This window comes from Globicephala melas, chromosome 1 (assembly GCF_963455315.2).
Source record: "Globicephala melas chromosome 1, mGloMel1.2, whole genome shotgun sequence".
Classification (NCBI taxonomy): Eukaryota; Metazoa; Chordata; class Mammalia; order Artiodactyla; family Delphinidae; genus Globicephala; species Globicephala melas.
This window is the reverse complement of record NC_083314.1, coordinates 13,428,352-13,500,440: the sequence shown is the minus strand read 5'-3', so window position 1 is coordinate 13,500,440 and position 72,089 is coordinate 13,428,352.

Sequence of the window (72,089 nt, the reverse complement as noted above, 5' to 3'; positions counted from 1 at the left end):
CAGCGTTGTGGTCAGAAAATATGCTTCGTACGATTTCAATTTTCTTAAACGTACCAAGGCTTGATTTGTGACCCTGATCTATCCTAGAGAATTTTCTGTGTGCACTTGAGAAGAAAGTGTATTTTGACACTTTTGGTTGGAGCATTTAATCCATTTACATTTAAGTTGATTCTCAATATGTATGTTCCTATTACCATTTTCTTAATTGTTTTGGGTTTGTTATTGTAGGTCTTTTCCTTCTCTTGTGTTTCTTGCCTAGAGAGGTTTCTTTAGCATTTGTTGTAGAGCTGGTTTGGTGGTGCTGAATTCTCTTAGCTTTTTCTTGCCTGAAATGCTTTTGAATTCTCTGTCAAATCTGAATTAGATCTTTGCTGTGTAGAGTAATCTTGGTTGTAGGTTTTTCTCTTTCATCACTTTACGTATATACTGCCACTCCCTTCTGGCCTGCAGAGTTTCTGCTGAAAAATCAGCTGATAACCTTATTGGGGTTCCTTCGTATGTTATTTTTTTTCCCTTGCTGCTTTTAATATTTTTTCTTTGAATTTAATTTTTGTCAGTTTGATTACTATGTGTCTTTGTATGTTTTTCCTAGGGTGTATCCCATATGGGATCTCTGTGCTTCCTGGACTTGGGTGACTATTTCCTTTCCCATGTTAGGGAAGTTTTCCACTATAATCTCTTCAGATATCTTCTTAGATCCTTTGTTTTTCTGTTCTTCTGGGACCCTTATAATTTGAATGTTGGTGCATTTAGTGTTGTCCCAGAGATCTCTGAGATTGTTTTCAATTCTTTTCATTCTTTTTTCTTTATTCTGCTCCTCCGCCGTTATTTCCACCATTTTGTCTTCCAGCTCACTTATTCGTTCTTCTGCCTCAGTTATTCTGTTATTGATTCCTTCTAGTGTATTTTTCATTTCAGTTATTGGTTGTTCATCTCTGTTTGTTTGTTCTTTAGTTCTTCTAGATCTTTTTAAAGAATTTCTTGTGTTTTCTCAATCTGTGCCTCCATTCTATTTCCAAGACTCTGGATCATCTTTACTGTCATTACTCTGAATTCTTTTTCAGGTAGATTGCCTATTTCCTCTTCACTTATTTGGTCTTGTAGGTTTTTACCTTGCTCCTTCATCTATGACGTATTTTTTTGCTGTCTCTTTTTTTTTTTTTTTTTTAATGAACAGGACTGTGTTCCTGTCTTACTGGTTGTTTGGTCTGAGGCTTCCCACACTGGAGTTTGTAGGCTATTGGGTAGAGCTGGGTCTTGGTGCTGAGATGAGGAACTCCGTGAAACCTCACTCTGATGAATATTTCCTGGAGTCTGAGGTTCTCTGTTAGTCCAGTGGTGTGGCCTCGGAGCTCCCACTGCAGGAACTTTGGCCTGACCCTGGGCTTGTGAACCAAGATCCCACAAGCCACATGGGGTTGCAAAAAGAAAAAGAAAAAAAGGAAAAAAGAACAATAATAAAGTAAAAAATAAAATTAGACTAGGAAACTAACAGATATGTTAGAAAGAATATAAAAATAAAGATATAGATGAATCAACAACCGGAATGTACATCAGTACCACAATAGTAAAAAAGAGGAGGAGGGAAAAGAAAGAAAAAAAAAAAATCAAAAGGGGAGGGAAAGACTTTGGTTGTGGAGGGTGGGGCCTAAGCAAGGGTGAGGTTTGGGTGGTGGGTGGTGCCTATGCTCAGGACCCACAGGGCTGGAAAAGCCCTGGGGGCTGTGGGGGGGTGGGGCTTAGGCTCAAGGAATAGAAGGGACCCAGGAATGCCCCCCACCCCTGGTCTCAGAGGACAGAGGACCTCACCTGGGAGCCCAGCAGGCTTCCTGGGCTCAAGTGGGCAGAACAAAAACCCTCCCATCCTCTCCTGCTCCTCCCAGATGGCTCCTCCCACCTGCCTCTCCTGATATCCCCAGCCTCCCTTGCAGCCTGGGTGGAGCTTTGGAGGGTAGGGAATTGGCCTGCCAATTGGAGCTCAGCAGGCTCCCTGTGCCCAAGTGGGCAGGGCAGTCACCCTCCGCTCCTCTCCTGCTCCTCCCAGATGGTTCCTCCTGCTTTTGTCTCCTGATCTCCATGGCCTCCCTCCTATGCCCTCAAGGACCCACATGGCCTGGAGGGGGCCTTGGAGGGCAGGGGACTGGCTTGGGAGCTCAGCAGGCTCCCTGTGCCTGAGTGGTTCCTCTCCCGCTCCTTCCAGAGGGCCCCTCCCACCCACCTCTCCTGTTCTCCCCTTGGGCTTCTTCCTATGCCCCCAGGACCCACGTGGCCTGGAGGGGGCTTTGGAGAGGGTGTACCGGCTTGGGAGCTCAGCAGGCTTCCTGGCCTGAGTGGGCCACGCGATCACCCTCTGCTCCTCTCAGCTCTTCTGGGAGGGTCCCTCCTGCCTGCCTCTCCTGATCTCCCCAGCCTCAAGGGCGCTGATCCTGTCTGGCCTCCACTTCTTCTCCCCACTCAGTCCCTGTACATCCTATCGGTTCACTTTGGGGTTCCTCCCGTTTCCTTGGGTATCAGAGTCCCCCACCATAAGCCGGCAGGTGCCCTAGTTGTGGGGAGACACTAACTCCACATCTTTCCACACCGCCATCTTCATCTCACATATTTTTATATGAATACATATATTTGGTGAGAACATTAAGTTCTGTATTACATGTTTTTATCTTGTCTTTCCAGAAGATTCTACGGTCAGGAAGTATATCACCTAAGTCGCCTTTGGCTGGTATAACTACCTAGTCTAGAGCTAGATAGTTATAGGGATATTAGAATTTAAAAATAATCATTGGTTTTATAAATTAAAGTTGATTTTAGAACAAATGTTTCGTATGCTATTTACAAACGTTTAGTCTAGCAAGTTAAATGAAGTCCTTGCTTAAAGTAAAAAGAAAGTAGTAACTAGAACCATGAGTATCTAATAATGGTTTTGCTTACAATAATAGAGTATGGAGTTAGCTTGAACATATACTGAATACCTGACTGCTTATTGTAGATATAAAAGGAGTTGAAAATATTTGTAGCACATGCTTTGTTCAAACAAAACTCCCTAATAGAAGAACCACTATACAGTCTAAACAAATGTCAGTTTTCAAAATGTGGTGAAAACTTTGGATCATAGAAGATTAGAAAAACTGGCTGCAAGAGAAAATTTGCCAAAGGGCATGGTGTGTTTAAAATATCCCAGAGAGACTGGGTTTTGAAAAATATTTCATATAGAAATAAAGCCACAAGCAGCCCACAAATATCTGATTTAATTTTGGTTAATCTGATATTCAGTTAGATGAAAAGCAAGACTTGTTCTCTGAGAATACCTGAGTATATAGTGTATACATGCATAGGAAAAAGACCCATATATAAGCTATCTATTGCCACAATAATACTGCTTAACAACCAGAAAACCTTAGTGGTATGTAATTAAGCATTTGTCAAGGTTATAAAATCAGCTGATCTTGGCTGGACTCATCAGGTTCAGTTTGTCTCTTCAACAGAGGGTCTCATTCTGTTCTGAAAACAGTGGGCTAGTGGGCTAGTGCTTTCTCTTGGTGATGGCAACATTACAAGTCAAAATTCAAAAACATGAAGAAGCACATATAGTTTCTTGCAACCTAGGATCAGAACTGACAAACCATAACTTCTCCATTTGATGAAATCAGTTTACATGAGTTCAGATTGAAGGAGTGGAGAATAGACCCTCCGTCTTTCTTTAATAGGTTAGTTGCAACATCCAATGGCAAAGAATGCGGAAGGAAGGGTGACACATTGGGCCTAATAACACAATCTACCACAGCCAATATCTTTCTTAAACTTTGGCTCTCCAGGTTTACAACCACTGACTCAGAGTACCAGGCATCTGTATGCCAAATACTGTGATATATATGAGAGTTAATTATATGATCTTAGAATAATTGTTCTTTTAACTTGCATTTCCCTGATGATATATAATGTGGAGCATCTTTTCATATGCTTATTTGTCATTGGTATATCTTCTTTGAAGAGGTGTCTTTTAAGGACTTTGGCCTGTTTTAAAATTGAGTTATTTGTTTTCTTATTGTTGAATTCTAAGTGTTCTTTGTATAATATATTTTTGTATAATAATCCTTCAATAGGTATGTCCTTTGCAAATATTTCCTCCCAGTCTGTGGCTAGTCTTTTCATTCTCTTTACTGTGTTTTCTGTAGATCAGAAGTTTTTAATTTTAATGTCGTGTTTATTAATTGTTCTTTCGTGGATAGTGCCTCTGGTGTTACATCTAAAAAAACACATTGCCAAACCCAAGGTCATCGAGATTTTTCTACTATATTATGTTCTAGGAGTTTTATAGTTTTGTGTTTTACATTTGGACCTGTGAACCATCTTGAGTTAATTTTTCTGAAGAGTGTAAGGTCTGTGTCTAGATTCTTTTTTTTGCTTGTGGGTGTCCAGTTGTGCCAACACCATTTGTTGAATATGTTTCTCCATTGAATTGCCTTTTCTCCTTTGTCTGAAATCATTTCACAGTATTTATGTAGATCTATTTTTGGGTTCTCTAATCTGTTCTATTGATCTATTTGTCTATTCTTTAACCAATATGACAGTGTCTTGATTATTGTTATTTTATAGTTTTATACTAAACCTTGAAATCAGGTAGTGTCAGTCCTCCATCTTTCCATGTCTTTGAATATTGGGTTGGTTATTCTGGATCTTTTGCTTCTCCGTATAAGCTTTAGAATCAGTTTGTCAGTATCCATAAAATAAGTTGCTGGGGATTGACAGGGATTGCATTGAATCTATAGATCAAGTTAAGGAGAACAGACATCTTTATAATATTGAGTCTTCCTATCCATGAACATGACATATTTCTCCATTTGTTTAGTTCTTCTTTGAATTCTTTAATCAGAATTTTGTAATTTTTCTTGATAGCTTCTGTACATATTTTGTTAGATTTTTACATAAAAATTTTAATTTTTAGGGTGTTGATGTAAATGGTATTTTTAAAAATTTTAAATTCCGCCTGTTCATTGTTCGTATATAGGAAGGCAATTTCTTTTAGTATGTTAACCTTGTATATTCCACTTTTGCTATCATTACTTACCTGTTCCAGGAGCGTTTTTGTTGATATTTTCAAATTTACTACATATATGATCATGTCATCTGTTAACAAAGATACTTTTATGTTTTTATTCCCAATCTGTATACCTCTTGTTTCCTTTTCCTGTATTACTCCATTAGCTAGGACTTCCAGTATGATGTTAAAAGCAATGGTGAGTGGAGATATAATTGCTTTATCCCTGATCTTAGTGGGAAAGCTTTGATTTTTTACAATTAAATATAATCTTAGCTGTAGGTTTTTTAAAAAATAATCCTATTAAGTTGAGGAGGTTCCTTTCTCTTCCTAGTTTTCTGAGAGCTTTTATCACAGATGCATTTTAGATTTGGCAAATGCTTTGCCTGTAATATACTGATATGATCATTTTTCTCCTTTAGTTTGTTGATATGATGAATTACATTAATTGATTTTCAAATGTTGAACCCGACTTGCATACCTGAGATAAATCCCACCTGGTCATGGTGAAAATTATTTTTTTGTACATTGTTACATTCAATTTGCTAATGTTTTGTTGAGTATTTTTGCATCTATGTTCATGACAGATATTGCTCTTTTTTTTTTTTTCTTCCAGTGTCTTTGTCTGCTTTTGGTATTACGGTAATGCTGGCCTCATAGATGAGTTAAGAAGTATTCTCTCTACTTCTATCTTCTGAAATAGATTGTAGAGAATTAGCATAATTTCTTCCTTAAATGTTTGGTAGAGTTCACTAGTGAACCCGTCTGGGCCTGGTGATTTCTGTTTTAGAAGATTATTAATTATTAATTCAGTTTCTTTGTAGATGTAGGCCTATTCAGATTGTCTGTTTCTTCTTGTGTGAATTTTGGCAGCTGTGTCTTTCAAGGAATTTGTTCATTTCACCTAGGTTATCAAACTTGTGGCTATAGAGTTGTTCATAGTATGCCTTTATTATCCTTTTAATGTGTATGGGATCTGAATTGATGTCCCTTCTTTTGTTTCTAATGTTAATAATTTGTGTCCTTTCTTTTTTCTTCTTAGTCTGGTTAGAGGCTTATTGATATCATTGATTATTTCAAAGAATGAGCTTTTGGTTTTGTTGATTTTCTATGTCAGTTTTCTGTTTTCAGTTTTATTGATTTGTGCTCTATTTTTTATTATTTCTTTTCTTCTGCTCACGTTGGACTTAATTTGCTCTTCTCTGTCTAGTTTCCTAAGGAAGAAGCTTAGATAATTGATTTTAGATCCTTCTTCTTTTCTTATATATGCATTCAGTACTGTAAATTTCTTTGTAAACCCTGCTTTATCTGCATTTCCACAAATTTTAATTAGTTTTGTCTTCATTTTCATTTTACTCTAAATATTTTAAATTTCAGATCTCTTCTTTAACCCATGTGTAATTTAGAAATATACTATTTAATCTCTGAATAATTTGGGATATTCCAGCTACCTTTATGTTATTGATTTCTAATTAATTACCTCATGGTCTGAGAGCAGATATTGTGTGGTTTCCATTCTATTAAAATTGTTAATTGGACTTTGTGGTCCACAGTGTGGTCTATCCTGGTGAATATTCTATGTGAGCTTGAGAAGAATGTGTATTCTACTGTTGTTGGATGAAATAGTCCATAGATGCCCATTATATCCACTTGATTAATGACATTGTTGAATTCAACTACTACTGATTTTCTGTCTGCTGGATCTCTCCATTTCCGACAAATAGGCGTTGAATGCTCCAATGATTTTAGTAGATTCATCTATTTCTTCTTGCTGTTCTATTAGTTTCTACTTCATATATTTTGGCAACCTGTTATTTGGCACATTTATGATAAGAATTGGTATGTCTTCTTATAGAATTGACCCCTTTATTATTATGTAGTGCCCCTCTTTATTCCTGATAACTTTCCTTGCTCTGAAGTCTACTCTGTTTCAAATTAATATAGTGACTCCTACTTCCTTTTTTTAGTGTTAGCATAGTATATCTTTTCTGTATCCATTTACTTGTTTTTTTGTTTTGTTTTTACACGGGCCTCTCCCTGTTGTGGCCTCTCCCGTTGCGGAGCACAGGCTCCGGACACGCAGGTTCAGCGGCCATGGCTCACGGGCCCAGCCGCTCCGTGGCATGTGGGATCTTCCCGGACTGGGGCACGAACCCGTTTCCCCAGCATCAGCAGGCAGACTCTCAACCACTGCGCCACGAGGGAAGCCCTCCGTTTGCTTTTAATATTTATGTGCCTTTATATTTAAAATGCATTTTTCATAGATGATATATAGTCGGTCTGTTCTTTGGGGACCCGCTCTGCCAATCACTCTTTTAATTGGTGCATTTAGACCATTGATTTTCAGTGTGATTCTTGATATTGTTGGTTTAATATCTACCATACTTGTTACCATTTTCTATTTGATGCCCTGTTCTTTGTTCCCACTATTTTTGTCCTCCACACTTTTTCTGCCTTTTGTGGTTTTAGTTGAGCATTTTATATGATTTGATTTTCTCTCTTTTCTTAACACATCAGTTATACTTCTTTTTTCCTTTTCTTCATGGTACCGTAGAGTTTTTAATATACACTTACGACTAACCTAAGTCCACTTTCAAATACTGCTGTATCACTTCATGGGTAGTGCACATACCTTATAACAAAATAATTCATAAATCCTCCCTCCCTCCCATCCGTTGAATTAATATCATTGCTGTCATTAATTTCACTTATACATAAGCATTCATAAAGACATGCACCCTCTTTCTCTGTCTCTCACACACACACACACACACACACACACATACACACACACACACACACACACACACACACACAAGCATACAGTCAGCCCTCCATGTCTGCAGGTTTTGCATCCACAGATAGAGAGGACTGACTATACTATGGCATTTTATATAAGGTACTTGAGCACCCACATATTTTGATATGTGTATCATACTGGGAATACTGGAACCAATGCCATGAGAATACTGAGGGACAACTGTATAATTGAAGTACACAGTTGTTATTAATTTGAATAATCTGTTAAGTCAATTAAGAATAAGAAAAATCACAGTTTTTATTTTACCTTCAGTTATATCTTCTCTGGTTCTCTTCCTTTTGTTATGTAGGTCTGAGCTTCTGAGCTGTATCATTTTCCTTTTTCTCTAAAGAATTTTTTTTCACATTTCTTGTGAGGTAGGTCTACTGACAGATTCCCTCAATTTTTGTTTTTCTGAGGAAGTTTTTATTTCTTCTTCATTTTTGAAAGATTATTTCCCAGGGTAGAGAATTCTAGGTTGGAGATATTTTTGTTTCAACACTTTCAATATTTCGCTTCACTCTCTTCTTGCTCACATGGTTTCTGAGATGTCTGATTTATTCCTCTATAGATAAGGTTGGTTCCATCACCTCTACTCCCAGCTTCTTGCAGAATTTTTTCTTTATTTTCTCTAGCTTGAAAATGATATGCCTAGGTGTAGTGGGTTTTTTGTTTGTTATATTTTGTTTTTTGTTTTTTTGCATTTATCTTGTTAGTATTCTCTCTGAACTTACTGGATCTGTGGTTTGGTGTCTGACATTAATTTGGGGAAATTCTCAGTCATTATTTTTTCAACTATTTTATCTGTTCCTTTCTCTCTTTTTCTTCTGGTATTCACATTATGCCTATGTTATACCTTTTATCGTTGTCCCACAGTCCTTGGATATTCTGTTCTTTCTTTCTTTTTCCGATCTTTTTTCTCTTGCTTTTCAGTTTTGGCACTTTCTATCGAGATATTCTCAAGGTCAGAGATTCTTTTACAGTAGTATCCAGTATTAATAAGCCCATCAAATGAATGCTTAATTTCTGATATAGTATTTTTTTTATCTGTAGCATATCTTTTTATCTTTCTTACAATTTCCTTCTCTCTTCTTTCATTACATATCTATTTTTGCATGCCGTTTACTTTACCCATTAGAATCCTTAGCATATTAACCATAGTTGTTTTGAACTTCCAGTGTGATAATTCCAATATCCCTGCAAGTCTGACTCTGATGCTTGCTCTGAATCTTCAAACTGTTTTTTGTTTTTGTTTTTTTTTTTTTTTGCTTTTCAGTAGGTTTTGTAACTTGATAGGCAGACACGACGTGCTCAATAAAAGGAACTGCTGTGAATAGATCTTTAATAATATGGCAGTGAGATGTGGGGTGAGAGGAAGTGTTCTTTAGCCTTATGATTAGGCCTGTCTTTTAGTGAGCCTGTGCCCCTGGACTGTGAACTTCACATGTGATTCCCAGTATTTTTTCTCCCTCACCTGAGGTAGAACAGGGTAGCCAGAAGAGGCTGGATTGGGGTGTTTTCCTATACCCAATTCAGTCACTTAGGCTCTGATAAAACCCCAATAGATTAAGCTCTGATTAAAGAGTTTCTCCTGAAGGCAGACATTGTTAGAAGAACAGAAGGCTTTGGCTTATTTCAAAGTGTTTCTTTTCTCCCTCTTGCTGTGGGAAGCATAAGGAGATTTTTCTCCAGAATTTGCTTTGAGCACCTGGTCGAGCTCCTGGAGGTAAACCTCACAAAAGTGTGCAGGCTCCCTAATGACTACTGTTTCCCTTAGAGATTTTAACCTCTCAGACTAGTCCCCTTTGAGCCTCCAGCAGCCCATCAATTACAGTTTAGGTTTCCCTACTCTGGCACTAGTTCCTGGAGGTTTCTGCTCTGGTAAACTGTGATTCTTTGTATTATCCTGTAGGTATGTCTAATTTAGGGGGCAGCCACTTGCCCTGTGACCTCACTTCTCTTATGGATTTAGGAAAAGTTGTTAATGTTTCAGCTTGGTCAGCTTTTTAAAAAAAATTATTTATTTTATTTATTTTTGGCTGTGTTGGGTCTTCGTTGCTGCGTGTGGGCTTTCTCTAGTTGCAGCACGTGGGGGCTGCTCTTCGTTGTGGTGTGCGGGCTTCTCACTGCAGTGGCTTCTCTTGTTGTGGAGCATGGGCTCTAGGCACACGGGCTTCAGGAGTTCCGGCATGTGAGCTCAGTAGTTGTGGCTCGTGGGCTCTAGGGCACAGGCTTAGTAGGTGTGGTACGTGGGCTCAGTAGTTGTGGTTCATGGGCTCTAGAGCACAGGCTCAGTAGTTGTGGCACGTGGGCTCAGTAGTTGTGGCTCAGCTCTGGAGTGCAGGCTCGGTAGTTGTTGTGCACGGGCTTAGTTGCTCCGTAGCATGTGGGATCTTCCCGGACCAGGGCTGGAACCCATGTTCCCTGCATTGGCAGGTGGATTCTTAACCACTGTGCCACCAGGGAAGCCCAGCTTTTAATTTTTTTATGATGGCGGGGTGACTTTCAAGCTTACATGCTGGGCTGGAAACTGGTATCTCAGTGTTCAGGTTTTTAAATAATTAAATAAAAATATTCAAGATGACGACTAGAATAGTTGTCATGAATTAGTTTTACAATGCAAATTGTATAATTCAGTCAACAAATGAAAATGTAAAAATAAATGTGTTTACATAGAAAACTATACATTGTTTAGAAAAGTGTTCTGGGTTACCTAGTTATAGTCATGTCTGTTTTATACCTTATGGGATTCATGATTTTTACTTTCTTTAAAAATTATTCTTTAATAGTACTATTTTTGAATAGTTCAGTTTCCTGATATTGAGTCCTATGATTACTATTCTTAAGTAGCACTTAGATACTGCAGGAACCAACACTGAGTATCAGCCCTAGCATAATTCTTTCCATAAAGAACACTATTTTCATAGAGTCTTTTTAAGGGTTACTGATGGAATATAGAAAAGAAATTGTGCTCTACAAGAGTATTTTTGACTTCAAGCTAGATGATAAAGTGGTTTTGTGTTTGCTTGAACAGTGATCTTCCTGTATTTTATTCTAGTCAAATCTGACTTTTTATACTCTAACTACTGGTGTCTGAAATAATCTAAAGGTTGCTGACATTTAAAAATTATTATTAGAGATAAAATCAAAAGAAAATAGAAATTATAAAACATCTGCTGTTTTAGTGTCTTCTATGTTCTAAGTTTCTCTCCCTGGATGTCAGTCAATGAATATTTCCTGATTATCCCTTTTTCAACATTACATAATTTCATTTATTTGTTGCATGACTCTTTTGAACTTTTTTCCCTTCTATGTTTATGCCAATTCCTTTTGTATTTACAAAATGCCCTAGCCACATATCTATTTTTATATGGGGTTTTAGAATTCTGGGGTTTTAGAATTCTGTAGAGTTTAAATTTAATAACTGGGTCCCTAAAGCTAAATTATGTTTCTCCATGTTAGCATTAGAAAAGTATTTTCTGTTGATGGGCAAGTAGTAATAAAACAGAGAAATAAGTACACATTTATGATGGATCCTGAAAAAGTTTTGATTAATTGGGATTTTCTGAGTGTTACAGAAAAAGTATCATATTATCTACAAAAACCCTATAGCTAAAATCATATTAAATGGTGATTAAACTGGATACTTTCTACCTGAAGTAAGGAACAATGCAAAGAAGTCCTCTCTCACCACTGCTATTCAACATTGTACTGGAAGTCATAGCTCATTGAATAAGAAAAGAAAAGAAAAGGAAATTAAAGATATAGATTGGAATGGAAGCACTAAAACTGCCTTCACTCATAGGTGACTTGATTGTCCATGCAGAAAATTGAAAAGAATCAACAAAAAACTCCAGAAACTCAAAGTTGAGTCTAGCAAGGACACAGGAATAATAGAAGACTTTTTTAAAAAATCCATATAACAGTAATAAACAATTGGAATTTGAAAATTTTTTAAATACTGCCATTTAAAAAAAATCACCAAAAAGTACTTAGCTATAACACTAACAAAATATTATTTTTAGGAAGTATAAGCAATATACTCTAAAACTTTGATGAAACAAATCAGTTTTAAATAAATGGAGAAATGTTCCATGTTCATGGTTAGGAACACTCAGTATTGTTAAGATTTCAATTCTTCCAAATTTGATAAACAGATTCAACACAATTCCATTCAAGATTCCAATAACCTACTTTGTAGATATTAACAAACAAGTTCTAAAGTTTATGTGAAAAACTACAAGGCCTAGGATTGCCAATCCACCACTGAAGAAGAAAAAAATTGGAGGATTCACACTACACAATTTCAAGAGTTAAAGTAAAGCCACAGGAATCAAGATAGTGTTGTATTAGCAAAAGAATAGACACATGGATCAGAGGAACAGAACAGACAACGAGATAGGACCGTATATATATAGTCAGTGCATCTTTGACAATGGTAAGATAGCAGTACAATGGAAAAGTATAGCCTTTTTAACAGTGGTGGTGGAACATATGTCCATAGGCAAAACAACAACAGCAACCACCATCACCACCACCACCTAAGAATAGCTTAACATAGGCATTATATCTTTCACAGAAATTAATTTAAAAAGGATCATAAAGCTAAATGTAAAATGCAATAAAATTTCTAGAGGAAATCATCTGACCCAAATTATCTTGGATTTGGTTATGAGTTTTTAGATGGAACACCAAAAGCACAATCAAAGAAAGGAAAAATTCACAAGCTGAACTTACTAAAATTAAGAAAACACAAGTCAGAGACTGGGAGGAAATATTTACAAAACAATATCTGATAAAGGATTTCTATCCAAAACCTACAAAGAACTCTTAATATTCAACAATAAGAAAACAACCCCCTTGTAAGTAGGCAAAAACCTCCTAACAAACAAAAGCCCAAGACCAGGTGGCTTCACTGCTGAATTCCACCAAACATTTAAAGAAGAACTATAATAATAACAACCCTTCTCAGTCTCTTACAAATAATATAATAGAAGAGGAGGAAAGATGTCTTAATTAATTTTATGAGGCCAAAACCAGACAAGGGTAATAAAATAAATAAAATAGCATTGTATTGTAGTAACAGTGGATTATAAGTCAAAGTATGAAATAAATAGCCATGAGTTGTACTAACAGACATAAATGACTGAATAAATAAATAAATAGATGTGGGAGAATAAATCTCATACATAAGAATTCCAGATAATTTACATAGATTTATACTCCACCCTCAAGGAGATGAAGCACACTGTACACTATTAAGTGTTGACGGCACATAGAAACACCTTCCTGAGAGTACTTATGGTAAGGGGGGAAGAAGAATTTGGAGTAAAGAAACTTGACAAACACTGCCAGATCAAGGTTAATATCAACAGTCATGTCTTGTTAATAGTATGTACCCTAGATACAGTGTGATGAGAAATGTACTTTACCTCCTTCAAACCCAGTCTAATCATGAGAAAAATATCAGACAAATCCCAAATGAGAGCCACTTTACAAAGTACTAATACATACTCCTCCAAACTATCAAGTTCATCAGAAACAAGTCCGAGAAACTGTCACAACCAAACGGAGCTTAAGGAGACATGATAATGGAATGTAATATGGGATATCCTGGATGGGGTCATGAACTAGAAACAGGTCATTAGGTAAAAGTTAAAAGAATCCGAATAGAATATGAACTGTAGTTAATAATACTGTATTGATACTGGTTCACTGATTATGACAAATGTACTATATTAATATAAGAAGTTAATAATAGAGGAAACAAGATGGAGTATGTAGAGTGTAGAGTATCTTAGCAATGTTTCTGTGAATTTAAAACTGTTGTAAATTAATTTTTTTTAAATGTACTTTGACTCTATAGTCATATAACCACAAAAATTGTGGATTTCTTTTTAGCTGAAAACTACCCCAAGGCCAATAGCAGAAGCATTAATGTGCGTAGACATAACCTAGTGTTTCTAAGTCTTCAAAACATTTTCCTCATAGGTGCCTTTGATATTTTTCTCTCAAGCATTTCTAGGGGCAATGTTTTTAAAAATTTAAAGTTCTTACTATATCCCACTAATTTTGATTCCAATAGCTCCTGTAGTAAATTCTTTTAAAGCATTTAAAAAATATGACATAACACATTATAATTTTCGTCTGTAGAGAAAAGAAAGCCCAAGCTTTTTCAGTTGTCTGTATGGAATCAGTTTTGACATCATGTTTACACAGCAAACAATAGGGCAAAATACTTATGACTCTTTTCTGAATGGTCTAAGCCAAGATGTAATTTAATCCATATGTTTTTCACAAATGGTTCATCAATTATTGATTAGGCTTAATGAGTAGGCTAATAAGCAGAACTCAAGTGGCTTCTTTAGCCCTTCTGTGCTTTCCAGGTCCTCATAAATTTTTGAAATGGTGGCTGCTAGAAATAGACTGGATTGGTGCCAAGAAGCCATAATGCAGCCCACATGTGGTGTTCAAGGGCTGATGATTGTCCTTTCAGGATAGTATCAGAAATGTACTTTACACGACATTTGTTCTCAATGTAAATTAATTTATAAAGTTTCCCCTGTATGCTTGCTATACATACTGCCTCATGTTCACAGGAGATATTAAAATACAGATTTTGCTTATTTTAAAGTTTAAGTTGTGAAGGTTCACCTTCAAGTCATGGTGTCTGTAGAGATATGGTAGTGAAAGCCTAGATATCAAACTGAAACTTCTAGACTTGGCTTCACTGGTAGAGGTCTTACTATTATCAAAATCCTAGAAAATTAGAAAATGATTTTCTAAACCTGACTCACTTATTTCCATTCTCTGAATGACATTGCGCTTAATGATCTATCCTTTTAAACATGTTAATGAATTCTGATTATTATTTCATCAGAAAGAGAGAGTTAAAGTGTAATTGCTTTCTTGCTCTAGTAAAGAGTAACATGAAATATGTTTAGAACATAATTGAAGTATAATTTTTGCTTGAGCCAACAAGCTCCTAACTGTTGTATTTACATATAACCAACCTTGGATAACATGATCTGGAAATAATATGAACGAAAAGCCATTACGATAGTTTACTTGAAACAGTTACTTGAATTTTGGTTCAGATATTTAAAATTAACATTGTAGTTACTTATCTCTGAATGGCTATTATAATAATGGTTTATTAAAATTATTGCAAATATCTTGAAAAACTCTCATTCAACACTGTAGATGCTATTGTTGTATTACAAAAGATATAGAATACTTCCTTTTATAACTTCACTTCTTTCTTAAAGCTTTGTTGCTCAAAAATATCCAGGGAACTAAGTGAGATGTATAATGACACCTAGCCACCATGATATTGTTCATCAGAATATTGCATTCTTGGTTTTAGGTATTCAGAGTAGGCAGCATTGCATAAATATCACTGTTAACTGTAACCCGAACAACCTACGTAAAGAAAACAATGCAGTAAAATATGGTGTTGCCGAGTGCTGAAATAAACACAATTGTTTTTGTTTTGCTGCTTTGCTTTTTTTCTCCTGTGATTGTAATCCATTACAAGAAATAGAAAATATTATTTCTTCTAAATAACTTTAATTCAGGTAACACCTTTTATGCTTTCATTCGGAATTTAGTAAATGATAAAATGCCTAATTATTTATTTATCTTGTTTCATAAAGTTCAGATTGTCAATCTTGACGTAAGTATCATATCTAAGCTGTGATAAAAGAATAAAACCATCAGAATCAAATTAAAGAATAGAAACACTTAAAAGAAACTAACGGTGGTGACCTAAGAACAGTAGTTTAGAATGACGAGTGAAATGTGGGTCAATTACTTTGGTATTTCCTAATAAAAGGATAAAAATTTATACAAACCACTGAAACAAAGTGTTTATCCAGATATTTTGTTCCTTTGGCAATGCAGCTTAAACTAGATAGTCTTTACTAACTTATACTACTGTTATTCCTTTTACTACCTTCTTTTGTTGAATAAACTGAAAAATCATTAAACCAGTATTCCGACTCTCTTCAAAAAATTACAGCCACCAGAATATCATTTTTCTCAAAATTGTATTCAATGTAGTTACTTAATATAGCAGATATGGCTCCTAAAGAAAGAGATTTAATGATTAAATTATGACATGATTAAAATCGTGACTGAGAGCTAGCATGTGTTTTTTAACTTCAAATGCTGTTTGTGATGATATGGCACTCCCTTCAAGTCAACTGATTTCTGGAAGTTATCAATTTTAGTTTAAAGATATTTTACTTTCAAAAACATTAATTCCTTCACCCTCAGAAAAATAAAACTTTACCAGAAAACCGTAAATAATCATAGAAATATATAACAGGATCCTAATTTACATTTAACCTTTGTTTTAAATGATTAATGGATACTATTTATGTAAACTATTTCTACAGTGCAGCATGAAATTAAATTTAAATTGCAGATTTTACAGTGGTATATTTTAGTTAGTGACCCTATCCCTATGAAGAAAAATAAAAGAAAACCAATTACGTTTGTAATAAAGATGCTAATGCATTTCTTGTTTTTTAAAGTTAAAGTTGTGATTGTGTAAGAAAGTTTTATTTCTAATGAACTAGGAAATGATGCTCTTCTTTGTGGAACTGTATAAGGGAAAAATGACTTGGTTTCTGCTCTGCTATCAAGTGCAACAAATTTTCCTCTCTGGACCAGCTACTGCTGGGGTCAGCAAGTAGATCAGTACGAATCAGGCCTGGGATATTCTGTGCATCCAAACTGAGGGGGAAGTATGGGATTTCTCTTGGGTGAATCAGTCCGTGGAGAGGCTGGACACGTGGTCAGCTTCCTGTAATGTGGGGATGAGAACATAGGGCACTCAGGGAAGATCTCAGTTTACAGAGATCTGTAGACCTTTCAGTAGGAAGGTTGACATCAGCCCCTTTGAAAGTACCTGGTCCCTCTGGTCCCAAGCATCCAGGAGGAGCTAAAAAGGTGAGCTGTTTTCTCTACTTTCAAAATTTAGAGACTGGGCAAACAGCCTACCTCTGCTGGTATGGGAGAATGAATGCTGGTCAGCTACTTTAAGCCACGCACACTGCAGAGAATGCTTTTCCTAATATCACTCACAGATCTATTAGAACTTACCACTTACACCTAGACCCTGACCTCAAACAACAGACAAAGAAATAATAGAACACCTGAAGTGAGACAGGAAGAAAAATAGAATAAAAGAGAATTCAACCCAACAGAGCCAATGGAGGAGACAGAGCTACCTAAACATAAAAAAAAAAAAAAGATACAATAAGAGCAGTTTAATAAAATGAGACAAAATGCAAGACAGGACAGTCACTGCAAAGTTGGTAGTTTGGGAAAATGAGAAAAAAACTTTCTCTATCATAGACCAAACAAACAAAACTATGAAAATCAGGAGAGCCTTAGGATAGATCCTATTGAATGATAGGAGTTCCAGAAGAAGAAAAAAATTAGATGGTAGAGAGGAAACAATAAATAATAGAAGAAGGATATTTATTTGAGTTGAGGAAAGACTAAATCGGTACCTGTTTTATATTTACCCCAGATGTCATTCATTGCTATAGATAACTGAAAGATATTTATGAATATGGCAGGAGTGAGCTAGAATATCACTCTATATCTTATCTGAGGAAAGTACTGACGTAAAGACTCAAACCAAATAATCACTCAGTCAATCAGAAAAAGACCACAGAATGAGAAAAAATTAGGTTGAGAAGCAAGTAAAAATATACATGTGTGTATATAGGAAAATGATAAAATGACAAAATAAATGAGACAAATATTTTATTGCATAAAATCAGAATTTGCATTACTGTTACATTAATGAAAAATAATATTTTTCAGTCAGTCTGCTAGTTTTGTAAGCAAAAATGTGCAACTAGAAAATGGGATAAATATAAATCTGCTAAGGGACTTCAGTAAATCTCAGATTTGGAGAAAATCAATAGAAAAGATAAGGGCAGCACATTTAATTAGATATAGATATATTTCAAAATGAGGTATACATTACTTTATGATAATGAAGTTTCTACCAAAATCAATTATATACTTGACCACAAAGATAATTAAACCAATTCAAAAAGTCAAGATATTGAAAGCCCGCAGCCCATGATCATAATCCAATAAAGATCAGAAAAATAAAATTGGAAAGTTAGCCAAAAATTAAATTTTATTTGGAAATTAAAAAGAAAATCCCTGGGCAATATTGCATCAAAGAAAAAACCTAGAGTCGAATTGTATAATCTCTAAATAAAGTGTGTATATAAAATCTGTGAGACACAGAAGAACCAAGAGACGCTAAAGCTACATATCTTCATTATTAAGAAAGAAAATTCTTTAGTGCGCCTCTCAAGAAATGTAACCTGATGTTCATTTTAGGATGGAGAATTTAAAAAGTAGCCAAAAGAATGTAGGAAAAGAAAGTTAATAAACATAAAAGCTGAAATAAATAAAGCAGAAAATTAAGAAATGGTAGGAAGAAGGCATATATCCAAAATAGTTTCTTTAAAAATTCCAAATTAATAGTTAAATAATTTTTTGGTCTGCCACTAAAGGAGAGTCCAGGTATAAAGATTAGTCATAACAATATGTATAGTCACAGATATAAAAGAAATTAAACAAATATTAGGTATGACTCTATGACAATTAAAGTTGAAGACCTTGAAGGGCTAATAAGATTCCCTCCGAACAGTAACTTCAGCCCCTTCTGACCACAAGTGTCCTGATTTCATCGTGGGAGATGGTGTTGCAGTTCAGTTTGGATAGGTTTACCTTTCAAAGTCTGGGGGTGAAGAGGCGGGTAAGGAGATGGGAAGAAGTCTCCAGGTTACTGTCCTCATGGTGGGAGGTGACAGGACAATCATTTTCAGATATTATAACTTCTTTCGGAGGAAGGGATGCTCCAAAAGATGTTCTTTTATGTTCGTAAACATAACAATAAAATTAGCTACCAGAGGTATATGCCCCTTTTACCCCTATACCAATGTTTATGTGTTGTCACTATGGTCCTAGCTTTTCTTTTCTTTTGTTTTAAATTTTTATTGTAGTGTAGTTGCTTTACAATGTTGTGTTAGTTTCTACTGTACAGGAAAGTGACTCAGCTATGTGTATACATTTATCCCCTCTTTTTTGGATTTCTTTCCCATTTAGGTTACCACAGAGCACTGAGTAGAGTTCTCTGTGCTTTACAGTAGGTTCTCATTAGTTACCTATTTTATATATAGCCTCAATAGTGTATATATGTCAACCCCAATCTCCCAATTCATCCCACCACCCCCTTTCCCCCTTGGTATCCATACATATGTTCTCTACATCTGTGTCTCTATTTCTGCTTTGTAAATAAGATCGTCTATACCAATTTTTTCAGATTCCACATATATGCGTTAGTATACGATACTTGTTTTTCTCTTTCTGACTTACTTCACTCCGTATAACAGTCTCTAGGTACATCCACGTCTCTACAAGTGACCTAGTTTCATTCCTTTTTATACGTACCATAACTTCTTTATTCGTTCCTCAATTGATGGACTTTTAGGTTGTTTCCATGTCCTGGCTATTGTAAATAGTGCTGCAGTGAACATTGGGGTGCATGTGTCTTTTTGAATTATGGGTTTCTCTGCGTATATGCCTAATAGTGGGATTGCTGGGTCATATGGTAATTCTACTTTTAGTGTTTTAAAGAACCTCCATATTGTTCTCGATAGTGGCTGTATCAGTTTGCATTCCCACCAATAGTGCAAGAGGATTCCCTTTTCTCCACACCCTCTCCAGCATTTGTAGTTTGTAGATTTTCTGATGATGTCTATTCTAACTTGTGTGAGGTGATACCTCATTGTAGTTTTGATTTACATTTCTCTGATACTTAGTGATGCTGAGCAGCTTTTTCATGTGCCTCTTCGCCATCTGTATGTCTTCTTTGGAGAAATGTCTATTTAGGTCTTCTGCCCATTTTTGGATTGGGTTTATTTTTTTTTTAACATTGAGCTTCATGAACTGTTTGTATATTTTGGAGATTAATCCTTTGTCAGTTGCTTCATTTTCAAATACTTTCTCCCATTTCGAGTTTTGTCTTTTCATCTTTTTTATGGTTTCCTTTGCTATGCAAAAGCTTTTAAATTTAATTAGGTCCCATTTGTTTATTTTTATTCTCATTACTCTATGAGGTGGGTCAAAAAAGATCTTGCTGTGATTTATGTCAAAGAGTGTGTTCTGCCTATGTTTTCCTCTAAGAGTTTTATAGTGTCTGGCCTTACATTTATGCCTTTAATCCATTTTGAGTTTATTATTGTGTATGGTGTTAGGGAGTGTTCTAATTTCATTCTTTTACATGTAGCTGTCCAGTTTTCCCAGTACCACTTATTGAAGAGGCTGTCGTTTCTCCACTGTATAGTCTTGTCTCCTTTGTCATAGATTAGGTGACCATATGTGCACGGGTTTATCTCTGGGCTTTCTATCCCGTTCCACTGATCTATATTTCTGTTTTTGTGCCTATACCATACCGTCTTGATTACTGTAGCTTTGTAGTATAGTCTGAAGTCCGGGAGCCTGATTGCTCCAGCTCCGTTTTTCTTTTTCAAGATTGCTCTGGCTATTCGGGCTCTTTGTGTCCCCACACAAATTTTGAGTTTTTTTGTTCTAGTTCTGTGAAAAATGCCATTGGTAATTTGATAGGGATTGCATTGAATCTGTAGACTGCTTTGGGTAGTATAATCATTTTCACAATATTGATTCTTCCAATCCAAGAACATGGTATATCTCTCCATCTGTTTGTGTCATCTTTGATTTCTTTCATCAGTATCTTATAGTTTTCTGAGTACAGTTCTTTTACCTCCATAGGTAGATTTATTCCTAGGTATTTTATTCTTTTTGTTGCAATGGTGAATGGGATTGTTTGCATAATTGCTCTTCCTAATCTTTCATTGTTAGTGTATAGGAATGCAAGAGATTTCTGTGCATTTATTTTGCATCCTGCAACTTTACCATATACATTGATTAGCTCTAGTAGTTTTCTGGTGGCATCTTTAGGCTTTTCTATGTAGAGTATCATGTCATCTTCAAACAGTGACAGTTTTACTTCTTCTTTGCCAGTTTGGATTACTTTTATTTCTTTTTCTTCTCTGATTGCTGTGGCTAGGACTTTCAAAACTGCATTGAATAGCGGCGAGTATGATCACCCTTGTGTTGCTCCTGATTTTAGAGGAAATTCTTTCAGTTTTTCACCATTGAGAATAATATTTTCTGTAGGTTTGTTATATATGACCTTTATTATGTTGAGGTAAGTTCCCTCTATGCTCACTTTCTGGAGAGTTTTTATTGTAACTGGGTGTTGAATTTGGTCAAAAGCTTTTTCTGCATCTACTGAGATGATCATATGGTTATTATTCTTCAGTTTGTTAATATGGTGTATCATATTGATTGATTTGCATATACTGAAGAATCCTGGCATCCCTGGGATAAATCCCACTTGACCATGGTGCATGATCCATGGTACTGTTGGATTGGGTTTGCTAGTATTTTTTTGAGGATTTTGGGGTCTATGTTCATCATTGATATTGGCCTGTAATTTTCTTTTCTTGTGTTTGATATCTTCATCTGGTTTTGCTATCAGGGTGATGGTGGCCTCATAGAGTAAGTTTGAGAGTGTTGCTTCCTCTGCAATTTTTCGGAAGAGTTTGAGATGGATAGGTGTTAAGCTCTTCTCTAAATGTTTGATAGAATTCACCTGTAAAGCCATCTGGTCCTGGGCTTTTGTTTGTTGGAAGACTTTTAATCACAGTTTCAATTTCATTACTTGTGATTGGTCTGTTCATATTTTCTGCTTCTTCCTGTTTCAGTCTTGGAAGGTTGTACCTTTCTAAGAATTTGTCCATTTCGTCCAGGTTGTCCATTTTATTGGCACAGAGTTGCTTGTAGTAGTCTCTTATGATCCTTTGTATATCTGCAGTATCATTTATCACTTCTCCTTTTCCATTTCTAATTTTATTGATTTGAGTCCTCTCCCTTTTTTCTTGATGAGTCTGGCTAAATTTTTATCAATTTTGTTTATCTTCTCAAAGAACCAGCTTTTAGTTTCATTGATCTTTGCTATTGTTTTCTTTGTTTCTATTTCATTTATTTCTGCTCTGATCTTTATGATTTCTTTCCCTCTACTAACTTTGGGGTTTTTTTCTTCTTCTTTCGCTAGTTCCTTTAGGTATAAGTTTAGATTGTTTATTTGGGATTTTTCTTGTTTCTCGAGGTATGCTTGTATTTCTATAAACTTCTCTCTTAGAACTGATTTTGCTGCATCTCATAGGTTTTGGGTTGTTGTGTTTTTATTGTCAGTTGTCTCTAGGTATTTTTTGATTTCTTCAATGATCTCTTGTTTATTTAGTAATGTATTGTTTAGTCTCCATGTGTTTGTGGTTTTTACATTTTTTCTCCTGTAATTGATTTCTAATCTCATAGCATTGTGGCCAGAAAATATGCTTGTTGTGATTTCAGTTTTCTTAAGTTTTCTGAGGCTTGATTTGTGAACCAGGTGTGAGCTATCCTGGAGAATTTTTCATTTGCACTTGAGAAGAAAGTTTATTCTGCAGTTTTTGGATGGAATGTCCTGTAAATATCAATTTAGTCTACCTCGTCTAGTGTGTCATTCAAGTCTTTTGTTTCCTTATTAATTTCCTATCTGGATGATCTATCCATTGGTGTAAGTGGAGTGTTAAAGTCCTCCACTATTATTGTGTTACTGTCAATTTCCCCTTTTATAGCTGTTGGCATTTGCCTTATGTATTGAGGTGCCCCTTTGTTGGGTGCAGAAGTATTTACAGTTGTTAGATCTTCTTGGATTGATCCCTTGATCATTATGTAGTGTTCTTCCTTGTCTCTTGTGACAGTCATTATTTTAAAGACTATTTTGTCTGATATGAGGATTGCTACTCCAGCTTTCTTTCTACTTCCATTTGTGTGGGATATATTTTTCTATCCCCTCACTTTCAGTCTGTATGTGTGCCTAGGTCTGAAGTGGGTCTCTTGTAGACCACATATATACGGGTCTTGTTGTTTCTTCCATTCAGCCAGTCTGTGTCTTTTGGTTGGAGCATTTAGTCCATTTATGTTTAAGGTAATTATTGATATGTATGTTCCTATTACTATTTTCTGGTTCTAGCTTATTTTTAACCCTTCCCATTTCTACTATTTCATTCTTACTTTTCCTTTACTAAATCTGAATCCTGATGGGTATCAGCCAATCATATTTCAACTCCCACTGTGTGTCACATGCTACACTTAGTGAAAGTAGTCTTTACTGTAAATCTGATATTTGCATCTGTTATCTGTGATGTTATTTGTTAACACACATTGATAATGAAGATAATATGTTTAAATGACAAGCATGCCCCAGTGATAGCATAAGCTAAACTTCAAGATTTTATATATATAAGTAAAGTTTTTGTATATATGTTATATATGTATAATCATATCACTGTGGTTGGATATATATAATTGTACACACATAATATATATGTACATAGTATATATATGTACATAGTGTCTATTAAGTATGTGCTATATATATTGCCAATCTGAATTATAACAATTAGAGTGCTCCTGGGAGAATAATGTATCACAAAGTTGTTTAGCAAGTTTAACACTTTGTGGAAAGCCAATAGTTATATATTAAAATTAGTAAACTACCAACATCTATACATAAATATTTTTATTTAAAAATTATATTTACAATGTGAAATTGGAAACATATTCTTATAAACATTTTGTTTGGTATGATCATATACCACTAATAGTTTACTGAGGCTTGTATTAAATAGTGAATAAGGTCAGTTTACATTTCTCCGGCAACTACCACATTTTCTCAGTCCTTAGCAAGTTATCTGGTATAGAACAAGCATGAAATAAATCCTCACTACCTGCCATTTTCTGACTGACAACTTTGTGTCCCCCTGGACCCATTTTCACCCTTCCTGTGTTCCCTGCTGATGGTTCTGTTATATCACTAAATAACAGGTAACTTAAATTATCTTTTTCATATCCATATCTCTAGCAATTAAACAAGTGTATGAGGTAAAAACAAGGACTTTCAGTGGGTGTGTGGTGAGTAAAGCAGTACTACTTGTAAGTGTCATCATATTAAGTGCACTCAGTGAATAATTCATCTAACAATCAATTTAACTTAAAAAAATTGGTGTGTGTCTTATTAACTGATGATATTTTACATTGAATTTTTCTAGAGGTGTTCAAAAATTTCATTCAGTTTTACAGTCAAACTTTTGCAGCTGAAATAGAATGGAAGAAGAGAGTCATAGTATTATAGTTCCCTGCCCAGCAAAGCAAGGACCCTGATTTTACAGAAGGAAAGTGGGAATAAACTTTAATAAAGAATCAGATTGGACACAGATCAGCATTATGCCTTTTGTGAGCAGATGCAGAGTTTGATGAAACAGGGTCCAAACTGGATTTCTGACTTGTTCCTCAAGTTACAATTGGATTTTATGTAACAGGAGCCTTAAGTTGAGAAATTTATTATACTATAAATAAGGCAATAGTTCTTAAATATTATAACTTCCTGGGAAGAAGAGAAGTTGCAAAATGTGTTCTTTTATATTAGTAAACATAACAATAAAATTAGTTATGAAAGTACCTACCAGATGATACATGTGCTCCTTTAATATCAGTGTTTATTTATTGTCACTGTTGTCCTAAGCTCATTTCAACTCTCCCATTTCTACTAAGTTCACTCTTAATTTTCTTTTACCAAGCCAGGAAACCCTGGTTATCAGTCCTTTATGTCCAACACACACGCACACACACACACACACACATATTCACACACCCTTCACACACTTTACTCTCTGTTGGTGAAATGAACATTTATATATTTTCAAAATCTGTACATATTTCTAGGATGGTGATAATAAATAAGCTAGTAAAATTATTATAGGCAAATACATTTTGTTTTCTTTTGATACCCACACTGGCACAAAATTTGAGAAATGGGACATTGTTTTGTCTACGTTAAAGACTTCTTTTTTTTTTTTAACATCTTTATTGGGGTATTAATGCTTTACAGTGGTGTGTTAGTTCCTGCTTTATAACAAAGTGAATCAGTTATACATATACATATGTTCCCATATCTCTTCCCTCTTGTGTCCCCTCCCTCCCACCCTCCCTATCCCACCCCTCCAGGCGGTCACAAAGCACCGAGCTGATCTCTCTGTGCTATGCGGCTACTTCCCACTAGCTATCTACCTTACATTTGGTAGTGTATATATGTCCATGCCACTCTCTCGCTTTGTCACAGCTCACCCTTCCCTCTCCCCATATCCTCAAGTCTCTTCTCTAGTAGGTCTGTGTCTTTATTCCTGTCTAACCCCTAGCTTCTTCATGACATTTTTTTCCTTAAGTTCCATATATATGTGTTAGCATATGGTATTTGTCTTTCTCTTTCTGACTAACTTCACTATGTATGACAGACTCTAGGTCTATTCACCTCATAACAAAGAGCTCAATTTCGTTTCTTTTTATGGCTGACTAATATTCCATTGTATATATGTGCCACATCTTCTTTATCCATTCATCTGATGATGGGCACTTAGGTTGTTTCCATCTCCGGGCTATTGTAAATAGAGCTGCAATGAATATTTTGGTACATGACTCTTTTTCAATTATGGTTTTCTCAAGGTATATGCCCAGTAGTGGGATTGCTGGGTCATATGGTAGTTCTATTTGTAGTTTTTTAAGGAACCACCATACTGTTCTCCAAGTGGCTGTACCAATTCACGTTCCCACCAGCAGTGCAGGAGTGTTCCCTTTTCTCCACACCCTCTCCAGCATTTATTGTTTCTAGATTTTTTGATGATGGCCATTCTGACTGGTGTGAGATGATATCTCATTGTAGTTTTGATTTGCATTTCTCTAATGATTAATGATGTTGAGCAATCTTTCATGTGTTTGTTGGCAGTCTGTATATCTTCTTTGGAGAAATGTCTATTTAGGTCTTCTACCCATTTTTGGATTGGGTTGTTTGATTTTTGCTATTGAGCTGCATGAGCTGCTTGTAAATTTTGGAGATTAATCCTTTGTCAGTCACTTCATTTGCAAATATTTTCTCCCATTCTGAGGGTTGTCTTTTGGTCTTGTTTATGGTTTCCTTTGCTGTGCAAAACCTTTGAAGTTTCATTAGGTCCCATTTGTTTATTTTTGTTTTTATTTCCATTTCTCTAGGAGGTGGGTCAAAAAGGATCTTGCTGTGATTTATGTCATAGAATGTTCTGCCTGTTTTCCTCCAAGAGTTTGATAGTTTCTGGCCTTACATTTAGGTCTTTAATCCATTTTGAGCTTATTTTTGTGTATGGTGTTAGGGAGTGATCTAATCCAATACTTTTACCTGTACCTGTCCAGTTTTCCCAGCACCACTTATTGAAGAGGCTGCCCTTTCTCCACTGTACATTCCTGCCTCCTTTATCAAAGATAAGGTGACCATATGTCCGTGGGTTTATCTCTGGGCTTTCTATCCTGTTCCATTGATCTATCTTTCTGTTTGTGCCAGTACCATACTGTCTTGATTACTGTAGCTTTGTAGTATAGTCTGAAGTCAGGGAGACTGATTCCTCCAGCTCCGTTTTGCATTCTCAAGATTACTTAGGCTATTTGGGGTCTTTTGTGTTTCCATACAAATTGTGAAATTTTTTGTTCTAGTTCTGTGAAAAATGCCACTGGTAGTCTGATACGGATTGCATTGAATTTGTAGATTGCTATAGGTAGTAGAGTCATTTTCACAATGTTGATTCTTCCAATCCAAGAACATGGTATATCTCTCCATCTATTTGTATCATCTTTAATTTCTTTCATCAGTGTCTTATAATTTTCTTCATACAGGTCTTTCATCTCCTTAGGTAGGTTTATTCCTAGATATTTTATTCTTTTTGTCGCAATGCTAAATGGGAGTGTTTTCTTGATTTCACTTTCAGATTTTTCATCATTAGTGTATAGGAATGCCAGAGATTTCTGTGCATTAATTTTGTATCCTGCTACTTTACCAAATTCATTGACTAGCTCTAGTAGTTTTTTGGTAGCATCTTTAGGATTCTCTATGTATAGTATCATGTCATCTGCAAACAGTGACAGCTTTACTTCTTCTTTTCCGATTTGGATTCCTTTTATTTCCTTTTCTTCTCTGATTGCTGTGACTAAAACTAAGTGGGGTGTTAAAGTCCCCTACTATGAATGTGTTACTGTCGATTTCCCCTTTTATGGCTGTTAGTATTTGCCTTATGTATTGAGGTGCTCCTATGTTGGGTGCATAAATATTTACAATTGTTATATCTTCTTCTTGGATCAATCCCTTGATCATTATGTAGTGTCCTTCTTTGTCTCTTGTACTAGTCTTTATTTTGAAGTCTATTTTGTCTGATATGAGAATTGCTACTCCAGCTTTCTTTTGGTTTCCATTTGCATGGAATATCTTTTTCTATCCCCTTACTTTCAGTCTGTATGTGTCTCTAGGTCTGAAGTGGGTCTCTTGTAGACAACATATATATGGATCTTGTTTTTGTATCCATTCCGCCAGTCTGTGTCTTTTGTTGGGAGCATTTAGTCCATTTACAATTAAGGTAATTATTGATATGTATGTTCCTATTCCCATTTTCTAAATTGTTTTGGGTTTGTTATTGTAGGTCTTTTCCTTCTCTTGTGTTTCTTGCCTAGAGAAGTTCCTTTAGCATTTGTTGTAAAGCTGGTTTGGTGGTGCTGAACTCTCTCAGCTTTTGCTTGTCTGTAAAGGTTTTAATTTCTCCATCAAATCTGAATGAGATCCTTGCTGGGTAGAGTAATCTTGGTTGCAGGTTTTTCTTGTTCATCACTTTAAGTATGTCCTGCCACTCCCTTCTGGCCTGCAGAGTTTCTGCTGAAAGATCAGCTGCTAACCTTATGGGGATTCCCTTGTGTGTTATTTGTTGTTTTTCCCTTGCTGCTTTTAATATGCTTTCTTTGTATTTAGTTTTTGACAGTTTGATTAATATGTGTCTTGGCATATTTTCCTTGGATTTATCCTGTATGGACTCTCTGTGCTTCCTGGACTTGATTAACTATTTCCTTTCCCATATTAGGTAAGTTTTCAACTATAATGTCTTCAAATATTTTCTCAGTCCCTTTCTTTTTCTTTTCTTCTTCTGAAATCCCTATAATTCGAATGTTGGTGAATTTAATGTTGTCCCAGAGGTCTCTGAGACTGTCCTCAGTTCTTTTCATTGTTTTTGTTTATTCTGCTCTGCAATAGTTATTTCCACTATTTTATGTTCCAGGTCACTTATTCGTTCTTCTGCCTCAGTTATTCTGCTATTGATCCCATCTAGAGTATTTTTAATTTCATTTATTGTGTTGTTCATCATTGTTTGTTTCATCTTTAGTTCTTCTAGGTCTTTGTTAAATGTTTCTTTTATTTTGTCTATTCTATTTCCAAGATTTTGGATTATCTTTACTATCATTATTCTGAATTCTTTTTCAGGTAGACTGCCTATTTCCTCTTCATTTGTTAGGTCTGGCGGCTTTTTATCTTGCTCCTTCATCTGTGCTGTGTTTTTCTGTCTTCTCATTTTGCTTATCTTACTGTGTTTGGGGTCTCCTTTTCGCAGGCTGCAGGTTCGTAGTTCTCGTTGTTTTTGGTGTCTGTCCCCAGTGGCTAAGTTTGTTTCAGTGGGTTGTGTAGGCTTCCAGGTGGAGGGGACTAGTGCCTGTGTTCTGGTGGATGAGGCTGGATCTTGTCTCTCTGGTGGGCAGGTCCACGTCTGGTGGTGTTTTTTGGGGTGTCTGTGGACTTATTATGATTTTAGGCAGCCTCTTTGCTAATGGGTGGGGTTGTTTTCCTGTCTTGCTAGTTGTTTGGCATAGGATGTCCAGCACTGTAGCTTGCTGGTCGTTGAGTGAAGCTGGGTGCTGGTGTTGAGATGGAGATCTCTGGGAGATTTTCACCATTTGATATTATGTGGAGCTGGGAGGTCTCTTGTGGACCAGTGTCCTGAAGTTGGCTCTCCCACCTCAGAGGCACAGCACTGATTCCTGGCTGCAGCACCAAGAGCCTTTCATCCAAACGGCTCAGCATAAAAGGGAGAAAAAGTAGAAGGAAAGAATTAGTAGAAGTAGGAAGAAGGAAGGAAGGAAGGAAAGAAAGAAAGAAAGAAAGATGAAAGAAGGGAGGGAGGGAGGGACGGTGGGAGGAAGGAAGGAAGGAGGGAAGGAAGGAAAAAAGAATGAAAGAAGATAACGTAAAATATAATAAAGTTATTAAATTAAAAAATAATAAGAAAAAAATTTAAAAAAAAAAAACAGACGGATAGAACCCTAGGACAAATGGTGGAAGCAAAGCTATACAGAGAAAATCTCATACAGAAGCATATACATACACACTCACAAAAAGAGGAAAAGGGGAAAAAATCATAAATCTTGCTCTCCAAGTCCACCTCCTTAATTTGGGATGATTCCTTGTGTATTCAGGTATTCCACAGATGCAGGTACATCAAGTTGATTGTGGAGCTTTAATCCGCTGCTCCCGATGCTGCTGGGAGAGATTTCCCTTTCTCTTCTTTGTTCTCACAGCTCCCAGGGGCTCAGCTTTGGATTTGGCCCCGCCTCTGCGTGTAGGTCGCTGGAGGGCGTGTGTTTTTCGCTCAGATAGGACGGGGTTAAAGGAGCCGCTGATTCGGGGGCTCTGGCGCACTCAGGCGGGGGGTGGGGGGAGGGAGGGACACGGAGTGCGGGGCGGGCCTGCGGCGGCAGAGGCCAGCGTGACGTTGCACCAGCCTGGGGCACGCAGTGCGTTCTTCCGGGGAAGTTGTCCCTGGATTCCGGGACCCTGGCGGTGGCGGGCAGCACAGGCTTCCCGGAAGGGAGGTGTGGAGAGTGACCTGTGCACTCAAACAGGCTTCTTGGTGGCGGCAGCAGCAGCTTTAGCGTCTCCTGCCCATCTCTGGGGTCTGCGCTTTTAGCTGCGGCTCGAGCCCGTCTCTGGAGCTCCTTTAGGCGGTGCTCTTAATCCCCTCTCCTCGCGCACCAGGAAACAAAGAGGGAAGAAAAAGTCTCTTGCCTCTTCGACAGGTCCAGAGTTTTCCCTGGACTTCCTCCCAGCCAGCTGCGGCGCACCAACCCCATTCAGGCTGTGTTCATGCCGCCAACCCCAGTCCTCTCCCGGGGCTCCAACCGAAGCCTGAGCCTCAGCTCCCAGCCCCGCCCGGCCTTGCAGGTGAGCAGACAAGCCTCTTGGGCTGGTGCGTGCCGGTCGGCACGGAACCTCTGTGCGGGAATCTCTCCGCTTTGCTCTCCGCTTTGCCCTCCGCACCCCTGTGGCTGCGCTCTCCTCCGGGCTCCGAAGCTTCCCCCTCCGCCACTGGCAGTCTCCACCTGCAGAGGGGCTTCCTAGTGTGTGGAAACTTTTCCTCCTTCACAGCTCCCTCCCACTGGTGTAGGACCCGTCCCTATCCTTTTGTCTCTGTTTATTCTTTTTTCTTTTGCCCTACCCAGGTACGTGGGGATTTTCTTGCCTTTTGGGAGGTCTGAGGTCTTCTGCCAGCGTTCAGTAGGTGTTCTGTAGGAGTTGTTCCACGTGTAGATGTATTTCTGGTATATCTGTTGGGAGGAAGGTGATCTCCGCGTCTTACTCTTCCTCCATCTTCCCCTCGTCCTCTAAAGACTTCTGAAAGTTGGTTCTAAGGAGACTCAAGAAAGTTTGTAAGTTTATACTTAGAATTATAGGCAATAAGTATTCATTGATTAAATTGCCATTTATTCTCATTTCCACAATTTGATAAGGGTGAGGGAAATTTTCTACAACTATAAAAGAAGTGATTTCAAACAGAGAAGAGTGATTTTATATATATATATATCTCACAATAGATGTGTCTGGAGAGAAGAAAGAGGAAAAAAAAAAGAAAATATTCCAAAGTATATAGGATCAAGATGACTTATGAGGGGCTTCCCTGGTGGTGCAGTGGTTGAGAGTCCGCCTGCCGATGCAGGGGACACCGGTTCATGCCCCAGTCCGGGAAGATCCCACATGTCATGGAGCGGCTGGGCCCGTGAACCATGGCCGCTGAGCCTGCGCTCTGGAGCCTGTACTCCGCAACGGGAGAGGCCACAGCAGTGAGAGGCCCACACAACACACACACACAAAAAGATTACTTATGAGTATGTAATAAATGTTTCCCTTTTATAAAATCTAGAATTGCTGGATAAATTACCACTATATTTTAAAATAAAAATCTATTTGTATTTACAAAATGAAAAGGAAATTCATGGGTGCAAAAAAAAAAAGAGAAACAATGACAGCGAGAGGAAAGAAAGAAAGGAAGGAGAAAGAAAGGAAGGAAGGAAGAAAAAAGAAAGAGAGAAAGAATAAAGGAAAGAAGGACAGAAGGCAAGAATAAAAGAGAAGGAGGGCGGGCAGGAGGGAGAGAGGGAGAAAAGAAGAGAATTTAAGTTTGCTAAAACTGAACCTGTAAATGCTGTAAAATGCATAAATGACCTATAGTATTGTGCAAATACCAGATTTTAACATCCATATACAGAATAGGGGATCCAGCCTTGGGCCTAAGTAAGGCAGGCTCTTGGAGCTGAGATTTATCCCCCCACAGACACAGTGTCAAGACCTTCAACGAGCTATAACATCAGTGAAAGAGTGGGTTAGCAAATACCTTCTCATATAGTAAAAATACCAACAAGGAAAATGATATTGTGTATGTGTGGAAATTGGAAAAGAAATTTCCTTCTCAGTCATTTTTAACCAAATTTGGGGAACTCCAAATAGAAACATTCAGAAAAGCCTGGAGCCAGTTTGATGGTGCCTAGTTCTCCAGGACACTTAGGAAAAGTTTATACAAATCATTTTCTGGAGAGTCACATTTGCAAACCAGGTCATTCATGATTTCTACTGTTTAAAATCAGCCAGTTATAAGCTCACAATCTCAATTTAACTTAAAAAACGAAGAAAATGAGCTCCCATGAGAATCAGAAGTAGCAACAAGAGAAGAATCAGATCTCCAAAGATTTCATAAAAATTAATTTTAAAAACGTGAATTTGCTTATAAAGGGGAAAGAGGCAGCTGCCTTTTCTTTCTCTCTTGAGTCTTCTTGAAAACATAACCTTTTCAGAATGTAACTTGTTTTCTCTGGGTACTATGTAATAATCACAGTCTCCCATTTTTAATGATCATGGACCTCATAACCCCAGGAAATGTAAACACTTCCAGAGTCAACATAGAGGCCTATCTGCAATGTGATCATTTGTCTCTTGAGAAGATAAGAGTAATTTTGTTCATCTTTCTTCTTCTTTGGGGTATAAATAATGTGAAATGTCATTGTGACTCATAGACTCTTGAGGCTACCAACATGCATGTATTCTGTTGTGCTTAATCATAAAAGTGGGTGGGGAAAAGCATGTAGAATCAGAAAATGAGGATGTACGTGGTGATTTCTCATATACTAGATATTACTTGGCCCAATCTCCCCTGATATGGCTGACAAACTGGACACCAAGTCCCTCAGAAACACAGAAATCCCCACAACCCTCCTGAAGCTGCCAGCCAGCTACAAGACCCAGTCATTTTTAAGCTAGGGTAGAAAATAACAGTAGACAATAGTAGACAAGATACTTATAAAGGGCCAGGTTGAAGCTGGACTTTTAAAAAAATCACCCCAGTATGGCCAGGTCTTTTCTACAGGCTGGTCTCTTCACGGGTATAGATATTTGGCCTCCTTGGCCCAACTCTGGCAACTCTGAAGCCCAAGCCCAGCCTCAGAGCTCCCCTTGGGGTTGGCTGTCATCTTGCTGTGACTGCATTGCAGTCCAGCTTTTCCCTTTGTCTGATCCTATTTTCTTTCCTTCCCCCCACAGGTGTTAATCCTGAGAGCACTCCCAAATAAATGTAGATACTGCCTGAGAAATATTTAAAAAACAAATTTTAAACATTTGAAAAGTACTGCATGAAATATGAAATTATGAATTCACATATATATATATATAATATAGTTAGACTCTTCCTTAGATAAAGTTTTAAAATTGAGAATGCATTAAAAGTGATGGTAGAGGGAACTCTTCTGTAATGACTTATATGGGAAAAGAATATGAAAAAGAATGCATATAATTATATGTAAAACTGAATCACTTTGCTGTACACCTGAAACTAACACAACATTGTAAATCACCTCTGTAATAAAATTTTTTTTAAAAAGTGATGGTAGAGGTTGACACAATGCAAAACAACAAAATTGTTTTCTATTGCTGTGATAACAAATTACCATAAACGGAGTGGCTTAAAACAACCCAAATTTCCTATCTTAACAGTTTTTAAGATCAAAAATACAATACATACAGGTCTCAGTGGACTAAAATCAGGGTGTTGGCAAGCTGCATTCCTTTCTGGAGGCTCTAGAAAGGAGGGAACCTGTTTCTAATAGAAGAGAATTCATTTTCTGCTCTTTTTGGTTATTGGCAGAATTCAGTCCCTTTATTTGTAGAATCAAGGTCCCTATTTTCTTGCTTGCTGCAAGATGAGGGCTATTCCACCTTCCAGTGGCCACCATTTCTCAGCTCATGGCCCCCTTCTTCCATCTTCAAAACCAGCAATGCAGAGGGTCCTATCACATTGCGCCTCTATGACCCACCTTTCTGCCTGCCTTTTCCACTTGTAAGGATGTATGTGATTAGATTGAGCCAACGTAGATGATCCATGTACTCATCTTAATGTTCTTAAAAATATCTGCAAATTTAATTTGCATCATGATGTAATATACTCATTAATTCCAGGGATTAGGGAATGGCCATTTCAGGGTGAGGGGGTCATTATTCTTCCTACCACGTCATCATATATAAAATGGAAAACTTCCATAAACTCCCATACTCTTTGGAAAAAAATACTGCATTTTTTTCATTTCTTATTGCTACTGAGAAATCTGATGTCTGTATGAGTCCTACTTACATGCAGATGATCTTTCTTCGCTTTCTGAAAAAATTAGCTGTTGTTTTCTCTTCAACATCTTTAAATTTTACCATGGTGTGTGTATGTATATATGTGTCTTGTTGTGTTTTCCTTTGTTGTCTTTGTGGTCATATTAAGTACACTTTCAATCCAGAATTTTATATCTTCTGTAATTCTAGTTGATTATGGTAATTTAAAAAGCATGTTCTTTCCTCAGTATATTCTTTTCTGTCCTTCTGGATTTATTCCTAGACCAACATTGATATTTCTGTTTCTATCCTACAGATCGCCTAAATTTTCTCTTAATCTTTAGTTGTCTTTATTCCTATTTTATATCCGGTTCTAGAATTCAACATTTCAGATCGCCTGTTTACAAATTAGTCTTAAACAGTATTTTTCTGCTATTCAAACCTAACAAATACTACTTCAACATTTATATATTTTACATCAAATATTGGTAGTTGTTCTTTCTATTACTACGTATTTCCGATTCATGTTTCAAATACACTTCCTCAGGACTTTGAGAATTTTTATTTTGCTTTATTTAAATTCTTATTCTGAGATCCCACCTCTAAGATATAAAAAGCTAGAAATATAATTTTATCTATCCTAAGAAAGAGAGAAAACCAGATAAATTACAAGATACTAACTTTTCTCAAATCCATTAGAGAGCTTAGATTGCTGGGCAAACCATTAGCCAGAAACATAAGAAGGGACCCCCTTCTCCCAGAGGCAAGACAAGTAGAATTTCTCACCTGTAAGTGGTAATAGGAAGGATGTGTCTAACATACAAAGGTCAGGAATAGTCTTCCAACATCTAAATAATGGTTCAAGTCAGTTGTGGATTAGCATAATAGCATAGAAGCCCTGGGAGACACAGACACAGTGAAATGTGTGCCTTTTAGCAAATTCTCTTCTACAAACTTCTATTAGGGTCCCCATGAGAAGGATGGGAGGCAGAAAGGAGGCTGAAGAGAGCTTCCCTCACTGTTGCAGGCATGGAGAAGTCAAAAGAGAAATTAGAAAATATTTTGAATTGAATGAAAATAAAAATACAACCTACTAGAACGTGTGGGATGCAGTGCTTAGAAGGAATTGACAGCATTCAATGCTTATGTTAGAAAAATAGAAAGGACTTAAATTGACGATCCATGATTCCATCTTAAGAAAAAAATAATAAAATTAAGCTAATTAAATTTTAAAATTAAACTAATTAAACCCAAAGATATTGAAGGAAAGAAATAATAAAAACGAAAACAGGAACCAGTCAAATTGAAAACAGAAAAATGATTGGGTAAATTCATGAAACCAAAAGCAGTTTCTTTGTAAAAAGCAATAAAATGGACAAATCTCTAATGAGACTGATCTAGATAAAAAGAGAAAAGATACAACCAGTATCAAGAATGGGATGAGTTGTCTAATTCAAATAAACACCATGAAAATTCCTTCATGAAATTTTATCTTTTTATCTTTAAAAATAAACAGAACAGCATATAAATCATGAATTCGAGTAATGGCAAGGTAGGTCAAAAAATGCAATACCAAGAGGACACTACAGGTCACCCTCTTTTCTTCTCCCAACCACCACTCCTTCTCATATCTCTAAATCTAACCACTAACATGATTAGTTTTGCCAGTGTTTGGAATTTGTGTAGATGAAATGATACAGAATGCACCCTTTTGTGTCTGGTTTCTTTCAGTCAGTATTACGCCCATTTGACTTATTCAGGTTAACACATGAAGCAGTAGTTCATTTATTTTCACTTCTGCTTGGTATTCCATCGTGTGATTACCCAGAACCTATTTATTGAATATCCAGCTGGTGGACATTTGAGTTGTTCCCAAGTTGATAATAATATATATAACACAGTTGTGTACATTCTTTTTCTACTTTTGTTTGGTATGTATATTTAGGAGTGGATTTACTGGATAATGCAGGGGTTATGTGTGTTTTCAACTTTAGCAGATACCATAAACTTTTTCAAAGTGATTGTACAAATTTATCTTCGCAACAGGAATGTGTAACAGATCTAAATTTTTATTTTCGTTTATTCTTGGCAATAATTGCTGTCAGCCCTTCTGACTTAGTCATTTTGTGTATTTGCTATATTATTTCATTGTTATAATAATTTGACTTTTTCTCCTGATATCTTTTGTGATTGAACACCTTTTCATATGTTTACTGGCCATATGAATATCATCCATTTTAAGTGCCTGCCCATTTTAAGTTTGCCCATTTGTATCTCTTTCCGTTGTTAGTTTTTTTTTTTGATGAGTGTTCTTTATATATATTCTGATTATTAAGCCTTTTGCAATAACATGTGCTGCAAATACCTTCTCAAACTGTGCAGTTTGTCTGTTCATTCTTTTTAAGAACTTTTGATTAACAGAAATTGTTAATTTAATATGGACTGATTTATCCATCTTTTCTTTTTTTGGTTAGTGATTCCTATTTCCTGTTTAATAAATTTTCCTCAGAAAAAGGTAACAAATATTTTCATAAAGTATCGTCTACTGCAGAGGTTGCTGAACACATTCTGTAGAGATCCAGATAGTAAATGTTTTTGCTTTGCAGTCTACGTGGTCTCTCTAGCACCTACTCTACATTACTGTTGTACCAAAAAAGCAGCCATAAAAAATACTTAAATTAATGAGTGGGGATATGTTCCAAAAAGTCATTACTTATAGAAACTGGAAACTTGAATTTAGTTTAGTTTTCACATATCATAAAATGCTATTCATTTTTTAACGTCTTTATTGGAGTATAATTGCTTAACCATGGTGTGTTACTTAATGCTTTATAACGAAGTGAATCAGCTATACATATACATAAATCCCCACATCTCCTCTCTCTTGCATCTCCCTCCCATCCTCCATATCCCACCCCTCTAGGTGGTCACAAAGCAACGAGCTGATCTCCCTGTGCTATGTGGCTGCTTCCCACTAGCTATCTATTTTACATTTCTTAATGTATATATGTGCATGCCACTCTATCACTTCGTCCTAGCTTACCTTTCCCCCTCCCCATGTCCTCAAGTCCACTCTCTACTAGGTCTGTGTCTTTATTCCTGTCCTGCCCCTAGGTTCTTCAGAACCATTTTTTAGATTCCATATATATGTGTTAGCATACCATATTTGATTTTCTCTTTCTGACTTACTTCACTCTTCATAGCAGACTCCATCCACCTCACTACAAATAACTCAATTTTGTTTCTTTTTAGGGCTGAGTAATATTCCATTGTATATATGTGCCACATCTTCTTTCTCCATTCATCTGTCAATGGACCCTTAGGTTGCTACCATGTCCTGGCTATTGTAAATAGAGCTGCAGTGAACATTGTGGTTCATGACTCTTTTTGAATTATGGTTTTCTCGGGGTATATGCCAAGTAGTGGGATTGCTGGGTCATATGGTAGTTCTATTTTTAATTTTTTGGGAAACCTCCATACTGTTCTCCATAGTGGCTGTATCAATTTACATTCCCACCCACAGTGCAAGAAGGTTCCCTTTTCTCCACACCATCTCCAGCATTTACTGTTTCCAGATTTTTTGATGATGGCCATTCTGACAGGTGTGAGGTGATAACCTCATTGTAGTTTTGATTTGCATTTATCTAATGATTAATGATGTTGAGCATTCTTTCATGTGTTTGTTGGCAATCTGTATGTCTTCTTTGGAGAAATGTCTGTTTAAATCTTCTGCCCATTTTTGGATTGGGTTTTTTGTTTTTCTGATATTGAGCTGCATGAGGTGCTTGTAAATTTTGGAGATTAATCCTTTGTCAGTTGTTTCATTTGCAAATATCTTCTCCCATTCTGAGGGTTGTCTTTTCATCTTGTTTCTGGTTTCTTTTGCTGTGCAAAAGCCTTTAAGTTTCATTAGGTCCCATTTGTTTATTTTTGTTCTTATTTCCATTTCTCTAGGAGGTGGGTATAAAGGACCTTGCTGTGAATTACATCATAGAGTGTTCTGCCTATGTTTTCCTCTAAGAGTTTTATAGTGTCTGGCCTTACATTTAGGTTTTTAATCGATTTTGAGTTTATTTTTGTGTATGGTGTTAGGGAGGGTTCTAATTTCATTCTTTTACATGTAGCTGTCCAGTTTTCCCAGCACCACTTATTGAAGAGGCTGTCTTTTCTCCACTGTATATCCCTACCTCCTTTTTCAAAGATAAGGTGACGGTATGTGTGTGGGTTTATCTCTGGGCTTTATATCCTTTTCCATTGATCTATCTTTCTGTTTTTGTGCCAGTACCATACTGTCTTGATTACTGTAGATTTGTGGTGTAGTCTGAATTCCAGGAGCCTGATTCCTCCAGCTCTGTTTTTCTTTCTCAAGATTGCTTTGGATATTCGAGGTCTTTTGTGTTTCCATACAAATTGTGATTTTTTTGTTCTAGTTCTGTGAAAAATGCCATTGTTAGTTCAATAGGGATTGTATTGAATTTGTAGATTGCTTTAGGTAGTATAGTCATTTTCACAATGTTGATTCTTCCAATCGAAGAACATGGTATATCTCTCCATCTGTTTGTATCATCTTTAATGTCTTTCATCAGTGTCTTATAGTTTTCTGAATACAGGTCTTTTGTCTCCTTAGGTAGGTTTATTCCTAGGTATTTTATTCTTTTAGTTGCAATGGTAAATGGGAGTGTTTCCTTAATTTCTCTTTCAGATTTTTCATCATTAGTGTATAGGAATGTAAGAGATTTCTGTGCATTAATTTTGTATCCTGCTACTTCACCAGATTCATTGATTAGCTCTAGTAGTTTTCTGGTGGCATCTTTAGGATTCTCTATGTATAGTATCATTTCGTCTGCAAACAGTGACAGCTTTACTTCTTCTTTTCCGATTTAGATTCCTTTTATTTATTTTTCTTCTCTGATTGCTGTGGCTAAAACTTCCAAAACTGTGTTTAATAATAGTGATGAGAGTGGGCAACCTTGTCTTGTTCCTGATCTTAGAGGAAATGGTTTCAGTTTTTCACCATTGAGAACAATGTTGGCTGTGAATTTGTCGTATATGGCCTTTATCATGTTGAAATAAGTTCCCTCTATGCCTACTTTCTGGAAGGTTTTTATCATAAATGGGTGTTGAATTTTGTCAAAACCTTTTTCTGCATTTATTGAGATGATAATATGGTGTTTATTCTTCAATTTGTTAATATGGTGTATCACATTGATTGATTTGCCTATATTGAAGAATCCTTGCATTCCTTGGATAAACCCAACTTAATCATGGTGTGTGATCCTTTTAATGTGCCGCTGGATTCTGTTTGCTAGTATTTTGTTGAGGATTTTTGCATCTATGTTCATCAGGGATGTTGGCCTGTAGTTTTCATTTTTTGTAACATCTTTGGTTTTAGTATCAGGGTGATGGTGGCCTCGTAGAATGAGTTTGGGAGTGCTCCTCCCTCTGCTATATTTTGGAAGAGTTTGAGAAGGATAGGTGTTAGCTCTTCTCTAAATGTTTGATAGAATTGGCCTGTGAAGTCATCTGGTCCTAGGCTTTTGTTTGTTGTAAGATTTTTAATCAGTCTCAATGTCAGTGCTTGTGGTTGGTCTGTTTATATTTTCTGTTTCTTCCTGGTTCAGTCTCAGAAGGCTGTGCTTGTCTAAGAATTTGTTCATTTCTTCCAGGTTTTCCATATAATTGGCATACAGTTGCTTGTAGTAATCTCTCATGATCCTTTGTATTTCTGCAGTGTCAGTTGTTACTTCTCCTTTTTGATTTCTAATTCTATTGATTTGAGTCTTCTCCCTTTTTCTCTTGATGAGTCTGGCTAATGGTTTATAAATTTTGTTTTTCTTCTCAAAGAACCAGCTTTTATTTTTATTCATCTTTGCTATCGTTTTCTTCATTTCTCTTTCATTTATTTCTGATCTGATATTTATTTCTTTCCTTCTGCTATCTTTGGGGTTTTTTTGTTCTTCTTTCTCTAATTGCTTTAGGTGTAAGTTTAGGTTGTTTTTCTGAGATGTTTCTTGTTTCTTGAGGTAGGATCGTGTTGCTATAAACTTCCCGCTTAGACCTGCTTTTGCTACATCCCATGGGTTTTGGGTCATTGTGTTTTCATTGTCATTTGTTTCTAGGTATTTTTTGATTTCCTCTTTGATTGTTTTCACTTATCTCTTGGTTTTTAAGTAGTATATTGTTTAGTCTCCATGTGTTTATATTTTTTACAGATTTTTTTGTGTAATTGATATCTAGTCTCATAGCTTTCAGGTCGGAAAATATACTTGATATGATTCCAGTTTTCTTAAATTTACCCAAGATATGATCTATCCTGGAGAATGTTCCATGAGCACTTGAAAACAAAGTGTATTCCACTCTTTGGTATGTAATATCCTATAAATATCAGTTAAGTCCATCCTGTTTAATGTATCATTTAAAGCTTGTGTTTCCTTATTTATTTTCATTTTGAATGATCTGTCTATTGGTGAAAGTGGGGTGTTAAATTCCCCTACTGTGATTGTGTTACTGTCTATTTCCCCTTTTATGGCTTAGCATTTGTGTTATGTATTGAGGTGCTCCTATGTTGGGTGCATATATATTTACAATTGTTATATCTTCTTCTTGGATTGATCCCTTGATCATTATGCAGTGTCCTTGTTTGTCTCTTGTAATAGTCTTTGTTTTAAAGTTTTGTCTAATTTGACAAAATATGACAATTTTTGTCTAATATGACAATTGCTACTCCAGCTTTCTTTTGATTTCCATTGGCATGGAATATCTTTTTCCATCCCCTCACTTTCAGTCTGTATGTGTCCCTATGTCTGAAGTGGGTCTCCTGTAGACAGCATATATATGGGTCTTGTTTTTGCATCCATTTAGCTAGTCTGTGTCTTTTGGTGGGAGCATTTAATCCATTTACAGTAAAGGTAATTATTGATATGTATGTTCCTATTACCAATTTCTTAATTTTGGGGGGTTTGTTATTGTAGGGCTTTTCCTTCTCGTGTGTTTCCTGCCTAGAGAAGTTCCTTTGGCATTTGTTGTAAAGGTGGTTTGGTGGTGCTGAATTCTCTTAGCTTTTGCTTGTCTGTAAAGGTTTGAATTTCTCCATTGAATCTGAATGAGATCCTTGCTGGGTAGAGTAATCTTGGTTGTAGGGTTTTCCCTTTCGTCACTATAAATATGTCCTGATACTCCCTTCTGGCTTGCAGAGTTTCTACTGAAAGATCAGCTGTTAACCTTATGGGGATTCCCTTATATGTTATTCATTGTTTTTCCCTTGCTGCTTTTAATATTTTTTCTTTGTATTTAATTTTTGATAGTTTGATTAATATGTGTCTTGGCATGTTTCTCCTTGGATTTATCCTGTATGGGACTCTCTGTGCTTCCTGGACTTGATTTACTCTTTCCTTTCCTATATTAGGGAAGTTTTCAACTGTAATCTCTTCAAATATTTTTTTAGTCCCTCTCTTTTTCTCTTGTTCTTCTAGGACCCGTATAATTTAAATGTTGTTGCATTTAATGTTTTTCCGAAGTCTTTGAGACTGTCCTCAAGTCTTTCAATTCTTTTTTCTTTATTCTGCTCTGCAGTAGTTATTTCCACCATTTTATCTTCCAGGTCACTTATTCATTCTTCTGCCTCAGTTATTCTGCTATTGATTCCTTCTGGAGAATTTTTTATTTCATTTATTTTGTTGTTCATCATTGTTTGTTTGCTCTTTAGTTTTTCTACGTCCTTGTTAAACGTTTCTTGTATCTTCTCCTTTCTTTTTCCAAGATTTTGGATCATCTTTACTGTCATTACTCTGAATTCTTTTTCAGGTAAACTGTCTATTTCCTCTTAGTTTGTTTGATCTGATGGGTTTTTATCTTGCTCCTTCATCTGCGGTGTGTATTTCTGTTTTCTCATTTTGCTTAACTTACTGTGTTTGGGGTCTCCTTTTCGCAGGCTGCTGGTTTGTAGTTCCCGTTGTTTTTGGTGTCTGCCCCCAGTGGCTAAGGTTTGTTCAGTGGGTTGTGTAGGCTTCCTGGTGGAGGGGAGTAGTGCCTGTGTTCTGGTGGATGAGGCTGGATCTTGTCTTTCTGGTGGGCAGGTCCACGTCTGGTGGTGTGTTTTGGGGTGTCTGTGGACTTATTATGATTTTAGGCAGCGTCTCTGCTAATGGGTGGGGTTGTGTTCCTGTCTTGCTAGTTGTTTGGCATAGGATGTCCAGCACTGTAGCTTGCTGGTCGTTGAATGAAGCTGGGTGTTGGTGTTGAGATGGAGATCTCTGAGATTTTCACTGTTTGATATTACGTGGAGCTGGGAGGTCTCTTGTGGACCAGTGTCCTGAAGTTAGCTTTCCCACCTCAGAGGCATAGCACTGACTCCTGGCTGCAGCACCAAGAGCCTTTCATCCACACGGCTCAGAATAAAAGGGAGAAAAAGTAGAAGAAAAGAAAGAAAGAAAGAGGATGAAAGAAAATAAAGTAAGGTAAAATAAAGTTATTAAAAAAATTATTATTAAGAAAAAAAATTTTTTTATGTTAAAAACAATCAAAAAACAGGTAGAACCCTAGGACGAATGGTGAAAGCAAAGCTATACAGACAAAATCTCACACAGAAGCATACACATACACACTCACAAAAAGAGGAAAAGGGGAAAAAAAATCATAAATCTTGCTCTCCTCAATTTGGGTTGATTCGTTGTCTATTCATGTATTCCACAGATGCAGGTACATCAAGTTGATTGTGGAGATTTAAGCCTCTGCTCCTGAGGCTGCTGGGAGAGATTTCCCTTTCTCTTCTTTGTTCTCACAGCTCCTGGGGTTCAGCTTTGGATCTGGCCCCGCCTGTGCGTGTAGGTCGACTGAGGGCGTCGTTGCTTCTCTCAGACAGGACGGGGTTAAAGGAGCAGCTGTTTCAGGGGCTCTGGCTCGCTCAGCCCAGGGCGGGAGAGGGGTACAGATACAGGGCGTGCCCGCGGTGAGAGGCCAGCATGACGTTGCACCAGCCTGAGGCGTGCCGTGCATTCTCTCGGAGAAGTTTTCCCTGGATCATGGGACCCTGGCAGTGGTGGGTGGCACAAGCTCCTGGGAGGGGAGGTGTGGATAGTGACCTGTGCTTGCACACAGGCTCCTTGGTGGCAGCAGCAGCAGCTTTAGCATCACATGCCCGTCTCTGGGGTCTGTGCTGATGGCGCGGCTTGCGCCCATCTCTGGAGCCCCTTTAGGCGGTGCTCTGAATCCCCTCTCCTCACGCACCCCGAAACAATGGTCTCTTGCCTCTTCGGCAGCTCCAGGGGTTTTCCCGGACTCCCTCCCGGCTAGCAGTGGCGCACTAGCCCCCTCCAGGCTGTGTTCACACAGCCAACCCCAGTCCTCTCCCTGGGATCCGACCTCCGAAGCCCGAGCCTCAGCTCCCAGCCCCCGCCCGCCCTGGCGGGTGAGCAGACAAGCCTCTCGGGCTGGTGAGCGCTGGTCGGCCCCGATCCTCTGTGCGGGAATCTCTCCGCTTTGCCCTCCGCACCCCTGTTGCTGTGCTCTCCTCCGTGGCTCCGAAGCTCCCCTCCTCCGCCACCCGCAGTCTCTGCCTGTGAAGGGGCTTCCTAGTGTGTGGAAAGTTTCGTCTGTCACAGCTCCCTCCCCGAGGTGCAGGTCCCGTCCCTATTCTTTTGTCTCTGTTTATTCTTTTTTCTTTTGCCCTACCCAGGTACGTGGGGAGTTTTTTGCCTTTTGGGAGGTCTGAGGTCTTCTGCCAGCATTCAGTAGGTGTTCTGTAGGAGTTGTTCCGCGTGTAGATGTATTTCTGATGTATTTGTGCGGAGGAAGGTGATCTCCGCATCTTACTCTTCTGCCATCTTGAAGGGCTCCAAATGCTATTGTTTTATGTTTTGTTTTGTTTTCATTAAAAAACATAAAATCCATTCTTTGCTCACAGGCCATACAAAAACAAGTTGTGAGCTGGTTTTGGCCTGCAGATCATAGCTTGACCACCTTTGGTGTAATGGCTTAAGTGACTTTCCTTTCACATTTATATTTACAATCTACTTGCAGTTGAGTTTTGTATGTTGTTTGAAGTAGTGGAGTCACATAAGAGTTGGAGAGGACATTTATATCCAGCAATCCTAGCTACACATAATCAATTTGCCACTGCTCTACTGGACCACCCTTATTCAAAATCAGTTGTCAGTGTATGTGTGGTTCTCTCCTTGATCCATTTTTCTGTGTGTCCATGCTTGCAATCAAACCACATCTTCTAAATCTAAGCCTTAGCATCCAGTAATTTCTCCCTCCTTTTCCTTCTTCAAAATTATCTTGGCTATTCCAAGCCTTTACCTTACCAGATACACTCTAGGAATTCAAAATTATCTTGGCTATTCCAAGCCTTTACCTTACCAGATACACTCTAGGAATTATCTGTTTCTGAAAATGTATTCTGAGTTGATTGTTGGAATTATATTAACTCTAAAGCTCCATTTGGGAACTGAGCTTTCAAACCTACAAACGTAATACATACCTCCATCTATTTACGTCCTCTTCAGTTCCATTAATTGTATTTATTATTTTTAGTATCAAGAGTTTATATAAGTTGTTGTAAGATTTGCCCTTAGACATTTGATGTTTTAATGCTGTTATAAATTATATATTTAATATTCACTTTAGAAATGGTCCTGGTATATGAAATATTTATCTACCTGTCTATTGAGATTGATTTAATTATAAATCATGTCAGTTGTTTATTTTAGACTTGTTTATATACACAATTATGTCATCTACAAATGACAATTTTATTTCTTTCTTTCTAATACTTGAATCTTTTATTAAGTTTCTTGCCCTTTTACACTGACTACGATCTCTACTATAATGCTGCATTAGAAGCATGATAATAGACATCCTTGATCTCTTGGTAAAACATTAACCATTTTACAGTCATGTGCAGGGCTTGGTGGATACCCTTAATTAGATAAAGAAATTATGCTTCTACTCTTACTTTGCTTAAAAAATTTTATCCTAAGAAATTTGTGTTAAATTGTATCAACTGTCTTTTTACATGTACTGTGATGATTGCTTTATTTTTCTCCTTGCTCCTATTAATATGATGAATCACAACTGATCTTTGAATGATAACTAAGATTTAATTCCTGGAATAAACCCAACTTGATTTCAGTGTCTTTTTGTTTTTTACTAATCTCACTAGATTCATTTTACTGATATTTTGTTTAGGATTTTGGCATCCATGTTCATGAAACACATTGGTTTGAAATTTTTCTTTGTTGAAATATCCTTGTCAAGTTTTGGTAGCAAGGTTGTGCCAATTTCATAAAAAGAGTTGTAAAGTGAGCGTAATGTTTAATTATCTGGATGAATATTTGCAACATTAGTGTTATTTGTTCCTTAAAAGTCTAGAATCATTTACCACTAAAGCCATCTAGGCCTGGTGCTTTGTTTGTAGGATGAGTTTAAATAACGACTTCACTTTTTGAAGTATACGTTGATATAGGATATTCTTTGATATGACATTCTTCACACTTTGTTTCTTCATGTTTTAGTTTTAGTAACTTGAGTCTTTGTAGATATTTGTCTCTTTCATATAAGATTTCAAATTCATAGACAATATTTATTTCACCATATCCTCTTGTAACCTTATGTCTGTTTTATACTGGTGTCCTCTTTTTCGTTCCTGATTTTGGAAATTTTTGTCTTTTTCCTATTTTCTTTATGGATATTGCCAGTGAATTATCAAGCTTATTAGAGTTTTCAAATCATCATCTTTGGCTTAGTTCATTTTCTTTATTTGTATTTTCTATTTTAATGTATTTATTTTTAGAATTGTTTTCTCTCCACTTTATTTCATTTTAATTTTCTATTATTTTGAAATGAATTCCTGGATTCCTGATTTTGAGCCTTTCTGTTTTTTTAATATATACTTTTAACACTGTAAAATACCCTTTAAGCTTGGTACACCTTCAACCAACAAAGCTTGTTATGTATATTAATCTTCCTTTTGTATTGTGCATCTTTATTTTTCCTCTGGTCACTCTAATATGTATGTTTTCTCTCTTTTCTTTTGTAAAATAATATTGACAATATATCCTTGTGACTTATTTTTTATAACTGGAATTTTGTACCTCTTAATCCCTTTCACCTATTTCACCCATTCCTCCACCCCCCTCCTCTTTGGCAAACCACTAGTTTGTGCTCTGTATTTGTGAGTCTATTTCTGTTTTGTAATGTTTGTTTATTTTGTTTTTTAGATTCCACATATAAGTGGAAAAAATACAGTATTTGTCTTTCTCTGTTTGACTTATTTCACCAAGCATAATGCCTTCCAGATCTGTCCATATTCTTGTAAATGGCAAGGTTTCATTCTTTGTAATGGCTGAGTAATATTCTGTGTTTTATATATAAATATAAATATAAATGTATGTATGTCACATCTTCTTTATCCATTCACCCATCAGTGGGCACTTAGGTTGCTTCCATATCTTGGCTACAGTGAATAATGGTGCTATGAACATTGGGGTGCATATATCTTTTTGAATGTTTTTGTTTTCTTTGGATAAATACCCAGGAGTGAAATTGCCAGATCATATGGTTGTTCTATTTTTAATTTTTTTGAGGAGCATCCATACTGTTTTCCACAGTGGCTGTGCCAATTTATATACCTACCAACAGTGTGAGAGGGTTTCCTTTTTTCCACATACTCGCCAACACTTATTATTTGTTGTCTTTTTGATAACAGCCATTCTGACAGGTGTGAGATAATATCTCATGTAGTTTGGTTTGCATTTCTGTGAGGATTAGTGATGTTGAGCATGTTTTCATGTGACCATTGGCCATATGTATGTCTTCTTTGAAAAAAAAAATTCTGTTCAGTTTCTCTGCCCATTTTTTGCTATTGAATTGTATGAATTCTTTATATATTTTGAATATTAACCCCTTGTCAGACATATCACTTGCAAGTGTCTTATCTCATTCAGTAGGTTGCCTTTTTATTTTGTTGATGGTTTTCTTTACTGTGCAAAAGCTTTTCAGCTTGATGTGGTCCCATTTGTTTATTTTTAATTTCATTGCCCTTGCCTGATGAGGCAGATCCAAAAAATACTGCTATGATTGATGTCAAAGAGTGGACTGCCTATGTTTCCTTCCAGGTGTTTTATGGTTTCAGGTCTTGCATTTAAGTCTTTAATCCATTTGGAGTTGATTTTTGTATATTGTGTGAGAAAATGGTCTAGATCTGTTCTTTTACATATAGCTGTCAAGTATTCCCAACATCATTTACTGAGGAAGCTGTCTTTTTTCCATTGCATGTTCTTGCCTCCTTTGCCATAGAGTAATTGACCATGTGTGCATAGGTTTATTTCTAGGCTCTCTATTCTGTTCCATTGATCTGTGTTTATGTGCCAGTAACACTCTTTTGATTACTATAGCTTTGTAGCATAGTTTGAAGTCAGTGAGTGTGATACCTCTGGCTTTGTTCTTCTGTCTCAAGATTGCCCTAGATATTTGGGATCTTTTGTGCTTCCATACATATTTTAGGATTATTGTTCTATTTCTGTGGAAAATGCCATGGGTATTTTGATAGAGATTGCATTGAATTTGTAGGTTGCTTTGGGTGGTATGGACAATTTGACAATATTAATTCTTCTACCCATGAACACAGAATACTTTTGCATTTATTTGTGTCATCTTCAGTTTATTTTTATGAATGTCTTATCGTTTTCAGAGTACAGTTTTTTTCACTTCTTTGGCTAAAATTTATTCCTAGGTATTTTATTCTTTTTGATGCAGTTGTAAATGGGATTGTTCTCTTTATTTCTTTTTTTGATAGTTCATTATTTGTGTAAAAATGCAACGGAGTTCTGTATATTAATTTTGTATCCTGCAACTTCACTTAATTCATTTACTAACTCTAATAATTGTTTGGTGGAGTCTATAGAATTGTGTATATATAGGATCATGTCATTTGCAAATAATGACAGCTTTACTTCTTTCCTTCCAGTTTGGGTGTATTTTATTTTACTTTTTCTTGTATGATTGTTGTGGCTAGGATTTCCAATACTGTGTTGAAAAAAATTGATGAGACTGGGCATTCTTCCTTGTCTCTGATCTTAGAGAAAAAGCTTTCCTCTTTTCACCATTGAGTATGAGGTTAGCTGTGGTTTGTCATAAATGACCTTTATTATGTTGAGGCATTGTTCCCTCTATAACAACTTAGCTGAGAGTTTTTATCAAGAACAGATGTTGAATTTTGTGAAATGTTTTTTCTGCATCTATTGAGATAGTCATGAGATTTTTATCCTTTGTTTTGTTAATGTTATATATCATGTTGATTGATTTGTGGATATTGAATCATCTTTGCATCCCTGGGGTAAAGCCCATTTGATAAAAAAGCCCATTTTGTGTTTTTTCCATTTTTCTTCCTATAATTGATCTCTAGTTTCATACAATTGTGGTTGGAAAAGATGCTTGTTATAATTTCAATTTTCTTAAATTTATTGAGTGTTTTTTTGCAGCCTAGCATGTGATCTATCCTGGAGAATGTTCCGTGTGTATTTGAAAAGAATGTATATTCTACTGGTTGTGGTTGGAATGTTCTGTAGGTATTTATCTAGTTCATCTGGTCTAATGTGTCATTTAAGGCCAATGTTTTCTTACTGATTTTCTGTCTATCCATGATCTATCCATTGCTGTAAGTAGACAATTTGTATATTTTTTATTGGCCTGTTTTCCATGTTACTAATCCCTGTTACAGCCAATAATATGTAGTGGTAAGACTTTCTAGCAAAATAGATGATATGCCTGATTAAAATATGTGGATTTTCAAGCCCTTAAATTAATTAAATGTGCTTTTTATGAGACTGCTATAATGTCCTAGATTTATATTAATACCTTCCTCGGAATTAGACTTGTGTTTTACTGTTGACATGTTCAAAATAAAAGTACCAAACTATAAAACTTTAACATTTTATGCAAATGTATGTTGCAGTGCTCAAACTACATAACCAATATGAGGAGAAAATGTCATAAAATTTCATAATGGGTTTACTTTTAGTGGAAAATAAAACGAAATATGCAAGCAAGTATGATGGGGTACTTCAGAGCAAACTCAGAATACTTCTGCAAATTGTTTTCCAATTATAATTCTGACAGATATATACTTTTTCTAAGTGTAGTACTGCAGTTGCCAATATAATTATGCACACATTGACTTAACTGAGTACTTAGTATGATGGGTAAAATCCATTTCAAATGCAGGTGCAATTTATGACTCAGATTTAAATAAAGCCTGCATAAGATTTCACAGAATAGGATTTGATTTTATAATCTTTGCACACAGGATTCTTTCATTATAATCAAAAGTGGTTTTGTGTATGAACAGGATACATGCTTAGTGAAGTTTTTAAAGCAGTATAATGATTTTCCTGGGTTTGTTGAAATCATAGCTTTGGCTTTCTCTATTTTTCAACCAGAAATATGCACGGAGGGTGGTTTCCAGTGTATATAAATTTGTTTGGATCCTTGTAATTTGCTTTTAGATCTTCTAGTGAAACAAATTTTAACCTGTCTAGATTATCTGTGTATTATATTTACATGACATATATTTAGAACAGCATAAAGTCAGGCTGTTTGAGAAGATAAAAATTTATCCACAGATAATTCACGCATATAAGAGAAATAAAACACATTGAACCAAGGGATCACACAATTTTTTAGTATTTTTCCTTTACCAAACAAAGATTAATGAAATACTGAAAAATTGATGTTAATAATATTTGAAAATCTAATGTTTTCCTATCATTGCCATGTCACTTTCAAAATTCACATGAAGAAATATAATGCCATACATGACACAGAATTCTACATAAACCTTCAATTACCTGCATTTGGCATTTTTGCCCTGTAATTTTGATTTTCATTCCACTTTTCTAAATCAGGTTTTTAAAAAATATGTTTACATAGTGTATAGGAGTCATTGTATGAGATGTATTTCATTAATCATGCTTGTTATACTTGTTAAATTCATTTCTACCATGGGGTGGAAGAATCCATCCAGATTCTGGTTTGGTTTTGCTCTTGTATTTTGGTTTGTTTGTTTTATTTTGTTTTCCTTTGTTTCCCTGCAAAAAAATTTTTTTAATTGAGAATTAGGATACAATTGAGTACATGTTGAAAAGTTGACACTCACTGTATAGAAGTATGGCTCAATTCATAAACAGTTTTGCTATTTCCATGTGGCCAGTACCAGGTGGTTATGTGGAAGAATACTGCATGAAATCAAGACAGAGTGGATGAGTTTGGCTACTTAGGCTGTCAGTGTAAGTCAGAATACCTGCCAGGTTAGGGGAGGGGCTAGCTTGGATGGGCCTAGAAAGCTTACAACATCTTAACTATGAATAAAACCTAAAGCCTGATTCATACTATTTTCTATGTCAGGAAGGGGTTTCCCTGTATTTGCACTTTCAAGAAGATATATATTAAATCAAATGTAGAAGAATATTTAAGCACCAGCATGTACTTTACTGTGGGACAGAGATGGTTCATAAGATCTCATCATAATATGGATAATAATTACAATAACAATTAGTATTTCTTACACTCTTTATAAGGCCTAGAACTTTTCCTGGCCCTTTACACTTAATTGGATTCATTACCAGCAAGTCAATGATATGGTTACCATTAATATCCTCATTTAATAGATGAGCAATATGGGATATATAGCAATTGAATAACTTGCCCCAGATAAGTTATTACTTGCTCATCTAGTAAAACCAGGGTGACATGTCCCTCAGGACTGTAGATCTCCTTTGGCTGGCAGACCAAGAGCAGTACAGAAGCAGAATGTAGGATCTTATTTCCTCCCTACCCTCTTCCTCTCATCTCTCTCCTCATGACTACAAATGCCTTAGAAAAAAAATCTAGACTCACCCCACCCACACATTTCCATGGCTTTGAATCTCTAGTCTTAGTTTCCCTGATGTCTTCTGTCCTAGTGCTTCCTACCTGCTTGCTTCCTCTCAGCCTAGACCTTTCTGCTTGATGTTTTGTTAGATGGTCTTGTAGCCTTATGCTTTAGATTCCACCACAGGCCTCTACTGTCAGTATCTTACCTTCACAAACTGCCTCCCTGTTGTCCAGGATAGATAGAGAATGAAAATAAGCCAAAAATGGGTTAGAAAAAGAAATACTTTTTTCAACTAAATACCTTGCTAAAATTTAAGAAGGAGAAGGAGAAAGGAGGGAAGGAAAGGGGAAGAGGAAGAGGGGGGAGGGAGAAGAAAAAGAAGGGGAAGGAGATGAGGAGGAGGAGGAGAAATGGGGGTGAATAAATTGGAAGTGTAGGAGAAAGCATTGAGATATTCACATTTTTGAAATTTTTTTTGGATGATTGTATTTTATTTTTAACACCTTTATTGTAGTATAACTGCAATACAATGGTGTGTTAGTTTCTGCTTTATAACAAAGTGGATCAGGTATACATATACATATGTCCCAATATCTCCTCCCTCTTGTGTCTCCCTCCCATCCTCCCTATCCCACCCTTCTATGTGGTCACAAAGATTCGAGCTGATCTCCCTCTGCTATGTGGCTGCTTCCCTCTAGCGATCTATTTTATATTTGGTAGTGTATATATCTCGATGCCACTCTCCCACTTCGTCCCAGCTTACCCTTCCCCCTCCCCGTGTCCTTAAGTCAATTCTCTAATCTGCGTCTTTGTTCCTGCCCTGCCCCTAGGTTCTCCAGAACCTGTTTTTGTTTGTTTGTTTTTTAGATTCCATATATATGTGTTAGCATACGGTATTTGTTTTCCTCTTTCTGACTTACTTCACTCTGTATGACACACTCTAGGTCCATCCACCTCACTACAAATCACTCAATTTCGTTTCTTTTTATGGCTCCGTAATATACATTGTGTATATGTGCCACATCTTCTTTATCCATTCATCTGTCGCTGGACACTTAGGTTGCTTCCATGTTATGGCTATTGTAAATAGAGCTGCAATGAACATTGTGGTTCATGACTCTTTTTGAATTATGGTTTTCTCAGGGTATATGCCCAGTAGTGGGATTGCTGGGTCATATGGTAGTTCTATTTTTAATTTTTTGGGAAACGTCCATACTGTTCTCCATAGTGGCTGTATCAATTTACATTCTCACCAACAGTGCAAGACGGTTCCCTTTTCTTCACACCCTCTCCAGCATTTAGTGTTTGAAGATTTTTTGATGACGGCCATTCTCACTGGTGTGAGGTGACACTTCATTGTAGTTTTGATTTGCATTTCTCTATTGATTAGTGATGTTCAGCATCCTTTCATGTGTTTGTTGGAAATCTGTATATCTTCTTTGGAGAAATGTCTATTTAGGTGTACTGCCCATTTTTGGATTGGGTTTTTTGTTTTTATGATACTGAGCTGCATGAGGTGCTTTTAAATTTTGGAGATTAATCCTTTGTCAGTTGCTTCATTTGCAAATATCTTTTCCCATTCTGAGGGTTGTCTTTTCATCTTGTTTCTGGTTTCCTTTGCTGTGCAAAAGCTTTTAAGTTTCATTAGGTCCCATTTGTTTTTATTTCCATTTCTGTAGGAGGTGGGTCAAAGAGGACCTTGCTGTGATTTATGTCATAGAGTGTTCTGCCTATGTTTTCCTCTAAGAGTTTTATAGTGTCTGACTTTACATTTAGGTCTTTAATCCATTTTGAGTTTATCTTTGTGTATGCTGTTAGGGAGTGTTCTAATTTCATTCTTTTACATGTAGCTGTCCAGTTTTCCCAGCACCACTTATTGAAGAGGCTGTCTTTTCTCCATTGTATATTCTTGCCTCCTTTATCAAAAATAAGATGACCATATATGCATGAGTTTATCTCTGCACTTTATATCCTTTTCCATTGATCTATATTTCTGTTTTTTGTGCCAGTATCATGCTGTCTTGATTACTGTAGCTTTGTAGTATAGTCTGAAGTCAGGGAGCCTGATTCCTCCAGCTCCGTTTTTCTTTCTCAAGATTGCTTTGGATATTCGAGGTCTTTTGTGTTTCCATACAAATTGTGAATTTTTTTGTTCTAGTTCTGTGAAAAATGCCATTGGTAGTTTGATAGGTATTGCATTGAATCTGTAGATTGCTTTGGGCAGTATAGTCATTTTCACAATGTTGATTCTTCCAATTCAAGAACATGGTATATCTTTCCATCTGTTTGTATCATCTTTAATTTCTCTCAGCAGTGTCTTATAGTTTTCTGAATACAGGTCTTTTGTCTCCTTAGAAAGTTTTATTCCTAGGTGTTTTATTCTTTTTGTTGCAGTGGTAAATGGGAGTGTTTCCTTAATTTCTCTTTCAGATTTTTCATCGTTAGTGTATAGGAATGTAAGAGATTTCTGTGCATTAATTTTGTATCCTGCTACTTTACCAAATTCATTGATTAGCTCTAGTAGTTTTCTGGTAGCATCTTTAGGATTCTCTATGTATAGTATGACATCATCTGCAGACAGTGACAGGTTTACTTCTTTTCCGATTTGGATTCCTTTTATTTATTTTTCTTCTCTGATTGCTGTGGCTAAAACTTCCAAAACTATGTTGAATAAGAATGGTGAGAGTGGGCAACCTTGTCTTGTTCCTGATCTTAGTGGAAATTATTTCAGTTTTTCACCATTGAGGATGATGTTGGCTGTGGGTTTGTCATATATGGCCTTTATTATGTTGAGGAAAGTTCCCTCTATCCCTACTTACTGCAGGGTTTTTATCATAAATGGGTGTTGAATTTTGTCGAAAGCTTTCTCTGAATCTATTGAGATGATCATTTGGTTTTTCTCCTTCAGTCTCTTAATGTGGTGTATCACATTGATTGATTTGCATATATTGAAGAATCCTTACATTCCTGGGATAAACCCCACTTGATCATGGTGTATGATCCTTTTAATGTGCTGCTGGTTTCTGTTTGCTAGTATTTACTTGAGGATTTTCACATCTGTGTTCATCAGTGATATTGGCCTGTAGTTTTCTTTTTTTGTGACATATTTGTCTGGTTTTGGTATCAGGGTGATGGTGGCCTCCTAGAATGTGTTTGGGAGTTTTCCTCCCTCTGCTATATTTTGGAAGAGTTTGAGAAGGATAGGTGTTAGCTCTTCTCTAAATGTTTGATAGAATTTGCCTGTGAAACCATCTGGTCTTGGGCTTTTCTTTCTTGGAAGAATTTTAATCACAGTCTCATTTTCGGTGCTTCCGATTGTTCTGTTTATATTTTCTATTTCTTCCTGGTTCAGTTGTGGAAGGTTGTGCTTTTCTAAGAATTTGTTGATTTCTTCCAGGTTGTCCACTTTATTACCATATAATTCCTTGTAGTAATCTCTCATGATCATTTGTATTTCTGCAGTGTCATTTGTTACTTCTCCTTTTTCATTTCTAATTCTGCTGATTTGAGTCTTCTCCCTTTTTTTCTTGATGAGTCTGGCTAATGGTTTATCAATTTTGTTTATCTTCTCAAAGAACCAGCTTTTAGCTTTATTGATCTTTACTGTTGTTTCCTTAATTTCGTTTTCATTTATTTCTGATCAGTTCTTTATGATTTCTTTCCTTCTGCTAACTTTGGGGTTTTTTGGTTCTTCTTTCTCTAACTGATTTAGGTATACGGTTAGGTTGTTTATTTGAGATGTTTCTTGTTTCTTGAGGTAGGATTGTATTGCTCTAAACTTCCCTCTTAGAACTGCTTTTGCTGCATCCCGTAGGTTTTGGGTCATCATGTTTTCATTGTCTTTACTTTCTAGGTATTTTTTGATTTCCTCAGTGACCTCTTGTTTATTTAGTAGTGTATTTTTTAGCCTCCATGTGTTTGTATTTTTTACAGTTTTTTTCCTGTAATTGATATCTAGTTTCATAACGTTGTGGTCAGAAAAGATACTTGATATGATTTCAGTTTTCTTAAATTTACCAAGGCTTGATTTGTGACCCAAGATATGATGTATCCTGGAGAATGTTCCATGAGCACTTGAGAAAAATGTGTCTTCTATTGTTTTTGGATGGGATGTCCTATAAATATTATGTCCATCTTGTTTAATGTATCATTTAAAGCTTGTGTGTTTCCTTATTTATTTTCATTTTGCATGATCTGTCCATTGGTGAAAGTGCAGTGTTAATGCCCCCTACAATGATTGTGTTACTGTTGATTTCCCCTTTTATGGCTGTTAGCAGTTGCCTTATGTATTGAGGTGCTCCTATGTTGGGTGCATAAATATTTACAATTGTTATATGTTCTTCTTGGATTGATCCCTTGATCATTATGTGGTGTCATTCTTTGTCTCTTGTAATAGTCTTTATTTTAAAGTCTATTTGTCTGATATGAGAATTGCTACTCCAGCTTTCTTTTGATTTCCATTTTCATGGAATATCTTTTTCCATCCTCTCACTTTTCCATCCCCTCACTTTTAGTCTGTATGTGTTCCTAGGTCTAAGTGATAATTGCTTTAACAGTTGGGTAGAAGTTGAGCTATTAACTATAGTGAAAAAAACAAAGAACTAGTTTGATATACACCCAGAATTCTCACAATACTCAGGAATTGGCAGCTATAGTTGCCCCTGGAAGACATGGATTAAAATAGGGAAGGTTGCTTTAAAACTCATTGAAAGTAGTCAGACTCTATTCCCTACTAATATGGGAATTCTCTGCCAGAAGATTAGCTGCATCGCGATGTAGTTAATTGAAGTGACGCAAAAACAGCCTCAAAACTTCCAATGACCTTTTTTCTATTAAACATTAGCAGACAATGAAAATTACTGTTATTGAAGGAAAATCTCTAATGAGGAAAAGAGAGAACAAAATAAATGAGAAAGTCAGTAAACCCAGCTTTGAGAAAACAGTTCTGTTTTGTAGGAGAAAACTTCAAAAAATGTTTGTATAATAGCTTCAGATAAATACATGAAGATACTGCATTATTTTAAAAAGTGCAGAATGAAGCACAAAAATACATATTCAGAGAACAAAAGGGAACTCATGGAAATTGCAACAGAGAAAGTAGAAATAAAAAACTCAGAATATTTGGAAGGTAAATTTGAGGGAAACTCACAGAAAGGAAAGCAAATCAATAAAGAGAGGAAAACTAGAAACAATAATTAGAAACTGGAAGTCAATAGCCAAACATATGATTGTTCTAATGGTTTTAAAGGGAAAACAGTTGAGAAAATCGTCAATGAAATATTTTAAGAAAATCAGGTAGAACTGAAGATATGAGTGGCCAGGCTAAGAAAGCATGATAAATGGATGAAAATAGAACCCACCAAGTGAAATCTTTGTGAGAATCATGTGGACAAAGAGGAAACTCTACAGGCTTCTATTTTTTAAAAAAATTTTAATATATTTTATTGACATATAATGCACATACAAACTTACACATTGTGTAAGCTTAAGGTGTATGATGTATTGATACATTTATATATGCAGTATGATTGCCATCATATTAGTGTTTTATAGCATCTCTGTCATATCACATAATTATCATTTATTTTCTGTAGTGTGAACAGTTAAGATCTAGTGTCTTAGCAATTTTGAAGTATATAATATGGTATCATTGACTATAATAACTACGCTGTGTATTATGTCTCCAGAACTTATTCATTTTATAACTGAAAGTTTGTACCCTTTAACAACATCTCCTCAATTTCTCTACCACCCAGTCCCTGATAACTACTATCCTACTCTCGTTTGTATAAGTTAAGCTTTTTTAGATCCCACATGTAAGTGATATTATATAGTATTTGTCTTCTTTTTTTGTCCAGCTTACCTCACTAGCATGTTGCCCTCACGGTTCATCCATATTGTTACAAATGGGAGAATTCCCTTCTTTTTCATTCATTGAATAATATTCCACTCTGTGTGTGTGTGTGTGTGTGTGTGTGTCTGTATGAAGATGTGATACTTTATTTATTAATCTGTATACAGATGCTTAGGTTGTTTCCATATCTTAGCTATTGTGTATAATGCTGCAGTAAACATGGGAGTGCAGATGTCTTTTCAATATCCTATTTTCATTTTCTTTGGATATATTCCCAGAGGTGGGATTGCTGGCTCACATGGTAGCTCTAGTTTTAATTTTTTGAGGAGCCTCCATACTGTTTTCCACAGTGGCTGAACCAATTTACATTCACACTAACAGTGCACAAGAGTTTCCTTTTCTCCACATTTTCTCCAACACTTTGTAATCTCTTGTCTTCATAATGATAGCTGTTCTCATGGGTGAGAGGTGATATGTCTCATTGCGGTTTTGATTTGTATTACCTTGATGATTAGTGATGTTGAGTATCTTTTCATGTATCTGTTGGCCATTGGATGTCTTCTTCAGACAAATGTCTGTTCAGTTCCTCTGCCCATTTTAAAATCAGATTGTTTGATTTTTTTGATGGTTGTCATCGACTTATATGAATTCTTTATATACTTTGGATATTGACCCTTTATCTGATACATGGTTTGGAAATATTTTCTGCCATTTTGTAAGTTGTTTTCTCATTTTGTTGACTGTTTCTTTAGATGTGCAGAAGCTTTTTAGTTTGATGTAATCCTCCACAAGCTTTTAGAAAAGAAAACAGTCACATGTGAAGGCTTCAGTGTTTTCAACAACTACAGTGGCAGATAGAAAAGAATGGGGCAAAACTGTTCAAGATGCTGAAAGCAAAAAGCTTTCAGTCTAATAATGCATGCCTAGGGTGAAGGTATGGAAAAAAAAAAACTTTCACATATTCCAAGAGTCAAACAATTTCCCTCCCAGGCACCATTTCTTAGGTAATGGTGAAAGGCCTCACATAGAAGAGAGGCTCAGGGAACCTCTGGAGAAAGAGTATCCTATGTTGACAACTGGCACCATGCTTGGTGGGCAATCAGACCACAGTTGAGCAGTGAGATTCATGAGGCAGAGATTGCTACAGTGTTCAGCTGTGAATAGTATTTTTATAGAATAGTAATATAAACATGAACTGTGTAATTAAAATTCTAACGTAATTATATTGGAAAGATACGGAAGGTGAAGCAGAGGAGATGGTGAGATAAAAGAAATCTCTTTTATTGTAATAGGGACTCAATAGGTACAGTCTAAAAGAGTTGAAATGTACGATAGCAATATATACATATAATTTAGAAATATGGAGTGTGAAAATGCCATAAGAAATGGTTAAAATAGTTTGGTGTGATTCCCTCTGAGGATGAGGATTGTGGAGGAGCAGAGAGGGATAAGTCAGAGAAGGTTTTTTTGTTGTTTTTGTTAGATGCTTTTAGAAATATTTGAATTTTAAGTTCTATGAATGTACTGTTTTTGGTAAAGTAAAATTTACCTTAAAGCGATTAATGTTTCCAAATCAGTATAGAACATAAAATTAAAACCAACCAAACCAAACAAACAAAAGCAAACACACTATGGAACCATGAAAAGAAAATAAAAAGCTAAAAAGGAAGATTTTAGAAAGAACATCAGCTATAAATATCACTGGAGATGGGGTAAAGATATTTTAAACTCCCCACCAACTTGAAAGCCTTCCTGATACGTTTTTGATATCTGTATTTATTTATTTTAGCTGGAGCACACAGGTTTCTGGATTTAAGATCAGACTGATTTTTTTTGTTATAGCAGTAACAACACCCCTTCCTAATCCCTATTTCCTGCTTGGCAAGACGTAAGGAAGGCAGATGTCACCGTGCACATACAGTGAGGTCTGGACCAGAGAAGAGGAAACCTGAAATTATGGAATTGGGAGCTTTTTAGGAACTGCTGAACAACTGCCCCCTCCGTTCTGGAGAGAGGAAGAGAAATCTTTGTTTTCTCATGTGAACAAATCCTCGCTGGAAAGGGCTAGGGAAAGGGGAGGGTCTCTGAATTGATCCAGTCTTTTGAAATTTAAAGAATGTCTCCAGGGTTTGTGGGGTTTTTTTTTTTAAATCCTTTTGAAATGTAAACGAGTGGCAAAGGGCTCCCAAAGAGATAAACTTGTAAATCTGGAGTAATTCAGTGTCTCTACCATGAGTCAGTATCTCTTAATCCAGATTCAATTATCTCTTCATCCAGATTGCCAGAGATGTTTGCTCAGTAAACCCTAACCGTGTGGAAACATGAAAATATTAGTTGTTTCCCAACACGTCTTTCCCATACTCCCTTGTTTCAGTCCACGGAACCACTGTTCCAGTTGCCCAGTCTCGATCTTTGTTTATCATATATCCTGTCAATTATCAAATCCTGTCAGCTTTCCTTTTGATTTCAACCACTTCTCACCATCTTGTCTGCTAACCCATTGGTCCAGTTTATCATCCATCTCACCTAGGTTAATGTAAGTAGCTTCTTAAACTACCTTGCTGTTTCTCCTTCCCACTCTCACCCCATGTGGCAGTGCAGGTCACCTTCAGTATGTCAGTGTATTCCATTCCTCTGCCTGGGAGCTTTTGTTTTACCCCAAGGAAGTTCTCAGGTTCTTTCTCTGCGTGAACCCCACAAATTCTCTGAGCTCTCCTACTGCTCTTCTCCTCACATGCTCTGTCCTCCCCATTCTGGCCTCTTTGGTTGTGCAACCCAGGAAGCATGTGCCCACCTCTGTATTCTCTGAAACCTCAGCTTGGACAGCTCTTTCAGCAGATACTCAGAAGGCTCCTCCCTTACTTCCTGTGAGGCTGTGTTCCAATGGTATTGTGTCTGAAATGCAAACCTTTTCTCCACCCTATTTATGTTTCTTCGTAGCATTTATTGATACCCAAAATATTGTTGATACCAAAATAATCCCCAAATATTGTTTGTTTATTGTCAGCTTCTTCCCTCTAGAACATAAGGGACTTTTTTTTTATTCACAGATGTATCCCCAGCTATTAAAGCAGTGGTTGGCACAGAAAGAGTATTCTTTTTGTTAAGTGAATGAATATTAAAAGTCAAAATTTGAAGTCCAGATTAAGAATTAATTCAATTATAAACAGCATAAAGTCAAATTACACAAAAAAATGCAAGTCATGTGGGGGAAAACCTTAAGATGAAATGCATTCTTAAAGGAAGGAGGCTGTTGTACCAGCGTTACAAAACATACAGTTTTAAATAGATATGATAAATAGATAAAGAGTGTAATATAGAAGCTCAGTTCTCAATTATGACATATTATCATGAAACATCATGACTATTTTGTACTAAATGTGATCTTGATTCAAATATATATACAGTTACAGCTGTAAGAAGTTGAATGAAAACTGAATTTTCCACAAGAAATCTTGAGGAGCGTCATGGTTTTTCCACCATCAATTTCTCCCTCTTCTGTTTCTTAGCAACTGATTTTCTCATATATATATATATATATATATATATATATATATATATATATATATAAAACGTTAAGTGAAGATTTTCTCAGGCAGAATGATTTAGAGAAGACCCTCCTTGGAATTGTAGAAAATTCATAGCTCTTGTGTCATATCACCCAACAGTATCCCTGTTGTCGCTAATAATAAATTTTGTGTTTGGAGTTAGGGAAAGATTACTTACCTGAGAAACATGATTTCTGCCTCTTCCTCTTCTCCCTCTCGCCTGCCACTTTCTACATCTTATTCATAATATATGTGCATTTTGCTAGGTGCAGTACAGGTTTAATTTAAATACAATAATAAATTCCATCATTCTTCTTTTATTTTTATTCTTCTGAAATGATACAGGAATAAAATTACATTCAGAATTACCTTTCTTGTATCTTACAGTGAGTAAAGCACTGGACCATCATTTGATTTTTGTAGCTCACTTGTGTGTTTTTCTTTATCAACTCATTATTTCATCCTCTTTTCCCCAGTTCTCACATATAAGTGATAAGCCATCATCGGGGACCAAGTGGCTGGGATATTGTCTTTTTTTCCTCAAGGCTAATTTATAATCATGTTTTCTTTCTAGAAACTGTCTTTCTTTTTAATCATCTGCAACTAGTCCTTACACTTTTGCTATGTAACTTGATAGTGTTTGATATATTGCTGTAGTTATTTTAATAATAAAACCAAATTATTGTATGGCTAGTATCTCAGAAATATCCCTATGAGATGAAACTGAGCTAAAGTCTGTGTTATAATTAAGGACTTCAGGGCAAAAGGCTTAGATATGCAATTAACAGGTTTAAATGTGTAAAGAAAACCTCTCTAGTTTGAAAAGGGAGATTTGGGAGATTTGATTTTGACTTTCCTTCTGATCATGTTAAAAGCGACCTTGAGATGTACGTTTTTCATAACAAATTTCAGGTTTATGTTCTTGTTGCAGATGTTGTCACAACACCTTTGAGTTAAAAGTTCCTTGAAGATTTGAAGAGTTCTTAAAATGTAATTCCTGATATTTGTATGTGAAACAAAAAGCAAGCCTGAGCCAAATAATTACTTAGATAATGATCTGTGACCTGTCACACTATGAAGGGAGCAGACCATTACAGAAATCAAGCACATCATAATTTGATAAATTTAGCAATTCTTAATTTCCAGTCTAATGCAAAAACACTGATTTTCCTTAAGCCAACACTAGCTAATACCTAGGAGGGCAAGGATATGCTTTAAACCATTACACAGATTGCTTTCCTCCCATCTCTATTAATTTCCTACTTTCTATATTATTTCAGTATCTCAGCTTGGTTCTCTGAACATTTGTCCCTCTGCAACTTTCCTAATACAATTATCCATATTTACAATCTGTCAGACCTTCTTATTGTGTTTTTTTATCCTTTTTCACAAACTATGAATGGCAATGAGGTTTTATTTTGTGGGCAGATTGCCTTTGACAGACAAATTGTCCACACCACTCACTAAGCAGGGAAAGATTCCAGGGTTTGTCTGGGCTTAGTATGAAGGAAAACCATGATCAATTAGTGAAGGGTGCTTCAGGCGAAGGAATGGAACAAAACAACGTGCGTAACAGGGAATCCTCACTCTATGCTTCTATCTCCCCCACACGTTAGGATAAATGAGCATTGCCACATGCTGAAAATGATTCTATCCTGGTCTCTTATACATCTTCATTCTGAAATGGCTTTAGGCATTTCTCTAGCTGGCATAAACTTCCTGGTTGATCACTCCCCGCCTCCCCAGTACAGCCATTATTCTAGTAATATCTCCCACTTTGCCTACTACATTAGCTCAAGAATTCCTACCCATGTCTGTCATCAAAAAGACAACAAGTAAGTGTTGGCAAGGTTGTGGAGAAAGAGGAATCCTAGTGCACTGTTGGTGGGGCATGTGAAGTGGTGTGGTCACTATGGAAAACAGTATGAAGATTCCTCAAAAAAATTAAAAATAGAACTACTGTATAACCTAGCAATTAAACTACTGGGTATGTGTCCAAAGAAAATGAAAACACCAATTCAAAAAGATATATGCGTCCCTGTGTTCACTGCAACATTATTTATAATACCCAAGATATGATAGCAAACTAAATGTCCATCAGTGGATGAATGGATAAAGAAGATGTGGTGTATACATTTACAATGGAATACTACTCAGCCATAAAAAAGAATGAAAGCTTGCCATTTGCAACAGCGTGGATGATTTAGCGGGTACTGTCGTAAGTGAAATAAGTCAGACAGAAAAAGGCAAATACCATGTGATCTCACCTATATGTGGAATCTAAAAAACAAATCAAACGAAAAAACATAAAATGGAAACAGACTCATAGATACAGAGAACAAACTGGTGATTGCCAGAGGGGAGGGGTGGGGGAAATTGACGTAACAGTTGAAGGTAATCGAGAGGTGCAAACTTCCAATCATAAGATAAATCATGGAGATGCAATGTACAACATGGGGAATATAGTCACCAATATTGTAATAACTTCATATGGTGACAGATGGTTACTAGACTTACCAGGGGGATCATTTCATAATGTTGACCCACTATGCAGTACACTTGTAACCAATATTGTATGTCAGCTATACTTCAAGGAAAAAAAAAAGAATTCTTACCCAGCTTGTTCCCTATAGTTTGCAACTATGTTGCCACCACTATTCTTAGTACTGCAAACCTCCTATAAACATTCTGGCATATACCCACCACACCAGCTCTGCACTTCCTTTATGTCTCTATTGCTGATGCTATAGAACTTATTGCGCACTCTGGAATATAGATGCTCAGTCCTACTGAGCTTGCCCTCTGTATGTTGGCCTGGAAGCTACTTCCTCATTCTCCTATTTATTATTCATTTTCAGAATGATATTCTAGCTGTGAAAGCTTGGTCTTCCTCCTTCTGACATCCTCTCTTGGCATTTTCTCTCTCAGAGAGTTTATCCATTCTTATGTCTTCAGTAATGACCTCTGTAGATTTGACTGCCAATTCTATAAAGTTTGTCTCTCATAACAAATAAGAATTCCCTAGTGTAGTACTTGCATTCCTTGCGATCAGGCCCTAACCTGCATGGGTAATATTTTTTCCATATTTTACAACTACACATCCCTCAGCCATTGTAACTCACACACATTCATATTCATTTGAATGTGAATATTTGCATTCTAAACTCTAGCCCTAAATAGGCGATTTTCACTCACAGTCTTAGATGTAAGTTTATTTCTTTTATTCTGACCACAGACATCCCTTAAAACTATCTTTATCTAACTTGACCTCTGCGACGTTTGATGTTCTTGACCATTAACACTCCTTTCTAAAATTCCTCTGTCTTTTCACATTTCTTTATTTCTCTAGTTGCTCCTTGTCATAGGCTTTTACATATTACAGATCTCTAGATTTTGGTCCTCAGCCTCTAGTTCTTCTTCTCAGTTTCTTTGACCTCCTTCGTGGTGAGAACCAAAAGGGATCATGAGAGGGAATGAGCCCGGGGGCAGGGTTTTGAGGAGAAGGTGAAAGGCCCTGTTAACTAATCTGCCATTGACCCTGCCCACCTGCTCTCAGCTGTCCCGCCTACTGGGAACCTCTGACATACTCAGTTCCCTTTATTTAACTCATGTTCTGCTTTACTCACCTATGCACAATTTCTGTAGTTTGCTTCTGATATAAAGATTTGATTATGATTCCCATCTTACGAAAAAGAAGATTGAGTTTAAGAGAGTTCAAAGAACTGGAATTCAACTCACACAGTTTGATTTTAGAGTTCAAACTCTTAAACACATAACCTATCTTACTCTCTTTCAGAGAAATATAAATACAGTTAGTTGGAAAGTCTCTTACTTCCTGAATTACTTTTATTCTATTAATTTTTCTGTTAGTAATGCAGGTGCACTTTGTGTAAGCACACACAATTTGCACTCAATCTTCGATCCTCACTTCTATCCAGAGGAAGTAATGCTTTCCTCTTCACCAGCACCAACAAATGAGTTCTGGTTTCTACACTCCTGTTCTGCAGTTACTTCATTCTGGCAATCAGCTGCTTCTCCTTTGACTTCTTTTTCTTTTTTCTTATCTATTTTCATTCATTTATTTGCTTATTGATTTATTTACTCAACTGTAGTTGATTTACAATGCGATAGTTTCAGGTGTACAGCAAAGTGTACTCAGTTATACATACATATATATATATATACACACACCTTTTTCAGATTCTTTTCCATTATAGGTTATTACAAGATATTGAGTATAGTTCCCTGTGCTATTCAGTAGGTCCTTGTTGGTTTTCTATTTTATATATAGTAGTGTGTATATTTTAATCCCAAACTCCTAATTTATCCCTCCCCCACCCCTTCCCCCTTCAGTAACCGTAAGTTTGTTTTCTATGTCTGTGAGTCTGTTTCTGAATTTATAAATAAATTCATCTGTATCATTTTTTTAGATTCCACACATAAGCGATATCATATACTTGTCTTTTTCTGACTCACTTCACTTAGTATGATAATCTCTATGTCCATCTATGTTGCTGCAAATGGTATTATTTCATTCTTTCTTATGGCTGAGTAATATTCCATTGTATGTATGTGTATATATATATACACACATCTTCTTTATCCATTAATCTGTCGATGGACACTTAAGTTGCTTCCATGTCTTGGCTGTTGTAAATAGTGCTGCAGTGAACATTGGGGTGCATGTATCTTTTTGAATGGGAGTTTTCTCCAGATATATGCCCAAGAATGGGATTGCTGGATCATATGGTAGCTCTATTTGTAGTATTTTAAGGAATGTCCATACTGTTCTTCTTAGTGGCTGCACCAATTTACATTCCCACCAACGGTGTAGGGGATTCCCTTTTCTCCATACCTTCTTGACTTCTTTCTCTTTATACATAAATTCTCCTGTAACAAAAAAACTTCCTCCAGTCTTCCCATTGCTGTGAGATGTTTCAGTACCTTCACTGACAAGAATTTGTTAATGTGATCTCTTCTCCATTTGTCATGTTAAATCCCTCAATTCCTAACCACTCACTAAGCCATAGAAATCTGGCTTGCTCAATATAAGTTGGTACAGAAACATTCCTTATGACTGCATGTGGACAGATTTTAGGGGCACATGTAATTGTTTATTTACTGACCTTTTCTGAAACATTAGACATTTTGGGGCCTTCCTTGAAACTTTCCTCCCTTTTGTTTTATGAAACCCGTCTTTTTCCCTAAATTTCTTCTAATACCTTAAATTGATATTTGTGGTCTTTCATCCTCTTCTTAAAATTTATATTTCCTCAGATACAGTCCTGATTTCTCATGTTATTCTCTACACGTGATTCTCAGATTTTAATGTGCATTCCGGTCACTGGTAGATCTTCTTAAACCACAGTTGTGATCCAGGAGGTCAGGTTTTGCTTTTCTGTCAAGTTCCCAGGTGATATGAATGCTACTGGACAAAGGACCACATGTTAAGTAGTGAGAAGGTGATCATAGAGAGGCAGCAGTGAGTGGTGGCTTGAAGCAAGATCTTAGTTCCCTGCCCAGGAATTGAACCTGGGTAGCCTGGATGAAAACCAGGAATCCTAGCCACCAGACCAGCAAGGGCAAATTTTCCCTGCTCTTGTCCCCATTGAAAAATGCATTTCTCAAGGAGGCAAAAAACTATAAAATCAGGTACAAAGTTTATTATTAGAGACATAGCACTACAACAAGTGGGAGAGCACACGGAGAAACATTTTGTTTAGTTTAGACAGAAGCAAGGCAGAGATGCACACCCCGGGAGGAAGGGAGTGGGCACCCTCCTTAAAGAGGAGGAGCTCAGTAAAGAGGAGGTTAAGTCGTTTACATAGGGAGTTCTTCCTGGTCTTTGTTTACCTTTGGCCAATTATCTGGGTTTTTTTTCCACACCTGACCTGGCCTAGGACCCTCCCCAACATGCGTGCGTAACTTTTTTCCAAGATGGATTCTAGCCCAGAGGCCTGTGGTGTGGGGGCCTTGACATCACATATTATGGGGTGGTGCCCCCTCCTTTTTGATCCCCAGTGAGCCTTTCTGCTCATGTGTAGTGTCTCCCTTGCCCCAAGGATGGGAAATATGTGACCTCTTGATCTTTTATTCAAACACGGCTTAGCGCCTCTCTGTTCCTGCCTTGACGACTGTTATCTTAAAATGTCCTCAGGAGACAAAGCCTGGCTATTTACCCTGTTTCTGTTGCTATTTCTATTTCAAAGTGCAAACAGGAGGCTGGCTGTAAATATCTAACCTTGGGCCCGTCTATCTCCTGCCTCAAAGGGAGACATTTTACCTCTGTATTCATTCTCATCTCTGATAACTACCAGGTCTATCTGTATCTTGGGTTGTTTCCCAAGTACCATACCTCTGCCTACCTGACTTCTCTAATCAGGTATTTTTCAGTATTTCAGATTCAAAATGGAAGTCACCATCCTCACAGCCAAGCAAGCTTCCCTGTTGTAGTAAATATACGTGTGAGTGATGATAATAGCGTCTAGAATTATCCAGGCTTCAACCCAAATTCTCATGTTACGCTTTGCTTACTTTTTCTTCTGGTAATTGGATCTGTAAATTATAGAAAGAAAGGAAGAATAAAATAATGCTGGGTCAGACAAACATTGGAGTAGGTGCCTTTACATCTAATCTCTTTGATTATATTTTCTTTAGATGTTCCTCCCATTGTCCTGTAAAGTTAGTAGCTGTATTTGTATATTTTTCAACTTTGTAGTTATATATTGCTGACTTATTTTTTAATTTTAAAGTTTCCTTATCCAAACTACCCTGTCATTTTCACTTCTATATTAATTATACTTATTATTTTTTCTATATCATATTTTTCATGTTGGATTTCAAACATCCCATTTGTCTAACTTGATGTTCTAGAGTTGTTCCACATGCTTTTATTGATTAACATATATACTGAGTTTTTATAAGCCATATAATTTATTCTTAAATTTAAAAAATCATCTATATCCAATAAAAATATTTCACTCAAAAACTTTAGTGCTTATCCATATGTGAAATAATTTAAATTATAACCATTATAATATACATAATTACTCTCCATGTTTTGCATGTTTTTTCATAAATATTGTCACACATTTTAAAATAATTTTCACAGTGATTATTTATGGGCAGAATATGATTTAATGTTTTTATATTTACATAAGCCTATGTTTCTTATTCAAATTAAATAAAACTTCAAACAATTTTATACCATTCTGACAATAATGAAACTAACAGTATAATTCCAATAAATATTAATTTAAATTTTTATCAAATAATTTTGGGTACAACTGAATATATTAGTCTAAAACAAATCTTTAGTTTCCAAAGTTTGAGTACAACTTTTTTTTTTTTTGGTCACTTGAATATTGCATTGTATTAATAGAGATTTTTGTCAGCGATCTAAAAATATATTCCTGAGAAAATTGCTTAGAGATGCATACCAAATATAAATATATTAAGACACAAACTACATTGAAGTGGGTGTTTTAGGTTTTATAAATGAGATCTGTGAAGAGGTTTATTAGAATGACATGTTGTATACACTTTTCTCTAGGCATCTGATACTTATTTTAGCCTCTTTACTTAGGCTAAGATGAGGATAAATGAAGCAAGAAGGCCACAGTTATTGATGGTCCATTGAGTACACATGTTTACAGAGAATTTCCCTTTTCCAAGGCTCCTCATAAATCAATATCGAAGTTTATTTTATCATCCCTAAGTAAACTTTATTTTAGTGAACTGATAATCATTCATTGCTGAGCTCTTTTAACTGGTCAAGTTGACACAAAATATACCCTGCTCTTTTGTTCAACATTAATCGATGCACAGCCTTCTTCTTTGTATAAAAAAGAACTATGGATATTTACATGCGTTACCATGGTTCAAAGACCCATTCTTTGATGTTTCTCCAAAAACAGAGCTAACTTTAGAGATTCTCAGCTGTTCACCAGAAAAGTATCCCAAATGACTGGTTTCAGATGCTTTATTGAAATCTCTGGTTTCTCTTGTCCTTTCAGGCTTTACTTGCATGGACAGCATAATGACTTGAGTCAGGTTCCCCCAGTTTCAGCTACCAAAAAGGTATAATTTATCCAAAGTTATAGTAACCCCTTCCCCATAAAAATACTTAAAAGAGTCTATGTAATAATGTTATATATCACAAAAAATAAGAGAAGATTAGAGAGAAGAAATGATTGAATGATAAGCAGGGTTGGAATGCTGAATCAATATGACTGATATTTGCTTTCTGTAATATATTTGGTCCAACTCTACATTTGGTCTCTCAGTTTCTTTTCTTCTTTTAAATATATCAGTGCTTCTTTACATTGACCAGTTCTTCTCCTTGAATGAATAACGTCTTGTAACTCTTTGCCATGCTCATTCATTTATTTCTTTATTTCACAAATATTATTATATGCCTGCTATGTGTTAGAGGCTATTTAGATGCCCCAAAAGAGAAAAGTCTCTGATTTCATTATTGCATTCTACCCAGGGAAGGTGGGTATTTAACAAATAAGCAAAGAAAATTATTAATTTTGATTAATAAAAGTTACTCTAAAGAGTATAAAACATAATAATCAAAGCATGGCAGTGGTATGTCAACTTCAGTGGCCAAATAGTTCTGGGAGATGATATCTGTACTGACTCCATCATTTGAAGATCAGGGGAAATGATATTTCAGGCAGAAGGAACACAAGTGCAAAGGCTCTGAGACTGAACCTAAGCTCCCATGTTTAATGGATCTCTGGAGCCTTGTAATCAGGAGGAGGAGGTGCAAGACATGAGTTGAGATAATTAGGAGGAAGCATGTTGGACTTCGTTAGCCAGGGTAAGGGATAAGATCTTTTTCTAAAAACGATGAGATGTCTCTTCTTTTTTTTTAAACTAATTTTTATTGGAGTGTAATTGATTTACAATGTTGTGTTAGTTTCTACTGTACAGAAAAGTGAATCAGATATATGTATACATACATATGCTCTTTTTTGGATTCCTTCCCATTTAGGTCACCACAGAGCATTGAGTAGAGTTCCCCATGCTATACAGTAGGTTCTCATTAGTTATCTATTTTATACATAGTACCAATAGTGTATATATGTCGATCCCTATATCCCAGTTCATCCCACCCACCCCACCCTCCTACCCCCTTGGTATCCATATGTTTGTTCTCTACGTCTGTCTCTATTTCTGCTTTGCAAATAAGAACATCTGTACCATTTTTCTAGATTCCACATATATGTGTTAATATACGATATTTGTTTTTCTCTTTCTGACTTAATTCACTCTGTATGACAGTCTCTAGGTCCATCCAAAAAAAAAAAAAAAGAGACCAGAGAGCTCACCCTCTCTCTCTCCCTCTGTGTATACTCACTAAGGAGAAGCCATCCCTGTGAGGACACAATGAGAAGGTGGTTGTCTGCAAGCCAGGAAGGGAGTTTTCATCAGAAACTGACCATGTTGACACTCTGATCTCCTATTTCCAGCCTCTAGAACAATGAGAAAATAAATTTCTGTTGTTTAAAAATAAATAAATAAAAATGAAAACGATGAGAAAACATTAAAAGATTTTAGACTGAAGATGATGTAATCTGATTCATATTTGGAAGCCTTCTCTCTGACTATCAGCTTGGATGCTATTGCCCCAGTCCGGGTGAAGAATGAGTGTGCTTCATGCCAGAGTTGTCACAATGGTGACATTGAGGAATTGTTACATGAAGGATATGTGTTCATGGTAAAGCTGATGTGACTTGCAGACTTATTGAATGTAGAGTATAAGGGAGAAAGGGATGAATATGCCTACTTGGCTGGGCAGCTGTGTGGTACTGTTGCCATTAACTGAGGTGGAGAAGACAAGGAAGAAAGAGAGAGTAGGAAGAAAAGCTTGAAAACCCATGGGTCTGTTTGAGACCTGTTGTTTTGATCTGTAAAAGATGGATATAGTGATAACCGTGTGTGATCTTATCCATGATAAGTCACATTTTAAATCAAATAATCATTTATTTTAATTGTAACAGTTTACCCCCTTGAAAGTGCCCACTTCTCACTCAGTTTTTACAGATTGAACTGTAACAGAATTGAAAGTTTATTCTGTGTACAGCGGACGTGAGGATTTTCTTTAAGGAAAGCGTCAACTTTCTCAAGAAAGTGGCTTAATAAGCTTGGTTAACAAGATGAGATGAGATGAGATTTGTGGAGCATGATGGTTGATTGATGTCAAACCTGGATAGTTCTGCATAGGACAGAAAGAGGTAGTTTTCCCAGAAGAAATAAGAGAGGAGTGGGAGAGGAAGAAAAATGCTGGGTTGACTGAAAGATACAGTGGAAGACCACTTGCTCTACCATGTCACCCTGTCTTTTTCTCCTATATCTCAGGTAAAGCAATAAAACCAACAAAACCTTAGTTTATTGGTTGTGTGTGTATGTGTAAATGATTAAGAGGCAGGTAAGGTTGTAGAAGCATAAAGTCTCAGGTAAGCTAGAAATTAAGGAGTAAAGTCTTCTAAACATGGGATGGACTTTGGGTTATTAGAACTCATAGAGTTAGGATTTTAGTCAAATATAATCAAATCTCTATAAGACCAGAGATTTCCAGCTAATGAAATTTTATATATAAATATATATAAAATACACATATATATGTAAATATATACATAAATTCTCTTGAAAAGTTATAATTCTCTTGCTAAGGAGAAAGAAGATATGAATCAGTACATAAATACATAACAAATAAATCCCAGCGTTCTCACTTCATGTGGCTACTTTGTGTGTATGTTTTACATGCATTGTAGAAACTAGAATTTTCTTTTGTCCCTCAGGCTCTAGTGCCTGATATAGTACTAGGCATATAGGAGGTGCTAAGTAAATATTTACTGATAAATTTTAAAATATTTTAATGAATAATGTATACATAAAGAAACAGTTTATATCTGTTAAATATTATTTAAAAAGTAGTCTGAAAGTCATTAAAATAACCTATTAAATCAATTTATTTGGAATTCCTTTTTTAATAAAAGAAAACAAGGATCTCATGCAAGGAGCAATTACTAATTCTCCTAGATAAACCTTAAGCAAAGAGAAGACTAAAAATCTATAAAATACTACCTCAATGAACCTATTTAAGATAGAATTTTTAGGAAAAATAAAATTTAAAATTATACATAAGAATACTTTGAAAGTTACAGTGATGTTTTTCACTGAAATAAAAAAAAATCCTAGGGGCTTCCCTGGTGGCACAGTGGTTGAGAGTCCGCCTGCTGATGCAGGGGACACAGGTTCGTGCCCCGGTCCAGGAAGATCCCACATGCTGCGGAGCAGCTGGGCCCGTGAGCCATGGCCGCTGAGCCTGGGCATCCGGAGCCTGTGCTCCGCAATGGGAGAGGCCACAACAGTGAGAGACCCATGTACCACAAAAAAAAAAAAAAAAAAAAAAAATCCTAAAATTCATATGGAATCACAAAAGACCTCAAATAGTCAAAGCAATCTCGAGAAAGAATAAAAATGCTGGAGGCATTACACTTCCTGATTTCAAACTAGATTACAAAGCTGTAGTATTCAAAACAGTATGATAGTGGCATAAAAATGGACATATAGACCAATGGAGCAGAATGGAGAGTGCAGAAATAAATCCATTCATATACAGTCAGCTAATCTTTGACAAGGGCACCAAAAACAGACAATGGGGAAAAAAATAGTCTCTTCAATAAATGGTGTTGAGAAAACTGGATATCCACATGCAAAAGAATGAACCTGGACAGCTATCTTACAGCACTCTCAAAAAATTAACTCAAAATGGATTAAAGACTTAAATGTAAGACTGAAACCATAAAACTCTGAGGTGAAAATATAGGGAAAAATCTCCTTGCCAATAATTTTTTTGTATATGACCCCAAATTCACAGAAAACTAAAGCAAAAATCAACATGTGGGACTACATCAAACTAAAAAGCTTCTGCATAGCAAAGGAAACAATCAACAAAATTTTAAAAATCTGTGGAATAGGAGAAAATACCTACATACCATATATCTGATAAGGGATTGATATCCAAAATGTATAAGGAACTAAT